General features: G+C 38.4%; 1 protein-coding gene across 1 annotated transcript; it reads left to right on the forward strand.

Annotated features, from left to right (window-relative positions):
* The first annotated feature begins 30,698 nt into the window (after positions 1-30,698).
* On the forward strand, positions 30,699-35,508 carry LOC145053204 (casein kinase 1-like protein 10). Its single transcript, XM_079001195.1, has 14 exons — positions 30,699-31,361; positions 31,457-31,497; positions 31,924-31,993; positions 32,080-32,228; positions 32,315-32,410; positions 32,811-32,881; positions 33,222-33,283; positions 33,440-33,503; positions 34,082-34,166; positions 34,242-34,368; positions 34,472-34,545; positions 34,619-34,679; positions 34,803-34,936; positions 35,038-35,508. The coding sequence occupies exons 1-14, from the start codon at positions 31,286-31,288 to the stop codon at positions 35,335-35,337; spliced, it is 1,410 nt and encodes a 469-aa protein (XP_078857321.1). The 5' UTR covers positions 30,699-31,285; the 3' UTR covers positions 35,338-35,508.
* The last annotated feature ends 36,581 nt before the right edge of the window (positions 35,509-72,089 follow it).

The following is a 72,089-nucleotide window of genomic DNA, read 5'->3' on the forward strand; positions in this document are numbered from 1 at the left end:
TAAATCTAGTTGAAGTCAATTATGATGATCTTTTCGATCCTTTTGAAACGGCAAAACTATCCGAAGTTCTTGTGTCTCCCGCAGCTCAACAACAACACAATGATATTTCTGGACCATCTTCATCCGAAGTAGTATCTATCAATACTTCCACCTCTTCGGTTGAGGGGGAAAACTCTACTCCAGATCTAGCCACAACCATCGAGGTTCTAGTACTTGATGTTGTTTAAATTCCTGCTTGCAGAGAAATATTATCATCAAACGTATCTTCGGATTCGGTTGATGAACTCATAGAAAATATTGACACTAGAACCGATCCAAGAATTGTCACTCTCCCATCCGCAGTCCAGGGGGAACCTTCTCAGGTTCTAGATAGACTCCCTTCAACAATCCAAGAGGAACCTATCAAAGAAAATGCCTCTCTCGCTCCAACAAGTCAAGATAATTCAGCAGGCTGTTCACAAATCCAGGGGGAACTTCCTTCCCAATCTGAAGCAACCTCTGATATTGAAAACATTCCTTCAACCGCAGTTGCTGATCATCTGATGCCTCGTCTGCATGTATGGACAAAGGATCACCCACCAGGCCAAATTATTGGCAACCCATCCACAGGTATCCAAACTCGATCCGCCAAAGATTTATCTGATCATTGTCACTATGCAGCATTTATGTCCGCAGTCGAGCCTCGATCTATCAAAGAAGCATTATTGGAACCAGATTGGATTTCTGCAATGCAAGAAGAACTGGAAGAATTTGAAAGAAACAAAGTGTGGCAACTTGTTCCCATTCCACAAGGCCATACTATTGTTGGTACAAGATGGGTTTTTAAGAACAAGCTAGATGAATCTGGTGCGGTTATCAGAAATAAGGCAAGGCTAGTTGCTAAAGGCTATAGTCAACTGGAAGGTGTTGACTATGATGAAACATATGCTCCGGTAGCTAGAATGGAAGCAATCAGAATCTTCTTAGCATATGCTTCTCACAAAAACATCAAAATATACCAAATGGACGTTAAGAGTACTTTTCTCAATGAGAAATTAAAAGAAGAGGTTTATCTTCAACAACCTCCAGGATTTGAAAGTATCGAGTTCCCTGATCACTGCTACAAGCTTCAGAAAGCAGTCTATGGTAGCCCCTAGAGCTAAACTCTTACTGAATTCTTAGTCTCTTCAGGCCACAAAAGAGGAGTGATTGATCCCACACTATTTAGAAAAGCAAACGGGTCTCACCTTATGCTTGTACAAATATATGTGGATGATATCATCTTCGGATCACCTGATCAAGGAATGGTGGATGAATTTGCTAAGCTCATGACAAACAAATTTCAAATGAGCATGAATAGAGAGATTAACTTCTTTCTAGGTCTTCAAGTCAAACAAATTCAACAAGGGATATTCATTCATCAAGAAAAATACACCACTGAACTTCTGAAGAAATACTCTATGGACAACTGCTCTTCGGCTAAGGTCCCTATGGCCTTCGGATATAAGATCTCTGCTGATCCCTCTGGCGAATCTGTGGATCACAAGACTTATAGAGGTATCATTGGCTCGTTAATGTACCTCACCGCAAGCCGACCTGACATTGTCTTTGCAACCGGTGTGTGTGAAAGATATCAGGCTGACCCAAAAGTGTCTCACATGACCGCAGCCAAACAAATTCTTCGGTACCTTAAAGGAAGCAAATATCTTGGTCTATGGTACCCCGCAGGCAATGACTTTAGTCTTCAAGCATTTACTGATGCGGATAATGCCGGATGCAAACTAGATCGAAAAAGTACATTTGGTGGATGTCAATTTTTAGGAGGAAGACTAGTCAGGTGGTCCTCAAGAAAACAAAGTTGTGTTTCTTTATCTACCGCAGAAGCAGAATACATGACCACAGCCAGCTGCTGTTCCCAAGTCCTTTAGATGAAGACATGATTGTTAGACTACGGATACAGGATGCTGCAGATACCAATTTACTATGACTCTGAAAGTGCCATAGCAATCTCTCATAATCCTATTTAGCACTCCAAGACGAAACATATTGAGCTACAGTATCATTTCATCAAAGACCACATTCTGAAAGGTAATATTGAACTCATCTTTGTTCCTACTCATGAAGAGATTGTTGATGTTTTTACAAAAGCACTTGACCCTTCAAAGCTCAATGTGTTCCTAAAAATGTTGGGAATGATGAATCCGGATCCTAAATTCTTCTTCAATTAACAAGCACCGCAGACCTTCCTGGTCTCCATTGCGGTCCTTACTGAAAGTTATTTATAATAGATGGTTTTGGAACATTCCCTGTTCTACAGTCGATGTACCGCAACCATATATTATATCTATCTTTCATAGGTCCTTCATGTTTGTGATTACTAACTTTTGTACAAGTGCTCCTCGCAGTTTCCTTCATTACAGTCATTCTCAATATCAAAGAAACCATCCGCAATTGATGTGTTCATCCGCAGTCACATTAATTACCTTCCAGAGGATTTTTTCTTTTTAAAAAACTGATGAGTTATGAATTAACTCTTTGATCGATTAGATCTTTGTAACAGGTAAGTTATGAACGTAAAACAGTAAACAAAACACAAGTATGAATCAAAATGTGTCGAATGATTAGATTACTCGATCCTCAGCAGAGCTCGACTAAGAACTTCCACTGTAGATGATTCTAGGGTTACAAAATAAGAACGATGATATTGCTGAACAATACTTTTCTAATCAATTCTAATCATCTATCTGATGGGTTTTAGCCATAAGAACTATCCTATGTGCGCATGCAAAACCCTAATGCTTGGATCTAGGCTTTCTAATAAACATGCTTTGAATCCAAGACTTCTAATTACTAATTAGGTTAAACAAGAACATTGAAACAGATCTAGAATCATACCTTTGAGTTCCTTGTTGATCTTGAGGTCTTGGAGCTTCTAGAGTCACAAGTGTCACTCCTCTAATGGCTTACAAACACCAAAGCAAGGAGGATGATTTAGGAGAGAGGAGAGGGGAGGAATTCGACCAGAGGTTCCTTACTTTAGGTCAAGTGTCGAATTCCCTATGCTATGGGGTCTATTTATACTTGTAGATTCCTTAATGATTACAGATAAGTCCCTATCAGATAATCTTCTCTTAAGGCTATCCAAATCCATTCCATAGATAAGTATATGGACGATTTTAGCTTTCCTAAAGCTCTTAGAATCCGTCCAAAGTATATCCAAAAGGATTTACAGTTTAAAGCTTAACTATCAAACAATTGACAGTTTATACCCCTTTATTTAATTAATCTCTTTAAGTCACCAAATTAATTCTAATTAATTCTATGACTTATATTAATCAAATAACAATATATTATTCATTATATTATTCTCATAATATATTAATAATATTTATTCTCTCTTAATAAACCATCCTATCAAGTTGCTATGATGAAGGCAACCCAAAAGGACCATGCACAACCGGATATAGTTACAGCCTTACACACTATTCCAACAGTCTCCCACTTGGATAAGTCTAGTAACTATACAAGTACAATTTGGTTTGCAATCGTAGCTCTCAAAGACGCTGTCAACTCTGATCTAATCAATCTTGTCCTTTAGATAAGGGAACGTACAGTCCTCTGTTAGATATCATGCTGACAATCCTATGGAATGGTTAGTCAAGCATTTAGGTTTCTCGATCTCTGATTTATTTGACATAGAACTTAATCGAACACATCAATTCAGTTCTGACCGGGCCCGGCACATAAGTCAAATCAAATCATCGAGCGGCCGAGATATCGCTTTTACCTTCTTAGATAAAAGTTACAGATAAACTTCGACTTATATGCATTTACTTATTCATTTACCAACTATACACAACAATATGTTTTATAACATCAAGTTACTGATGCGTTTTCGTATTATCAATGTACAATCAATTAACAAATAATAAACCATATATCTAGGTTTTAAGACTATATGATATTATCGTCTTGCGATCACCTTTTATATCTTATTCCATAAGGTGATTCCAGCAAGCGCGGGTTTATTCCAATGCTCAAAACTAGTTCATAAGCACTCATGAACGTTGCAGCAATCCTTTGCTATGTCTAACACCATTTAGACATTCTACACACCAATTCATGACAATCTTCTTTCATATCTACTTCCAACATATGAACGATTGTGGACCATTTGAATAATTCGATTATTCCTAATAACCTCAATTATTCTGGAAGTCAAAACATGCAAAGTGAAACAATAGCTAAACAATTAACATAAGATAGTAACATTACTCATAAATAAAACTCCTTTATTTAATCATCAAATGTCAATTACATTTATCTATTACACGTTTCTAATACTATCTAATCTATGCTAATATCATCCTTCAGCCCAATACTCCTAGCATGCTGCAAGTGCTTAACCCTACTCAGTCCCTTCGTAAGCGGATCTGCTGGGTTATCTTCTGATGATATCCTCTTAACTACGAGTTGTCCTTCTTCTACACGATGTCTAATAAAGTGATACTTTCTGTCGATATGTCTTGATCTACCATGATCCCTCGGTTCCTTGGTTAAGGCAACCGCACCTTCGTTATCACAGAAAATCTCCATTGGCTCCTTTATGGCAGGTACGACTCCAAGATCACCGATGAAGTTCTTTAGCCATATTGCCTCCTTCGACGCTTCGCTCGCTGCAATGTACTCTGATTCGCACGTTGAATCAGCTACGGTTTCTTGCTTGGAACTTTTCCATGTCACTGCTCCTCCATTTAGGGTAAAGACCCAGCCCGACTGTGAACGGTAGTTGTCCCTGTCGGTTTGAAAACTGGCGTCACTATACCCTCGCACCTTTAAGTCATCACTTCCTCCGAGGACTAAGAACCATTCCTTCGTCCTCCGAAGATACTTAAGGATATTCTTCACCGCAATCCAATGTGCTTTGCCAGGATTCCCTTGATATCTGCTAACCATGCTCAAAGCGAAGGCTACATCAGGGCGAGTACAAGTCATAGCGTACATGATTGAGCCAACTGCGGAAGCGTATGGTACTCGGCTCATTTCTGCTATTTCAGCTTCGGTACTCGGACTTTGAGTCTTACTCAACTTGGCATTACTTTGTATCGGTAGTTCTCCCTTCTTTGAGTTTTCCATACTAAAACGTTTTAGTACCTTCTCTAAGTAAGTATTCTGACTAAGTCCAATTAGTCTCTTACTTCTTTCTCTTACTATCCTTATTCCCAAAATGTAAGAAGCCTCTCCGAGGTCCTTCATAGCGAAACACTTCCCGAGCCAGGATTTTACCTCCTGTAGAGTCGGAATGTCGTTTCCTATGAGTAATATGTCATCGACATATAGAACGAGGAAGCTTACTATACTCCCACTGGCTTTGACATATACACAAGATTCGTCTTCGCTTCGTACAAATCCAAACTCTTTGACTTTCTCATCGAAACAAAGATTCCATCTGCGAGATGCTTGCTTAAGTCCATAAATGGACTTCTCAAGCTTACACACTCTATCCGGATGCTTCGGATCCACAAACCCCTCTGGCTGAGCCATGTAAACATCCTCAGCCAACTTTCCGTTAAGGAAAGCGGTCTTGACATCCATTTGCCAAATCTCATAATCATGAAATGCGGCAATTGCTAACATCACTCTAATAGATTTAATCTTCGCAACTGGTGAGAAGGTCTCATCATAGTCAACTCCGGGAGTTTGAGTAAAGCCCTTCGCGACCAATCGCGCTTTATATGTGTGTACGTTCCCATCCACGTCGGTCTTCTTCTTGAAGATCCATTTGCACCCAACGGTCTTACGTCCGGGCACGTAATCAACCAAATTCCAAACTTGGTTATCATACATGGATTGGATCTCGCTATCCATTGCCTCTTTCCACTTTAAAGACTCCGGGCCTGCCATGGCTTCCTTGTAGCTATTAGGTTCATCAAGATTTACTAGTGTACCATCACTAATATACGTGTCCCCTTCGGTAGTAATATGAAAGCCATAAAACTGGGGATGAACTCTAACTCTATCGGAACGTCTAAGAGGTAAGGATTCGTCAATTGGCTCAACCGGAGTTTCCTCCTCGGGTTGAGTGCCAGCGGTAAAGGTTCCTTCATCCATCGACTCTTGAATCTCTTCAAGTTTGATTTGCCTCCCACTGTCTCCTTGGCTTATGAGTTCTCGCTCTCGGAAAACTCCTCTCCTCGCAACGAAGACAACATTGTCCTTCGGTCTATAGAAGAGATATCCAAAGGATGTCTGCGGGTAGCCGATGAAAATACATCGCTCACTTCGAGGTTCAAGCTTGTCGTGAGTATCTCGTCTTACGAAAGCCTCGCAACCCCAAACCTTGATATGTGCCAACGAGGGAGCTTTCCCTGTCCACATCTCGTGAGGTGTTTTGGCAACCTTCTTAGTAGGGACTCGGTTAAGGATATGGGCGGCAGTCTCTAAGGCATACCCCCAAAAAGAGATTGGTAGTGAAGCACGACTCATCATAGAGCGAACCATATCCAATAAGGTTCGATTACGCCTTTCTGCCACACCATTCAACTGCGGTGTCCTAGGAGGCGTCAATTGTGAAACTATTCCACACTCCTTGAGATAATCGTGGAATTCAAGACTTAGGTACTCTCCTCCTCGATCGGATCGAAGCATCTTGATTTTCCTGCCCAATTGATTCTCCACTTCATTCTTGAACTCTTTGAACTTTTCAAAGGTGTCTGACTTTTGCTTGATTAAGTAGATATACCCATATCTACTATAGTCATCGGTAAAAGTCACATAGAAGCGGTTCCCATCCTTCGTGGTTGATCTAAACGGTCCACATACATCGGTATGTATTAGGTCCAATAGACCCTCGCCCCTTTCACAAGTACTCGTGAAGGGTGACTTAGTCATCTTTCCAAGCAAACAAGACTCGCATGTGTCATCTTCCCTAAGGTCGAATGACTCCAACACTCCATCCTTTTGGAGTTGGGCTATGCGTTTCTTGTTGACATGTCCAAGACGACAATGCCACAAGGATGCTTTATCCATACTAGTGGAAGAATCAATATTCAAAACATCATTTCCAAAGTCATCAACAATCATAACAGTTTCATATATTCCATTACATGGTATAGCTTCAAAGTAAAAGACACCATTTAGATAAGCCAAAATAGAACCAATCTAAATCCTTGTCTAAATAAACCATGAAATGAAATGATGTTTCTTGCCATTTCTGGCGAATAGCAACAATTGTTCAAATCTAAAACTAAACTATTCCTAAGCACTAAGGAATACACTCCAATCTTGGTTACAGGCGACGATCTTCTGTTCCCCATGATTAGATTGATCCTTCCTTGCTCCACATCCCTACTTCTTCTTAGTCCCTGCACATTAGAACAAATGTGATAACCACAACCGGTATCAAGAACCCAAGAAATAGCATGATTAGAATCGTTAGATTTGATTGTATATATACCTGCGAAAGATGGCTTGATCTTTCCTTCTTTGATTGCTTGCAGGTAATCCGGGCAGCTTCTCTTCCAATGTCCTATCTTGTGGCAGTGGTGACACTCTGCCTCCTTCGGGTTAGAGCAGGGCTTGGCGGGATCAACTTTGGTCCCACTAGAAGAGGCACCATCTCGGGCTTTCACCTTGCGATAGTTCTTCGATGAAGCTTTCCTCTTCTTTCCCTTCCCTTGTCCAATAGCCAAGACAGGAGCAGCGGGCGGATTGGGAGTAGGTGCAACAGACTTGTCTTTAAAGTTGCTCTCAGCAACCCTCAAGAGACCTTGGAGCTTGCTTAGGGTGACCTCTTCTTTGTTCATGTGGTAGGTCATCCTAAATTGATTGTACATCGGAGGTAAAGAGTGAAGCACCATGTCGATCGCCAAATCCTCACCGAAGTCAACATTTAACTTGCGAAGGCGGTCGACATACCTTTGCATCTTTTGCAAGTGCACGGTAAGAGATTCTCCATGACCCATCTTCGCGGAAATCATGTTAGTGAAAATCTCGTACCTCTCTTGTCTCGCGTTTTGGTGGTACCTCTCCAATAAGTCTTGATGCATCTCGTACGGGTACATGTCCTCGTAGGACTTTTGGAATTCGGAGTTCATGGTGGCGATCATGATGCAATGTACCTTCGTTGCATCTCGCTCATGAGTTTCAAATGCGGTGATTTCGGCTGGAGTAGCGATTTCGGTGTTGATTTTCTCGAGTTTCTCATCAAGGACATACTCTTTGTCCTCATAGCGAGCAATGGTGCGAATGTATCTTATCCATTCGCTAAAGTTCGTTCCATCGAAGGTGACCTTTTGGCAAAGGCTCATCAACGTGAAAGAACTAGCAGCAGCGTTGTTTGCGTTTGACATCTACAATTAGAAAAGGACAAAGATAGATTAGAATAAGAATCCCTAATTATCACCCAATAAGAAAATTAGGGCTAGGATCCAACAATAACATTTACATACTAGAAAAGGGATGCCGTAATCTAACATGCAAATAAATTGAAGGTAAGTGAATGACGATTCACTAATTCTCCATCACGAAACTTAAACTATTAGTCCTAAGTGTTTTTGAGAATTCCTAGGTTCGGATGAGATTCATTGAAACTATTCAATGGCATGTTTAAATCTCGATATGCCCCTCTTGTTTGTGACTGGGATGCCGAGGATCACAAAGCGGGTGTGAATTACCATGCAAATTCACATGGCGCCTTCATTGTAACAATCACCTATTCGATGTGCCGGTAAACCACACACGCTCCATTGAACTATGATAAACAACGAATCACCCTTTGCCACCTTCGCTTAGAACCAATTAGTGTGCCGGTAAACCACACACGCTCCACCAACATCTTAGCAAGGTGCAAAGTGTAATTTCATGGGATTGCATCAATTCACTTTTCCTAAAGTAACTAGGATTGGGAAATTTTAAAATATGTGTAGTTACTTTGTATTTCTTATTATACTTTTAATGAGAGGATGAGGTTTCCCTATCCTACCCGTTCGGCTAACGACCCTCCACCAATCAAGCAAGCGGTGGGTGTGAGTGTACACCCATTAAGCGCCATTTTATAGGCCGCAACCTTATACCCACCTTATAGATCGGCTTCGTGAATGAGGCCTACTAACGGTAAGACTAGCATTTAGTTATACATATATATATTATTCTAGTAATATCATATTAGTATAGGGTTGTATTTTAAAACTTTTAAAATCTAGGGCTTGAAATTTAAGTTGTCTAAATTAAAACTTTTAATCACAAAAGTAAATTTCAAAACAAAAAGGGTAGGTTTTAAACATTTAAAACATGGAGGATCAAATAACAAATAATTCCAATTAACAATTAATATCCTAATTATCTATATTTGATTTATTCAAGATTTCTTTTTAAGATAATTACCAAAATAATCAAAATAATCAATTAATTATCATATAAGGAAATTAAATATTTAATTAGTTGATAATTACCTTTAACTAGATCAAGATAATAGTTATATTTATCAGAAAAACGAATTAATATTGATCTAATTAGTTTATGGTAAGTTAAGATAAGATAAACACAAAGAAATCCCGAATCTGGCCATTCCTGACGCCTGGACTCGCCGAGTGCACAAAGGGACTCGCCGAGTCAGGCCTACTCGTCGAGTCCACTTTGAGACTCGCCGAGTCCATGACTCAGAAACCAAAAAAACGAATTTTGCAGGTTTGTTTCAGTTAATCAAGCAACAATTTACAGAAAACCAAGCTAGGCTCTGATACCACTGATGGGTTTTAGCCATAAGAACTATCCTATGTGCGCATGCAAAACCCTAATGCTTGGATCTAGGCTTTCTAATAAACATGCTTTGAATCCAAGACTTCTAATTACTAATTAGGTTAAACAAGAACATTGAAACAGATCTAGAATCATACCTTTGAGTTCCTTGTTGATCTTGAGGTCTTGGAGCTTCTAGAGTCACAAGTGTCACTCCTCTAATGGCTTACAAACACCAAAGCAAGGAGGATGATTTAGGAGAGAGGAGAGGGGAGGAATTCGACCAGAGGTTCCTTACTTTAGGTCAAGTGTCGAATTCCCTATGCTATGGGGTCTATTTATACTTGTAGATTCCTTAATGATTACAGATAAGTCCCTATCAGATAATCTTCTCTTAAGGCTATCCAAATCCATTCCATAGATAAGTATATGGACGATTTTAGCTTTCCTAAAGCTCTTAGAATCCGTCCAAAGTATATCCAAAAGGATTTACAGTTTAAAGCTTAACTATCAAACAATTGACAGTTTATACCCCTTTATTTAATTAATCTCTTTAAGTCACCAAATTAATTCTAATTAATTCTATGACTTATATTAATCAAATAACAATATATTATTCATTATATTATTCTCATAATATATTAATAATATTTATTCTCTCTTAATAAACCATCCTATCAAGTTGCTATGATGAAGGCAACCCAAAAGGACCATGCACAACCGGATATAGTTACAGCCTTAGACACTATTCCAACACTATCTTCTAGAATGCATGCAAGCATCTATTTATGTTAAACCCTACAAAACTCACGGATGGACAGGTCCATACCTGAGATATATATTAGACTAGCTAATGAGCCCAATAGACGCAACACTATACTGACCCTAACAATCTCCCCCTTTGCGTCAATTTGGAGCGAGACTATCTTTTCTTCTTGCTTGGGCCAGCAGCGGGAGCTTTCTTTACAATATCAAACAGACGTGTGATAAGTGAAAGGATTGTCTATCTGAAGCGAATGTACCATTGAATCATATCATCAAAGTACTTGATATCATCCGCTGTGTTCTGCTTGCATCGATGGATGATCCCTAAAACGTGTTCCAAACAGGCAGTGGTGTAAAGATGTTTGTCTGCCAAGGCGAAAAGACATTTCTGTCCTTCGTTCCTAGTAAACATGACGGAGTTTCTCTTTGGGTCAATCTTCCCCATCTGCATCATGTTGAGATCACTAGCAGAGCCAACAAGAGATATGGTGGGCTTCTTCTTGAATACGCTCGTTATCTCCTGATCCATCAGAGCAACTTCCATGACATAGCATACAAGCATCCTCTTAAAGTGGTCGATAATCGGACCATATTCTGCTTCATTTGTAAGAAGAATGTTGTGCAAGATAATCCAGTCATGAGGATTAAGGTTGGGCAGATCTGCAAGTGAGATGGCATGTTCGGCCTTGGCAGATCCCCGTAGTACCTTGAACCGAACGTTGGTGAAGTTACCTTCCCTGAACGGCTTTAGGACCCGAACATTGACAATTTTCTGAGCGCTCCAAGTTTGGTATTGAGGTTGAGCTGCCCTCAGATAAAATTCAACTAAGTCCCGATCAACCTGTGGATGAGGATGGGGGAACTCAGCAATGTTGTCAAAGGCATGAAAAACAAACGCCTTTCGGGTCAGTGGCATATCGAACTGAGAGTCGACAGTGTTAGAACAATCTAAAGATATCACAGGTTCTAGCCACAAGATACTTGGTGTTTCGATGGCTTCTTTAATCAGCTTCTCAAGAGTCCACGGAGGAAAAAGAGTTTTCCTACTCTCGAGAAGGTCGTGGGCTTCTTTTTGTCTTCTTTCGGCTTCCTCATCCTCTCTAGCCACACGAGCACTGATGTCAGCCTCTCTATCTCGACCCTGTTGCTTCAAAAGGTCGGCAATTGTCTCCTTATCATCTTCATCGCTCTCCTCAGCAATATTCTTGCCCTTGTCTTTTACACCGGAACCGGAGGCTTGGCCTACTGGAGGAGGTTCGGTTGCAGTTGAAGTAGGAGGCGGTTAAGACATATTCACTTTTTCTCCTCCTTGTTTCGGAATAGACACGAAATCAAGGAGCCCTTCAAGTTTGCTCAGTAGAGAGAGGGCGGGAGCAAGCTTCTCTGCAAGGTCACGCCTCACAGAATAATTAAGGATGGGGTCATGTGCTTCAAGGATGTTTGAGATTGCAGAGTGGACATCTGAGACACATGATTTAACAACCTCTCTTTCAGATCGAAGAGACTCAATCTCCTGTTGAGAGTTGGAGAGTTGAGTACTCTTGACCTTCAGAGCGGTAGTCTTCCTTGCTAGAGCATCCATGAGAGTGTTCTCAGCAGCTAAGTCTTCTTGAAGCTTAGAGAGACGCTCCTCAATGGTTGTTCTGAAAGCTGAGTTGTCGTTAGAAATGGTTTGTCGAAGTGAAGCGAACGACTTCAGCTCTGATGCGACTGAGTTAGCCAGCTGGTTGACAATGGGTTCCAGCTTTGTTGAGGTGACTTCAGCGGTTTCCTGTAAAGATTTTAACAAGGAATAAGCATCAGTGAATAGTTTATTGACTTTTTCGGTCGCTGCCTCACATGCTTTGGTTGAGGTGTCTATGGCTGCAGTGGCGGAATCGATAGAAACTTGATGAGCTTTGGAGAAAGCCTCAACAATTTTTTGAATGGCAGCTTCAGAAATGGAGGACTGAGATGTGGAAGATAAGGCGATGAGCGAATCGATTTTGTCATGTAGCTCCTTGAGATGCCTCTTTGTGACAGGAGCATCGTCATCATCGTCACTCTGAACTTGAAACGGACTGTAATAGACCGAGTCAAAGGTCATGTCCTCCCTGTCAAGGAGTGGTTCTTCATCCTCTGATGCATGAGCAGGAGAAGATGGTGGTGGTGAAGCTGGAGGCTCAGTAGTAGTAGTAGTTTCGGGTTGGGTGGTGTGTTCGGTTGTTGGTGTGGGTTCGGGTGCTGAGGTGGATTTTGGTGCGTCAGTATGAACCCCTGTATTAGATACTTTGGTTCTAACATCTGCAGTGGTGGTGGTGGTTGCTTCGGTAAATATAGGTGGTGGTACTGGGATGGAGGTAGGTGGTATTTGAGTGGTGGAGGTAATGGGGGGAATAGAAATAGGAATGGTAACTGGTGGAGTGGAGATAGGAGAAGTAGAGAAGTGAACTTCAGGGATTGGAGATCTTAGTGGAGTATTACCACGAGGAGAGCCTTCAGAAGCAGAACTCTCTTCCTCAGATTCGCTTGAGGATGAAGCGATAATCAGTTTTTGCCTCGGTTGGGTTTTTCTCCTCTTCTGTGGTGGAGATTGAGCAGCCTTAGTGGTTTTCCTTTTCTTGGGAGATGGAGAATAGTAATGTAGATGGTGTAAAGAAACCCAAAGTACCTCTGCTATGAAAAATAGGGACTAAGCAGAAAACTCTTATCTCATGTGAGAAGAGAGTTACGTAGCTCATGATTAGAATAAATGTGAGAGCCTAATTGGGAAAACAAGGTTTGTTTGTACCAAGTCAGTAAGGCTTTTATTCAGAATTAGATGAGGCTTTGGACACATACAACAGCATGCTTCTAGGGACACTTAGCTAGTGAAATAATTTACCCACAAAAAGACATACAAAAAGATAAAAGCCAAAATTAAAAAATAAAAAATATTTTTGGAGTTTTTGAATTTACGAAAGAAAAAAAAAATTTGGAATTTTTTATCGAAATAAATAAAAAAAATGAATACAAAAAAAATTTGGAACCGAACCCGAGCGTTCGGTCTATTTCGGGTGAGAAAAATTTTGAAACCGAACCCAAACGTTCGGTCTATTTCGGTTGCCAAAAAAATTAGATTGAAAAAGAAAAGAACTTTGACAATAAGATAAATGAATTTGGAAAAATAATACAAAAGATTTACAACCAAGGAAACTACCTTTGAGTGATAAGCGAAGATCAGATGATACAACCGAACCCGAGCGTTCGGTCTATTTCAGTACACCAGAGCAAGACCCGAACCCGAGCGTTCGGTCCATTTCGGCATACAAGAGACCCGAACCCGAACGTTCGGTCTATTTCGCTTCTCACTTGTGATCTTGAGAGGTAATTTTTGGTACTGACTCCGATTCCATCATTCCTAGCCCTTGTAGAATTTTGTTGAAAGAAGCCTCAGGAAGAGCTTTGGTGAAGATGTCAGCCAGTTGATCAGTGGTTCGAACAAAATGAATTTTGACGTTCCCATCTTCCACATGATCCTTAATGAAGTGATACATCAGTGCTATGTGTTTGGTCTTGGAGTGTTGCACTGGGTTATGACAGATCCTAATTGCACTCTTAAAGTCGCAATATAGTGGGATCTTTTTCATATTGAGTCCATAGTCCCTGAGTTGGCTTTGGATCCAAATCACTTAAGATGTACAGGAGGCAGCTGCGATGTATTCTGCTTCAGCTGTAGACAGAGATACACAAGTCTGTTTCTTTGATTGCAAGCTAACCAACTTCTCGTCAAGGAATTGGCAGCCTCCAGTGGTGCTTTTCCTGTCTAGTCCACAACCTCCAAGGTCTGCATCTGAGTAGGCTTGAACGAAGAAACCTGAGTTTGATGGATACCATAAGCCGAGAAAGGTAGTTCGTTTTAGATACCGGAGTATGTTCTTCACTGCAAGCATATGAGGTTCACGAGGATTCTGAAATCTAGCACAGTAACAAACAGAAAACATTATATCAGGCCTGCTAGCAGTAAGGTACATTAAAGAACCGATCATCTGGCGATATAGCGTAATATCGACTGCTGGTTTATCCAAGGATGGAGTGAGCTTGGTGTCGAACACCATTGGAACTTTAACCTTTAAGTCTCCCATCATGCCGAATTTGGCAAAGAGAGTCTTGGTGTAGGCTTCCTGGTTAATAAAGATGCCTTCGGGTCCCTGTCTAATATTTAAACCAAGGAAAAAGTTAATTGGACCCATTGAGCTCATTTCGAATTTAGTCTCCATCAGCTTTCTGAAATCAGTTGTTAAGCTAGGATTCGTTGAGCCAAAGATGATATCATCGACATAGATTTGAACAATCATAAGGTGGTTACCTTCCTTCTTACGAAAGAAGGTTGGGTCAACCGAACCTTGTTTGAATTTGGACATCTTTAAAAACTTGGTTAGTGTTTCATACCAGGCCCTAGGTGCTTGTTTCAGCCCATAAACCGCTTTGTCCAGAATATAGCAGTGATTTGGGTACTTTTCATTTACGAATCTCGGAGTTTGCTCCACGTACACCGTTTTTTCAAGTTCTCCATTTAGAAATGCGCACTTCACGTCCATTTGGTAGACCTCAAAGTTCTTGTGTGCAGCATAGGCAAGAAATATTCGAACAGATTCCAGCCTAGCTACAGGAGCAAAGGTTTCCTCATAATCGATTCCTTCCTCCTGGCAGTATCCTTTCACCACTAGACGAGCTTTGTTTCTTATGACATTGCCTTCCTTGTCCATTTTATTTCTGAAGACCCATTTGAGACCAACAACCGAGGCATCTTTAGGAGTTGGAATGAGGCGACAAACCTTATTTCTTTCGAATTCATTAAGTTCGTCTTGCATAGCTTGAACCCAATCAGAGTAATCAAGAGTAGTGTTTACTGTCTTAGGTTCAACTTTTGAGACGAAAGAGTTAAACATGCAAAACTCTACTTTTGAGAATAAAGAAGTTTGTTTTGCCTTCAGTTGAGATCGGGTCAAGACCTTTTCAGAGACATTACCCACAACCTGTGAAACAGGATGATCTCTAGTCTATTTGACAAGAGGAGGGTAATTTGGATCATAAGATGGATCCAATTCAGCATTTACCATCTCTTCTAATTCAGATTGACTGTCATCGTCATAAAACATATCGGCGTTCTCCCCGTCGACTGATGAGCTTTCAGGTGTGTCTTGACTTTCCGGTGCTACAGGAGTTTCGGGTGCATTTGAGCTTTTGGGAGCTACAGTACCTTCGGGTGCAGTAGAGCTTTCGGGTGCAGCTGGAGAAGAGTTCTCCCCCTCAACTTGTGAACTCGGCAGTTTTGAAGAAGATGGATTCTCCCCCTCAACTGAAGCACCGTGCTGAGAAGGTTCATTTGGAACTGATTCTTCTTCACCCAGTCATTTGGCAGCGTCAACGACGATTTGCTTCAGATGGTCAACTTTGTTGTCTGCTGCATTGGCTTCTGAGAGAGTAGCCTTCTCTGGTTCATCGAATAACTCCACAAACTGCTCAAACAAATTTGCAATCGAGGCTGTGACTTGGCCTGTTTGAGAGAAAATTTCTCCAACTGTTTCTTCCATGGCCTTTAGCTTCTTGACGTAGCAGTCGTCGAAAGTCACATAATACGTTTCTTCAATCTTCCTCGAACGCTTGTTTAAAACCCAGTATTCTTTTGAAGTAAGAGAGTATCCCAGAAAGTCACAAGTCAATGTGAATTAACTCAAGTGGTTCAACGACTTTAGTTTTTATGATGGATGGGTGACTTTGACGACTCTGCTTCCCCATTTCGCATGCAACACACAAATGTTCTCGATCAAACTTGAGCAATGGAATACCCCGTACATGACCTCCGGTGACAAGTTTGTTGATATCTTTGAAGTTGAGATGAGAGAGTCTTCGGTGCCACAGCCAGCTTTCATCAGAATGTGCTTTGGATAATAGACAGATAGCTGGATTTCCTTTGATGGGTTTGAGATTGAGAGGAAACATTTCGCCTTTGCGCTCCGATTTGAGAATTACTCTTTTTGTTTTCATCTCTATTATTTCCGAACCGTCATCATCAAACGAAACTTTAAGACCGGTACCTCCAATAAGCTGAGATACACTGATGAGGTTATGTTGTAGTCCTTCAACGTATGCAACCTTTCTAATCGTGAAGTCTCCATTTGTTATCATCCCATAACCTTTAATCGTGCCATATGAGTTGTTCCCGAACTTGACATTCCCGCCGTTTGGAAGAGATCGAAATTCCCTCAGCTCTTCCATCCTTCCTGTCATGTGACGTGAGCAACCACTGTCAATATACCATTCTTCGTCGAACTGCTCGTCACTGATAACCTGCAAAAATCAAGCAGATTTAGGAACTCAAAGTTTCTTGGGTCCACGTGAGCCTTTCACAAGAACAGGAATAGTAAGAGAAATGTCAACAAGATATGTTCTTTTTATTAAAGTTGTTTCATCTTTCTTCTTAATAGTGAAAACTTTAATTTTGTTGGGATTTATTATAGTCGGTTTGGATTCAGGTTCAGGCGTTTGGGCCTTGGAATGCTTTTGATCATTCTTGACCGAGGAAACCTTCGATTTTCCTTTCAAATCTGTTGAAGATTTTAGATTTTGAGTTTGAACATAATTGGATTTAGAATGGGGTTGAGAAGAATTAGAATGAGAGAATTTAGACTGAGAAGTTTTCTTGACTTGAGGTTCTAAGTGACCCTTTTGTTTTTGGTCATTAGTGGGACCGAACCTAGAACCTTGGTAGCTTTTGCTCTCGGAACCGAACCTTTCCCTTCGGTTGTTATTCCTTTCAGAACCGAACCTGTCCTTTCGGTTGTTATTACTTTCTTGCGGCCTGACAGTACTTTTCTCTGATCTTGAGTTTTTGTCATGATAAGAGAAATGAGCGTTTTGAGATCGCCAAAACTGTGTTCGCTCTGAGAGATTCTTCTTGTATCTCAGATTCCTTTGCTGCTTCTGATCCTTCACTTGCTTCGGCTGTCGGTGAATGTTGGCTTTTTTCTTTTGCTTCCTGTCAGCCGGTTCACTTTTAACAGACGATGTTTCGATTGTAGGAGTAACTTCCTCTACAAGAACTTCATTTGCACCACTAGTACTTGGCACATAGAAGTTGTCAGGCTTGTTTAGAGGCTCTGGCACATATCTGCCTTTGGTTTTCCATGACGTCCGCTCTGACAGACCAACGGTTTCGTCAGCATTATCTATAGGAGCATACCAGAAAAATTCATCACATCCATCTGCATTATCTTTGTTTACTATGGCGATGAGTTCGGCTGTCTGATGTTCGGTTACTCCTGTGACCTTATACACCTAATTTGGTGTTGTTCTTACCTTCTGATACACAACAGCTTTTTCTTCAAGAATTGGGGACTTATTTTGGGACAGATGAGCAAACTCCACAGAATTTTCAGAAATAAGATTTTTGTGGTTTTCGGGTTCGCTCTTGACAAACTCAGAACAGTCGACTTCATCCTCTACAGAAATTTCACTCATATCATCATCCTCATTGAGCTCAGACGCGTTTTCAACATCAATTTTATTTTCTGAGCTCAAGTTGGCATTCAATGAGTCAAACTTTTGTATGGTTTCGGTCCTTAGTTTCAGTTTATCGTTTTCATCCAAAAGGTTTTTCAGCATGTCCTTATGGTCCTTGGACTTTATAAAAGATTCAATTTTGTCCAGACTATACATATAAGTCGGATTCACATCATCAGACGAAACTACACTTTCGCAATTATATGCTTCAACATCGATTTCATCCTCCTTAAACTCAAGGAAGGGAAAAATCATGCGATGAATTTTCTGTCCTATTTCACAGTAAAGATGAAGTTGAGTGATGTTAGCATAAAGACGTTTAGCAATTAAACAAAAAACATTTCTCTATTTCAGAAGTTTTAAATCGTCTCTTTGTAAATAAATGTTTTCGTCTTTGGATTTAATCAGCTCCGACTCCTTCAGCTCTATCCACATCCTCCGTTTCTCACTCTTGGATGACACCCTGCTTATTTGGTCAGTTAGGTTAGAATTGGTGACCCGTGTTTGAGTTAAACTACTATCTAGATTTGAGATTCTTGAATTTAAGCTTTTTAATTCTTTTTCATACGAATTTTGTGGGACTTTGAATGAAACAAAAACGGATTGTACCTTCTTGATCAATTCATCAAGCTCATTGATTTGCACACTGAGAGGTTTTGCTGTGAAGCATAGGTCCTCTCGCTCCTTGGTGTCTTCATTCCCACCATCCGTATTGTATCCCCTCATTTGAGATACATCTGTCACCATCAAACACTTCCCACCGCTTTCTTTACCTCTTGCAACATTTGCCTTTCCATGAGATGGCTTCCTGACCTCATCATCCTCTGAGTCGGTTGACCAGACTTGCACGCCACCGAACTCATCATCCGCTGCCGAACCCTGCACAATTAAAGTATTCATCGAAGGGTTAGTAGCAGCTTTCTTTCTCTTGATCTCTTCCAGCTTTTTCATCAACACGGCCTCTTCATCCTTTTCCTCATCCTTCTCTGCCATTTTCTTTAGGACACAGTCTTTGGCATAATGGTTCTTTCCTCCACAGTAGTAGCAGTTCACACTAGAATCACCTTCAACTTTCGCCTCTTTCTTTGGTTCCTCTGTCTTCGGTTCCTCCCTAACCTTTTCAGAACTATATCTTCCCTGCCAATTTCGGTTCTTATTGGTAGGGAACCTTTTCTTAATGAACCTCTTTGGATTCGACACCATCATTGCATAGTCTTCAGAAGTAAGATCATAGTCTTCTAAGTTGAGATCTTCATCTTCTACCACACTTTTGCTTTTGGAAAGGAGGGCCAAGGACCCTAAACTAGAGACCACATGTTTCTCTTGCAAAACAATCTTTTCTTGGGATTTCAAAATCCCCACCAGCTTTGCCAATGAATAAGATTTAAATTGCTCATGAGCTTTAACAGTGGACACAACCGCTCTCCACTCGGATCTAAGGCCATTCAAAAAGGTTCTTTTTGTTCAATCAGCTTCCTTTCTATATCGTGTTTGATCATCTTGCTAAGAAGATGATTGAAGCGATCGAACGTCTGAGTAACAGTTTCATCAAAATTCTGCTTAAATTCACCAAACTCAGACAAAAGCAAGGTCTGAATAGAATGCTCCAAATCCTCATCAGTGGAGTATAGCTCTCGCAGCCTATCCCAGATTTCTTTAGCGGTGCTGCATGAACTCACTAGCCTGAATGTATCTGATTGCAGAGCGAATCGAATCAGTCTCAATGCTTTAATGTTGCATTGAAACTTTTCCTTTTCGTCTTGAGCAACATCCTTTACGTCCTTTAACAGATCATTATACTCTTTCTGGGTTTTAATGATTTTTGATGTTCCTGAATGAGCAAATGGTCCAGAAACGATTGCTTCCCAAATAAGGTATCCATTGTCTTCCGATCCGATGACATAATCTTCAAAGTGATGTGCCCAGACTTCGTAATCCTGGGTGTAAAGAATAGGAATCTTCGTCGTCGATCCAATGCTGTTAGAGATGTTGATGGGATTAGATTGTGACTCGTCCATGCTTGATCGTTTTAACCTGTTTGAAAGATCAGACTTGTAATATTTAATATTAGGGCAAAACAAATAAATGCTGAGTTACGTCAATAATGGAATGACGGCTCAATAAATATTAGTTAATGCGGAATAACCCTAATCGCAAACTCTTTCACAGAAAAGATGTGTATGAATTACACAGCCTCCCGCTCTGATACCAATTGATGAGTTATGAATTAACTCTTTGATCGATTAGATCTTTGTAACAGGTAAGTGATGAATGTAAAATAGTAAACAAAACACAAGTATGAATCAAAATGTGTCGAATGATTAGATTACTCGATCCTCAGCAGAGCTCGACTAAGAACTTCCACTATAGAGGATTCTAGGGTTACAAAATAAGAACGATGATATTGCTGAACAATACTTTTCTAATCAATTCTAATCATCTATCTTCTAGAATGCATGCAAGCATCTATTTATATTAAACCCTACAAAACTCACGGATGGACAGGTCCATACCGGAGATATATATTAGACTAGCTAACAAGCCCAATAGACGCAACACTATACTGACCCTAACAAAAACAACAAAAAAAAACAAAGTGTGCTATTTAATGATCCTTCATTAAATAAAACATTAAAAAAACATTCCGTTGAGTAACTGTCACATTCCTCTCTCCCATAACCGCATGTCAGACCTATTTTAGGTGTGATGACAAAATAAAAGATTTTCCAAATCAAAACCTCTAAAATGTCTCTTCCTATTACCCAAACCATCCCATCCGTTACAACTTTCACTTTATCCAATGGATTTTTCTCACCCCCTCCACACGTTCTCAAGACGTGATCTAACATTTCATTAATTGCAACGTTATTTTTGGTTAATCCTAATTTTAATCTTTATCCTTTTTAACATGTGGTTAAGATTAAAGATACCTCTTTCTCACAGATAAATCATTTCCTTTTACCCAATTTCACCTAGGTCAAAACCTTTACATTTCCCGCTTCTTCAGAATCACCATAAAACCCCTCTTCCTCTTCACAAAGAAACTTTTACACTCTCAAAACCCTCAATCTTTCTATGAATTCTCTAAGCTTTTTCAAAATCAACAATGGTGAAATCAAGTGTGTCGAAGAAACCAACTAAGCCCACTGGATCACAAAGCTCCAACCCCACAGACTCACCCACGATTGCTTTTAGTAATTTCAGAGCAATTTTCGATGATCATCTCTCATACAATTCCCCACTCAAGCTGATGATCAAGTTCTTAAAGAATCATCCTTTGTATGGTCCATTCGAAGCTTTCGCAGACGTGGTTCTAGTATCTACACTCTTCAAATGTGCATTTTCTGCATATCGACCACTCAACAATCTTCAAGAAGTTCATCTCAACCTAGTTGACGATTCACTGGTTATATTGTCAAAAGAAAAGTTTCTCAACGCCATCAATCTTTTGATACACCCTTCCATCAAGTTTTTCACCCCGTCAATGGCCGACATCACATCTGCTCTCTATCAGATGGGATACCAAAAAAAGATTAAGGGTATCGGTGAATTCAAGAAGAACCAACTACCCACAGTGTGGCAATACGTATGCCACTATGTCATCCGCAGTCTCTCCGGCAGAACCGGAGGTATCGATAACATGGGCCTTAAACTGCTGGAACTTGTATGGAGTATTTTCACTGGCCATGATGTCAACTACGGCCAAATCCTTTGGGAGGATTTTCTCCAGTACATTCCCAAGGAAAGTCCTAAGGAGAAACCAACCGAGCTCACTTTTGCTAGGTTTTGGTCCTTGTGTATCTTGGATCTTCATTCTGATGCAGGCATTAGTATGGGAGACGAGCTCAACTTCTTCATCACTAAGGATATTAAAAGGTACTCTCCCTCTTCTGATCAAAATCCCTTTGGACCTATTCGCAGACTCCCAAACCACATACTTTCAACTCTTGGTCTTGAGACTGCTGATGTCTCTGACCACATAAAGGCTACGGAGGATATTGTCCCATACCCTTCTACCCCGCCTCTTCCATCCGCAGTTGTTGCTCCTGAAGGTACCACAGTCCCTTCCTCTACCACACTTTCCAATGTCTCTGGGAGAAGAAAACAGTTAGCATCGAAGAAAATCCCTCCAACTCCCAAGAAGAATACTCCCAAGGCAACCGCACCCACAAAGAAGCATAAGTCAAAAACTATTGGTGTATCTGACAGTGATTCCGGTGAGGATGCACTACCTATTGCCATTCTCAAAAAGAGAAAAAACCACTACCTCTAGCCAAATGCGTGACCGGACTGATACCTCAGCCTTTCTACAGGCTCCAGTAGTCCTTGGGATTGTCGCAGATCCATTCACTACAACCATTGAATACCACTCAAGCCCATCAAGTGAGCATGTTTCATCACATCGTAGAGACACCCCACCAGTATCACCCCAAAGGGATGATACTGGTTCTCGCCCTAAGGTCTCCAGGGCTTCCCGACTGCACTTCTTTTTTGCTGAGGAGTTGAACTCCATCCTTTTATCTGTCACCCAAACACTGCATATACATTCCCAACCGCAGGGCGCTTCTTCAGCCCATGCCAGAACTGAGTTGAGGCCAGACTTGACCACGGGTCAAGGAGACCAAGGACACTCTGGAAATCCTACTCTACTTGCATCTGTTTCAGGTGGTTTAGGCACAGTGAGCACTAATGTGCAAGGATCCGTGAACCCAAGGGACACCATGGTGCGAACTCAAGGAATTGACAATAGTAACTCAAGTGATTCTTGGAGTCGTTATCAACCAACGACCGAAGCTGAAATCCATAAGTATGAAGCTTTCAGAAGGGCCTTCCAAGCCCGTAAAGATTAGTAAATCAAACAGCAACAACAGAAAGAACAAGAACTTCAAACTGTGGCTAAGTATTGGGCAAATGCTATCAGCAATGCCAATACTGTAGCAACCATCCTCAACGTTCAAAGTTGGATGGATCAAATGGCTGCATCTCTTCAACAACAACAAGCAGATGCAGCTGCCCAACGAGCATCCAAAGTTCTTCCTACTCCAATATTTGAAGCTTCTCAAGATGAAGAACCCGCAATCTCAATCAGCTCTGCTCCTACTTTCGATCTGGATGATGACGACATTCAGGAGGTAAACAGACCCTCTCCCTCAGATTATGACTTAATGATGTTTGATGAAGGTGAAGAATCAAGTGGTTCCCACCACTCCACCTCCAAACCCAAGAAGAATAAGAAGAAGAAGAAGAATGCGGTGACCAGGAAAGAGTTCTTATCTCTACAAGCCAAAGTTGATCAAATCCTGGTTGCGGTCAAGCCAACTCAACCGCAACCAGATGATCTTCCAGGAATGCAGTCGCTTGTTGAAAGGATTGAGCGACTAGAAACTCGTGAAAGATTGGCAACAGAGCATCTATTTCTGAAAGTTGAAATGGGGATCCGCTCCCTAGACAATAACCGCAAAGCTGATCACAAGGAATTTCTGGCCACTACTGATCGACTCATTTCTGAAGTCACTACAGTTAAAAAGGATCTTTAGGCAACCATCTCAGCTCAAGCATCTGATTCTAAAAGGTTGATTGTTGAGACTCACTCAGCCTATGAGTCCGCAATCACTGTTCTTCAATCCACAATCAATCGGCTGCAACGCTCAATAACGACCAACTTTCATGGTCCGAAGATTCTTCTTTTGGTCAAAGACATACACAAACTTCTCTTCAATCCTTCCATTCCCAATAATCAGTAGCTGGTTGATGCCATGAAAACCCAATTTCAAGAAGTTTTCTCTAAGGTAGATGGCCTTCGCTCTTGGCTTGAGGAAGCTCCGGGGATACATTCCTCAAGAGGGGGAAGTGATGAAGACGAAGCCCATCATTCACATCACTCTCAGCACTCCCATCATTCAATCTCACCACATCAGAGTCCTCCCATCATCACTGAGAAAAATCCTTCGTCGCAAGCATCCCATCAATCTATACCTCTGAATCCAGAAAAACCTGAAACTCCCCCACACTTCAAATTCCTTGCGAAACACATGTCCTCTCCAAGCTCAACCGATTCCCCTACCACAACCCAAAAGAAGAAAGACTGGAGGTCAGCTAAACTTGCTGAAGAAATCTGGAGGCTAAGTGGTTTCGATACTGTCATAGATGTAACCCTTATCAACTCTTGGGTCAATCCTCACCGAAGGCTGCAAGATGAAGATTATATTCCCCACCTCACTTATATAGAACCTCCTTCGGATGGATACTGGGATGTTCCCATTTCACCCAATGCCAAATACTTCACAGTATTTGAGAAGTTTGACCAAAGCCTTCCTGATGCCAAGAGATTGCCTATGGACTTTGAAAGACTTGCACAATTCTTTACTAAGCATGCCTCCCCCATAGAGCACATATGGTCCAATGATCGGCCATCCGCAGTTGTGAACTACAAGCCTCGGAGATTCATGAAAGCATAATTCTTCCAGTACACCCTCACCCGAAGGGGACATGACTATATCCGCACCCAAGCAGACTTTCCCCACATGAACCCGGAAGAAGTGTTTCTCACAGCCAAAGTATTTCAGAACAAGGCTGAGAAGCATCCAAAAATGAAGACTGCACTTGATCGGGCCAACAATTCCTTGAGGGAAACTATGTATGACTTTGCCAAAATTGATGCGGACATCTATCCCATCATTTCCAAGAATATTGATCTACCACCTCTCGACCCCGCACCTATGCCCACCGAAGGCTTTGCTGACAGATCCTTAGGTGCAACTAACTTCCCAGAGCTTGGCATCATTTTCAAAAGGAAAATCGACAATGTCAAATACTTTATTCCCATGAGTGCCATGCATCGGCTCACCAGGAAGCAGCTTGACATCTGCCGCAATGCAGTAGAAAAATCCAAATTCACCACCACAAAGGTGAAGTTTGAGATCCTGAGGAGAATCACATGGTTAGAAAATGTGAGGAAGTTCTGGTGGATCTTGATCAAATATCTTTGTCTTGATAAATGATCAGAAGTTAAAGAGGTCACTTAGGGGGAAATTGTTGAGCCATTAAAAGTGACCCTCATGAACTTCTCCCTATCGCAGTCAGCACCGCAGCCACAGTCAAGAGTTTCTACTTCAGTCATCCGCAACCAAAGTCCAAGAATCCGCAGTCTTGTTTTTGTAATCAGTCTGTATTGTCTTATCTCTTTTATTTCTATTGTCCAGTAGACCTTGCATGGCTACTCATAGAAAACCTTTTGTATTGTAACTCTTGTGTCTCTATAAATAGAGACCATGCTCTTTGTATCAGTACGATCTTCACTTTCTAATATATCTTCTCCGGATTTATCCTTTCTATCTCTTTCTCACTTAGCCATATTTAATACTATCGCATAGCAGATTACAATCACTCTTCGGAGCAAGTCTTCGTGACTTAATCACTAAGTTTGATCTCACTTACTAACATTGGTTAGAATGCATTCCAAGTTATGAATCAACTTACATGTATACTTGATATAACAATTGTTGTCATTTACATTACTTTACTTTCCACATCTAACTCGCTAACTTCTAACTATTAAAATTATTGTTGAGCTAATAGATCCTTTGAGATTAATTATTCCGCTATATACTTGTTCTAACCGTTTTGTTCAAGTGTGTCTCAAAGTTTTTCTCTCAACAGAGTATATAGTCAAGATTAACCTATAAAAATTCTACATAAGTTGAACATAAACTGATTAAGTTATAAAAATCAGTCACCCACTCATACAATAAAACAACTTGACAGTTTATATAGTCATTTAGTAATTCAAACAATAAGTTAATAGTCAATACATATTAGTAGATCACAATTTCAAAGCATATAAAAGATCGAAGAAATACACTAATATATTGGACACATTAACACCACACATCATATAACATCTCAACAAAGATACGCCCATAGTCTCATATAACATATTAACATTTAACACCATAAATCATGAAAGAATATGATAAAATAAAAGTCATTTAGTCGGATAGAAAAAATGAGAAACAAATTTAATTGTGAGAAGAAGAATAATTACCTTGAAAGTGATCAATAGGAAACAACAATCTTCGACAAGAAGAAGTGAAGAACCGAGTGGAGGAAGAGTGCGATGCGATTTTAAGAAGAACAAGTAATGGCGTGGAGAGTGAATGAATTAATTAGGTACAATAAAAGAACTTCGTTTTCGTTTTTATTGTAACACCCCATAAGTGAATAAAACATAAGTCAAAATAAATCAAGGTCAAAAGGTCAAAAAAAAATAAAATAAAAAAATAAAGCATACACATCTTCTATATGAACCGCTTATACAACATATTATACGCTTTAGTAATAAGAAGTGTACATATTAAATACACCCCTAAAAGCCCAACTTCTTTTACATATTTTTTCCGAATCGACTTAGGGCGTACACTTTTCATGATTTTAAAAAACCATGTATACAATATGCTACAATAAAAAAAAGATTTAAATTAGCTTACTGTTTAGTGTTTCAGACTATACTGACCAATGTTTCAGATTACATTCCAAAATGTTCTTACTACGGAGAAGTTATACGTATTCTAGATTAGATCTTTGCATTTTGAAGTGTTACATAACAATTTTTCAGGGTTTTTACTTGACCTAGTTATTGCTAACTAATCATACAAAAAACCTAAGTACCACCAAAACCGAGTTAACACAAAGTGTTCTTTATATTCCATATTAGATTTATGCATTCCGGAAAGTTACAAAACATTTTTTTTTTGGTTTATACTTGTCCTAGTTGTTGCTAATACTAATCCCCTATTATAATAAAAGAATCATTTTGTCTATGTGGCAGCTTCTCAAGCTATAAATTTACAAACAGAAATTCCTATTTTGCCATTCCTTTGAATTTATACTGTTTAATATATATCAATATCAATAAATCAATAATTTTTTTAAAACAAATCTATTATATATTTAAATTTGTTTCGTTTACCATTTTCATCCCAAAATCACGGCTCTAATCCTCTAATTTCGGCTTCTTTTTGGAAACTAAATAACATATAATCCTCCCACTTTGTAATTCAAAACCATCACCAAACATACATCGCTGCCACTTTTTCTCTCTGCCACTAATATCGTCACCCTTCCTGTCCATCGTCGTCTCATTGCGACTATTTTTTACACCTTCATCTCTCTCCAATATTATTATGATCCTCAATAATATCGATACAAGAAACCAGTAACATCGTCTCTCTCTAAAACCATATTATATTGTTTTAGTTCTTAGTTCATTACTCTATATGAAATTAACATAGGGCTATGGTTTTTTTGCTAATTGGAACCTTCGATTATGTGCAGATCTTGAATTTTTTTTCTTTGAATTAGGCTAAATAGTTAGTGAATTTATGGTAAGTTGATAATTTTTCATTCTATTTCCTTCATGATCCCTTTATATTTCTGAGATTATATACGCCTCATCACAAAACATAGATTCTTTCGGTTATATCAAGCTAAATCCACCATTCATTTGCAGAGAAGTTTAGTAAGTCAAATAAGTCAATGGAATTATTCTCTCTTGATTATTTGTTTTTTTATTTTTTAAATGACTCTAAAGACCCAACTGATGTGTGTTTATTAATGAACTTTGTTCATCGTATAAGATATTTACAATTTTGTGTGTTGTGTGTGTGTTTTGTGCATGTTTGGGTGTTCTTTTTGTTTGAATTAATTCAAATGGCATTAATGCATTATATAATAAAATAGCAATGCAGTTTCAATTCTAAGCCAAATATATCAGCACACTTTATTTTTTTCGTCATGTTTTATTTGTGTTTTTTCTTTACCTTTTGGTTAATTTTGATTAGATATGTGCTTGATATAATGCAAAATTTTAAAAATCAAACGTAAATTGATATTATGGTAGTAAAATTACAAGTTCATTGGTTATATGTATTCATTAGTTATTTCATGTATTGTTTTTGTTAAATTTTGTAAACAGGGACCTCACAAACGCACACACATTTTTAAAAAAAAGTTGTTATATTAACCCTGATAGTTTCAAAATGTTACTCAATTTTAACACTCTACTTTAAAAGTTTTTTTAGGGCAATGTACTTTAAATAAGATGATATTATAAAGACATAGTTTAAAGTAAATTATTACATTGTTACGAAATTATAAGCATCGAAAGTCATGTGTACCATATTAGATGGTAAAAACAAAGATTTATTTCTTTATATATATATATATATATATATATATATATATATATATATATATATATATATATATATATAGTAACATTTCACTTAAAAAATATACAGTCTATTGCATTGTAATTTTCAAAGGTGGAAGAAAACAAAGATTTAGTTTGTAATGATGAGTTAGGATTAAAATTTCTCTGTAAATATATCCAAGGGGTAAGTAAGATGCATCCTGATATTTTTTTGGGAGATTATTCATTTATTTACTTAAATTTCATATTCACATCTTTGTTATACTCATAATACGTTTTGATTTAATATCAATGCTAAACCTTTTTTCATTCAATTTATCTGTATTAAATTGGTTCATATTCCAACAGAGAAACCAAGTTTTGCCCTTCCGATTTAAAGTATTGTTGCATAATTTTAGATAGATGGTTTTTAATATTCTTTCTTTGAATAATATTTTAGTTTAAAATAACAATTTTGAATCAATTTCTTTTAGTTAATATATAAAATAAAATTGATAAATTGACATTATAGTCTTTGCTAACGTCATTTTTATTAAAAAAAAAGCTCTTTGTAGTTAAATGGATGTGCTATAGTATTTGTAGTAAAACAAGGATAATAGATATGTATGTTAGATGTTTTTATATAACAATGTACTTTCAAAGTACATTTCTATTTTTAGTTTTTAATTTCATTAATTTGACTCTTTTTTTAGTTTTTATCAAATTATGCTATATAAAATATATATATTGCTATTTCTTTAGTTTCTATTTATAAAATCTGCGTTATTTTAAACAGAACTTATATCTTATTAATTTAATAAAAATTTATAAATCTTTTATCCGTGGTTTCCACGGGTTGTAACCTAGTAATAATCATACAAAAAGCCTAAAACCACCAAAATTGAGGCACCATAAATTCTTTCCTGCTAAAAACTAATAATAACATACTATTTTTTTGAACATATAATCAGATAATAAGCTACAAAAGAAACGACACATACCCACAAATGTTGGAACTCTTTACTGTCAAATGTCATAATTCAACAAAGGGAGGTCCAAAAGAAACATGATTTATTACAACTCCGAAACACATATTGGAAAAGATGAGTAGTCTGAAAAGGTCGTTCTAGAGTGATTGTCTGAAATAATATATACGAGGGACCAAGTCAAATCATATATGTCTGCGACCCCGTTTTAAAAAGCGGGTTCAGAATGCACTCATTCCAGACTACATGGTTATTTTTTAAAATTTCCATAAACTTGGTTATTTTCTTAAAAATCAAAAATATTGATTAAATTATTCAATTTCCTTAAATTAAAAGTATATAATATCAAATTTGAAAGTTAAATTTTTTGAGCAACAAATAATAATTTTCATAGTTTTGTGATTATTCCTTTTAAAATTTAAAATTAGGGAAAATGACCTACAAGAGTAACATAATTGTATACTTTTAATCTTTATTGTTTTTTTTTTTTTGTAAAACAAACCATTTTACTTGTTTTTTTGTATACATATGTCCTTATGACCGGTTACTACATGTTAAGTTTTCAGTTGGTAAGTTCTTAATGTTTTATTTTTGTTGCAAAATCAATCTTTATTGTTTTTGTACACATTCAATCCCTATGATCGATTTTATTTATATTTTGCTCATGTGACATCTTACACAAGACAATAATTAATGATGTGTTTTCATACTTGACTATTCCCTCAACTATCAATAATCTAATTCATAAATTGGTCAAATAATGATGATGTCCTAATTTTTTCGAAGATTAAAAATGTCTTCGGTTTTAGTTTCATTTATCTCATTAGCAAACAATGAGATTCTTTGTGATTGTTTTTTCACTACCTGAATTGGGATTTCCAAGACAAAATAACACCTTAAAAAAGTTTAGAGTATTCTACAATTCTTTGCTATGTCGATTTTGACTATTTTTTTGCAAATGAATTTTTTATTCTTTTCAAATTGATCCCAGATTTTGAAGATGGGGTTGCAGTTGTTAAAGAAGAGGTTTTCTATCACTGCATGTAACCCAAAATGACTCTACTATTATTATTAATAATATAACCAAATGTTATGAATGTAAACATTAGTTCCAACAATTGAAATCATTATAGCTAGTGTATTTTTTCCTGTTAGACGCTCCATGTATGAGAACACATCTTTAATTATTGTCTCATGTAAGATGTCACGTGAGCAAAATGTGAAAAGACATCATAATGATTTAGTATAGATAATTAATAACTAAATACATACAAATTAAAAACTTAACTTGAAATAGTCATCATAATTTATAAAAACAAAAAGTTAAAAGGACTTATTCTATAAAAAAAATAAACAATAATCATTTCCCCAAAGTTATAATTTATTAACTAACATGTCAAACAACTAAAACTCGTTTAGTATCGTGTTGAGAGCAAAGCCAAAGACCATCATCTCTCTTATCCCCCACTTTTCTTGAAAAACAACTTTCCGTACTAGACGAAGACGACTCTGCGTCTGCTTCATTTCTTTCGTTTTTGCACAGATCCTTTGGAATCTAACCCCTAAAAAGGATTTCCCCGTCGATTTCTTGTTTCAAGATTGATATCTTCCGATCTCTTTCAGCTTTCACTTATTTTCTGTACTTTTCCTCTGTTTCTTCATTCGCCGGCAGCACAAAATCGTGTATATATATCCATTAATATATCATCATCGAGTCCTTGATTAACGTGTTTCAAATATCACATTTTGATTTTGATATCTGACCACACGATTTTGACCATCCCGATGATGTAGGTTCTAGGGTTTTATACTGATTCATTTGTTTTGTTATCTGTATATCGTAAAATCGGCACCCAAACTTTGTTTATTATCATATAACTTCTTCGCTCGAATTCGTCGTCATTATTGTTAAGAATCTTCATATCGAAGTGTCAAAACTCAGTTTATAGTTGTGGAAATTACGATTTTGGAGCTTTTTGTTGTAGCGGATCATTTCTGTGGTTTTAGGTAGATCTGGTGGATTTTGGCGTTTTGAGCCGGTGAATTTTTGCATAGATTTGAAGCACGAAAGATAATTATTTGATTTATTTGTGCGGATTTAATCATGGATCATGTGATTGGTGGAAAGTTTAAGCTTGGGAGGAAGATTGGTAGTGGATCTTTTGGAGAGCTTTATTTGGGTAATTATTATCAACATATTTCCACTCTGATGCTCTCCTTATTGCTGAGATTCTAATGATTTGGTTGTCTGTATACTTGATTTCTGTATTTTCAGGAGTAAATGTACAAACTGGAGAAGAAGTTGCGGTTAAGCTGGTATGTATGGGGCTTTACTTCATGTAACTAAATCCTATTGCTGTTTTTTTGATAATTCTGTATGTATGCATATATATAGCTCACAGTTTCTTGAAATAAAGTTGCAACTTGCAAGTGAACTTCATTTGAAGTTTTGGTATTTGATTTTCTGTGTAACCTTGCCATTAATGTTCTAATAGATCTGTTCATTGCATGACAAAACACCCCACAAAAGAAAGGAAATATGTCTATTCTATACTTCATAGCAGAAATTTTTGTCTTAAAGACTAAAAAGCTGATCATGATATGACCTCAAGTACTTCACGTTTACATCAAAGTTCTTCAAAAGATATCTTAGCAATCATAAAAATTGATTTCATAAATAAACAATCTTAGCTTCTAGTGCATTTATACAGTGAATGAACTTTGAATTGTCTATGCTTACAGGAATCTACCAAAACAAAGCACCCTCAACTTCACTATGAGTCCAAATTGTACATGCTTCTCCAAGGAGGAAGTGAGTCCTATTCCATTTTTATTGTTCTTATTACATTATTTCATCAAATAATTTGTTTTACATTCTTATCAATAAATATAATGCAGCTGGTGTACCCCACTTGAAATGGTTTGGTGTTGAAGGAGAATACAATGCTATGGCTATAGATCTTCTTGGACCAAGTTTGGAAGACTTGTTTAATTATTGTAATCGGAAGCTTACACTGAAAACAGTTTTAATGCTTGCAGATCAGTTAGTAAGTATTATGCATTTCAAATTCATAACAAGTTTAAACAAAAGTTATTTGTATCAATGCTTATGCTCTTTTATTGTTTTATTCAGATAAACAGAGTTGAATATATGCATACAAGAGGTTTTCTTCATCGTGATATAAAGCCAGACAACTTTTTGATGGGTCTAGGGCGTAAGGCTAATCAGGTAATATTTTCCACTTGTCATCTTTGGTGCTTAAATAAATTCTTAATATACTTCAATACATTGTTATAATACTCTAGGGTTTAGTTGTTGAATAATTGAATCAAAAGACATGATTCCAAGCTTTTTCTTGATATTTGAGATATACTTCAATACTCACTGAGTAGGTTCAAAGATCCCAACTCACTAACACCAAGTCACCAACCTCCTATAATGACCAAAATGCCCCTCCTTTATTACAGCTACAGTTCTTTTTTTTGTCCATGGATTTATTGTTTTTGTATATGTAATTATGTATTCTTGAATTGAAAGAGCTTTTTGTATTGTTAACACAATTTCAACTAACAAGTATGAAACATATTTCTTGTGGTTTTTTTTTTTTTTTTTATTTATTATAAAACAGGTTTACATTATTGATTATGGTCTTGCAAAGAAGTATAGGGATCTCCAGACTCACAGGCATATACCATATAGGTATTGGAATAAACTTGTTAAAACAAATAAATACAATAACACTTTAATTGATTTGTTTATTATAATATGCTACTTTCATAACCCACTATTACAACATGTCAACATTTTCCTTTGAAAAATATACCCAATTATAACAATGTCATCCAAATACAAAACAATTTCACTAATAATAAAGAAATTTGAAAGTATAATGCTATATATGTGTTAGAGTTTTCAAAGTAAGATTCTTTTTCGAAAGTACAATGTTGTAATTGAAAGAAATGGAAGTAGGATTGTATTTCTTGCATTCATTTATCTTTTTTATTATTTATGTTGACAAAGATTTATAAATATATTTCAGGGAAAACAAAAATCTTACAGGAACAGCTCGTTATGCAAGTGTTAACACTCACCTTGGAGTTGGTGAGTGAATTTTGAATCATCTTCATTTTTGCTTAGTTTTACACTTTTTGTCTGTGCAAAAGACGTAAATGCCCTCATACTTGTCATAAAAAATAGCCCTATAAAGCTTGTTTATTTTGATTAGTAATGATAATATTATATGGTTATGAATTGCAGAGCAAAGCAGGAGAGATGATCTTGAATCTCTTGGTTATGTACTCATGTATTTCCTGAGAGGAAGGTTGAATTTACTTTACTTTTTAAGCTTAAATGCAAGAAATAGCAATCTACTTTTATTTATATATATTTGTTTAATATAATTTATAACATCCTGCTATTAACTGACTTATAGATTGAAATCAGAAAATAATAATATGGATAAACAAAAGCTTCAATAAGATGCTATTTATTTGGCAGAATTCCCATTTTACCCCTTGTAAATACTTAGATAACATCTGAGGTATACCACATCCCACTTTCGTTTCTTTCCATTACAACATTTTACTTTCATTTGTTTTTTCTTATGAAGGCATTTTGCACTTTGAAAATTCTACCCAATTAAAGTATTTTACTTTCACCCATTTTCTTATTTAGGACATTAATACTTCAAAAAATCTACCCAATTATAGCACTGAAAATTGCTATGTAAATTGAGTAGATTTTTCAAAAATGCTATAATAGGAAGAAATAAAACTAGGATAATAATAATAATAAAAAAAATCCATAAAAGTACATTGCTATTTCTTGCAATTAACCATAAATTTCTAAATTTCTATATCTAAGTTTTTTCTTATCTATATTATGTGTATGCTGTTGTAGCCTTCCATGGCAGGGGTTAAAAGCTGGCACCAAGAAGCAGAAATATGATAAAATTAGTGAAAAAAAGATGCTTACTCCAATTGAGGTATGAATTATTATTTACATCAAAAGTAATTATTCTCTTTTAGTTTTATTTTATTTATTTACTTTTACCTTACAGGTTCTTTGCAAATCTTATCCTACTGAATTCACACAATATTTCCATTATTGTCGATCTTTGCGATTTGAGGACAAACCAGATTATTCTTACTTGAAGAGGCTTTTCCGTGAACTTTTCATTAGAGAAGGTAGAATTTATTTATATTTTTTTTTACATAATTAATTATTTTCTTAAATACGTATCAGTATATTGAACAATAAGTGTTCATGTGTCAAACTTTCTTTATTCAGGTTATCAGTTTGACTATATATTTGACTGGACCATGTTAAAGTATCCCCATGTGGGCTCCAGTTCTAGAGGAAGGGTAAGTCATTTGTTTGTTCATTTTTCTATCTTTTCTGAAATATTATATATTTATTTATCTTTATTATGAGCAGACAACTGCAAAATTACCATTGAACCCTGGAATATCAGCAGAGAGAGCAGAAAGGACCCCAGGTTTGTTTAACTTTTTTTTTTTTTTTTTTTTTACTTAATATACTTGTATTAATTTTAATAGGAGTATTTATCAAATAGAATGAGAAGGAAATCTTAATGGTTGATTATTATATACCATTTTAGTGAAACAAGAGGTTCGAGATAGATTCTCAGGGGCAGTTGAGTCATTTACTAGAAGAAATGGCTCTAGTAGCGGCTTACATGGTGATCAATCAAGGCATAGATCTTCAGAGAATGTTACACCCTCCAAGGATGCAGTGAGTAAAATTTTAAAAAATTTGACTTTTACATTTTTACATATAATAGTAGTAATGTTGTTACATTTGACTATTAATATGGGCAATGTAACTTTATTTAGGTGCATGGTGAGTCAGATAGAGGGAGGATATCACGAAATGGAAGCAGCTCAAAAAGAGCAGTCATGGGAAGCAGCAGCAGACCAAGTTCATCTGGTGAGCCTTCAAAGCGGTTGGGTTCAGGAAGTGGTCGCATATCAACAAATATTACTTCTTCTACTACACAAAGGCTTCATTCTCAACCTGGTTTTGAGTCAAAATCATCATCTTTCACGCGTCCTGTAGTCTCAAGAGGTGCTCGTGGGGATGATGCTCTTAGAAGCTTTGAGTTGCTGACTATCGCCTCAGGGAAGAGGAAATAACATTAAATTAAATTAAATTAAATTCTCAGTTTTTTATTTTGAATACCCATGAGAATTACTTAAGACTTAAAACTACTTGTTTTGTTTCATGCGTATCGATAACTTGTTCACGTAAAAAAATGGATTGTTGTAAGGAAGATTTCTGACTGCTTCAAGTTGGTTTATACTTTATATGTTTTTTTTGAGAAAAAAGCTTTTATAAAAAACGTTACTGTACAATATTACAATGTGCTGTGAGCATCTACGATTGTGGTTTTTTATATAAATTTTTTCAAACCAAACAACTTTTTAAGACTGGAAAATCAATAAGAGAATTGCTAGAGCATCACAGTAGGGTATATATATATATATATATATATATATATATATATATATATATATATATATATATATATATTATTAGGGGTGTGCATTAAACCGCATAAACTGCCCGCACTGCACCAAACCGTACTGCATAATGCGGTTTTGGATGCTCGTGGTGCGGTTTGAGGTTTGTAGTTTTCATAAACCGCACAGCAACATACCATATATATATATATATATATATATATATATATATATATATATATATATATATATATATGCACACATAACATGCTAGAAGCTTACCACTTTTAATACCCTTAATAATGTTTGAGATTTCGATTGATAAACATGAGTCAAAATGGGAAACAAACAATATCAAAAATATGTGTTTATAGTACCATAAGTTCATATTATAAATTTAAGATATTGTAAAACATTTTGATGTTATGCATAAAGAAGATGCTTATACAGACAAGTAATCTTTTCTTCGTAGAATATAAAGCACTACACTTATTATGTTTAAAACTAAATTTAATATTTATGTTTATGGAACCGCATAAACCGCACAAAAACCACAAAACCGCACCGCATAACACGGTTTATTATCTTTACGGTGCGGTCTGCGGTTCCCGAAAATAACAAACCGCATATGCGGTGCGGTTTGTGGTTTTGAGGATAAACCGCACCACGATCACTCCATATATATATATATATATATATATATATATATATATATATATATATATATATATATATATATATATATATTCTTTATCGAAAAAAAAATCTTATAAATATTTATGTTTATGGAAAAGTTCAATAGAGAACCATAATTATGAGTTCTTCAAGGAACCATTTTTTTTCAATTTCTAGAGCTTATTCTTTATCGAAAAAAAAATCTAAAAATATTTAAATTCATATATTAACACTGTGAATATGAAAAATATTTTTCGGATTCACATTGTGAATTTTCGAAGATTCACATTGTGAATTTGACGTAAAAAAAATCGAATTTTATATCATCGGAAAAAGGATAAAAAGTTATGAATTTCTGTATTTTTAGTTTTTTTTTTTTGATAAAAAATAAGTTCTAAAAGTTGAAAAAAAGATTGGTTCCTTGGTTAATTATGGTTCTCTATTGAACCTCACCATATATATATATATATATATATATATATATATATATATATATATATATATATATATATATATATATATTGTTGAAAAAGATTAGGTTGCGTTTAGTTATGGAAAAACAATTTTCATTTTCCGTTTTCCCTTTTCAGTTTTTGTTTTTCGTTTTTAGTTTTCGTTGGAAAATTTAGAAAACATGTTTAGTTAAAACTTATTTATTTTTCATTTTCAGTTTTAGAAATTAGAAAACACGTTTAGATGTGTATATCTTTATTGGTTTTCATTTTTAGAAAACAATAGCGGTGGTAGGGTGGCGGCAGCGGCAACGGCGGGGGGCAGTGGTGGTGTCGATGATGGCGACGGTGGCGATTGGTGGTGGTGGTGGTGATTGCGGCGGCAATGGTGATGCTGGTGATGGGGAAGTGGTGGTGGTGATGGTGATGGTAAGTCGGTTATTGTGGTAGTGGTGTTGGGTGTTTGTGTGTGATTGTGGGTGTAGGTAGAAGTGGAAGTAAGTATGTGTTTATATTTTATAAATATTTGGAATTAGAAAAATGTAGAAAAGAATAATTATTGGTTTTCCAAAAAATTTTAACTTCTTTGTAATTTTAGAAAACAAAAAATTTTCATTTTCCGTGAAAAAATTAGTAAAATAGACGAACTAAACGCGTTTTCAAAATTCTCATTTTTCTTGGAAATTTTTCCAGAAAACGGTTTATTTTTCCGCAACTAAACGTACCCTTAATACGGTAACTTTTTCAATTTGTTTTTTTTGGGACTCTTTGTATTAAGTTGTATGAAAACCTATAGGACCCATCAAATCATTGGAAAACCTAATTGTTAATTAACAAATCCTATGAAAAAGATTCACCAATAGTTATTCCGTTTTCATTGTCTTTTTGGGGTTGAAATAGTTGTTGAAAAGCTCTTTTGTGAATGCTCTCAATTAACTAGTTTTTCTCATGAGTTTTCAATTATTTTATGGATCTATATTTTTTTTTTCTTCAAAGAACATCTTATACAAGCTAACTAAAAAAAATTCTCTTATTGTAGGAGACTCAACAAATTTTTTCTTTTTGAGTTGTGTGGCAAAGATGGGATGGGGGGTGACAATAATGACCACTACCTTGGGCCTAATTGGACAAAATAACAAGACTAACATTTTTTTTAAACCAAAATAGGAAATTCTTTTACCCATTAATCAACCAATTTATTAATATTCATCAAGGTAGACAATATGTAAACTGAAAACTTGATAATGCTAATATGGCTGGTTATTACCGCATAATCATCTCATGTGATTTGTCAATTCTACGACCTGTTACTCACGTGGAATATTCTAATATTTAAATGGATTTTTTTTTGTGTGTGTGTAATTAATCTGTTTATACTTGTATATATCTTTCATTTTAAATTGAAAGATGATGTTGATATGTTGAAATTGATCCAGTTGGCTATCAATTCCCCTGATGAAAGTGAGAATTCAATTTTCGGGAATTTGATGTGAATGAAGACGTTTTGTTGACAAGTGACAATTTGGTTGAAATATTAAAGACAACATGCAATTGATTTGAAGAATCAATTTAGGGAGCTTTTTATTTCATTAAGGGATTTGGTTGAATGGATAATATTTGTTGGGAGACTATTCAGTTTTCGTAGTAGGTATGATTTTGGCTACTTACTAAGTTATTGATTTTTTTAGCAATTTACGAGTCAACATTCAACAACTCGAGGAATCATTACCTACTATGAAAAATGATCCAACAAATTTTATTATTCAACACAATCCACGCTGTATCAAATCTCTAAACCGATTCAAACCGCCTATCTCAAATTCTCAATGTCCTTGATATCAATCTCACATTTCAATCGAATAGTAGCTAACATATCTTTATTCACATTTAAATTCATGTAAACTAAATTGCAAAAAACTAGTTATGTTTTCATAAAATCCACAAATTCCCATTTTCTTAAGGAAATGACACCGGTTGGACCAATTTCAACATATCTATCAAAATGTTCCCAAGTAAGGCCCGTTTGATAGTTGCTATGGGAAAATGCTGTCTGGGAAAGTACTATCTGATATGGAAATAAACCATCTTGTTTGATTGTACATCTGACTGACTGTGTTGAACGATGAAAAATGACCATATTACCATAATGTTTTATACTGTGATGAATGAAGTTGCTGAATAATTATAAAAATGTACAAATTTTCATACAAAATCAAAAATTACACAATAATCATTTAAACTCCAAAAACAAAAATTCATACAAAGTAATCAAACATCAATCAATTAAAATCGAAATAGAATGTGGATTAGGTTGTTTGTAATTTATTGTTTTTCAAGTTGATGTTATATTGTTATTCTTTCTAGCCATTTTAGTTTTTTTGTAATAACCCAACATATGATTCTTGACCCGGTTTATATCCAATAGTGGTGAGATGAATAAGATTATTTAGAATAAATTAGGATGGTGGTGGTGTTGTCCAAAAAAAAAAGAATTAATCAAATAAAAATGAATTAAAAAAATCAACTAAAAATAATCCAATAAAGTAATAATTATTAGACAAAATTGCAAGAATGGTCCTTGTGGTTAGGTTAAAATTGTCACTTTGGGCCAAACAGGTTTGGACTAGCACTCATGGTCCACAAGTATTCATTTTTTTGCCACTTTGGTCCAATTTACTTTAAATTCTTTTATAATGACCATTTTGCCCTTTGTTTTTATTTTTTTTAGTTTATTTATTTATTTAAATAGTTTCATAATTAAAAGAAAAAGAAAAAAAATCCCCCTCTCTCTCTCTCTCTTAAACTCTCTCTCTCTCTCTCTCTCTCTCTCTCTCTCTCTCTTCATTGTAGACCCCATATCTTCATTGTCCTCTTCTTCTTAAGGATATGTAGAAAAAAGAAACCCTAATTGTAATCTCCATTATCAAAAGCAACTTTGCCCATTAATCTGTATCTCAACAAGATCCAATAGTTTTCAGACGAGCTTCTGTGTGTGAGAGAGAGAGAGAGAGGAGAACCCTAATTGTTGTTCTAACTCTGAAACGAAGTTTGTAAATGGGGGTTTCAGATCCGCCTCCTCTTGAGAATCAAAGAGCTTCATCTTTACAGACAAAAGCACAACGATGAAGACCAAACCACCGGCAACCCCTGAAAACATCTACCGCCACCCCTCTTCACTACCATTTCCAACCATCCCCACCGTCTCTCAACTCTCCTGGCTCCGTCAAATGACCCTCAGGTGAGCTTTAATCAAGTTTGAAGAAGGAAAGAACGCCAAATGACCCTCAGGTGAGCTTCAATCGAGTTTGAAGAAGGAAACAAGGAGACCCTATGGTTTTTAGAGGTTGTCGCCATTCTATTTTCTTTAAATCTTAGGGTTTTTAGAGGCCGCCGCTGCTAGAAACCTTAGTTTCGATCTGTATGCCGCCACCTGAAACTTCTAGGGTTAGGGTTTCGCTGCCAGAGCTTCGATATGATGTCATTTATCTTTTTCTGGTGGTAGTGTTTAAGCTTCCCAGCGGGATTGAAGGTTGGGGGAGGGGTAAGGACGGTGACGTTCTTTAAACTGGAGAGAGAGAGAGAGAGAGAGAGAGAGAGAGAGAGAGAGAGAGAGAGAGATTCCTTTCTTTTTTTATTTTTTATTTTTTTGTTAGGAAAATAATTAAACAACAAAAAGAAAAGCAAAAAACAAATAGAAAGGGGCAAATTCATCATTTTAAATCGTTTTGGACCAAACTCACAACAAAATGGAAACTTTTGGACCATTAGTGCTAGTCAAAACTTGTTTGGCCCAAAGTGGCAATTTCCACCTAACCACATGGACTATTCTTGCAATTTTGTCTAATTATTAATATATAATAATCCAATAAAAAAATTTAATCCATAAAAAGGAAATTAAAAAAAGAATTATTTAAAGAAATTAATAATCCAATAAAATAATATTTATTAATACATAAATATTATATATTAAAAAATAATATTTCTTAATATATAATAATCCAGTAAAAAGTAATAATCCAATAAAAAATTAAATTTAAAAAAAATTAATAATCCAAGAAAGAAAGAATGATGCGAGGTTTGGGCACAATTATCTTTTCAGCCATTCAGCTAGAAAAATATGGCTTTTTGGTTTTCTAGGAAAGACATATCTTACAGGCAGTCTTTCCGGTCCATTCAGCCAGAAAGATCAGTTTGGACCTGAAAAGATGTATATCGAACGATGCCTAAGTTAATTATAAGAACTAGAGTAAATTATAAATTTGATCAATGTTTTTTACCCATATATACAAAATTCCATGTTTAAGTTTTGATTTTGTGACAAATCCTTCTTTTTCATTTCATTTTGTTGCGGATTTTGTTATGGGGCCCTAACTTTAACAAATCAAATGTTAAACTTTTTAAGGAAATTGTTTTCAAGAAAATTATCGTTTCGTTTTATTCATATCTGGGTAACTTCATTTTTTTTAACACATCTAGATAACAAACTTTTTGGAAGTGTTCACATAATGGTCATATGTGAACACTTTCAACAAGTTCGTTATATAGATGTGTACAAAAAATAAAGTTATCCAGATGTGAACAAAACGAAAATGTAATTACCCTGATAACTCAATTTGCCATCTTTTTTATTTTACCTTCTAAATTTAACTTAAATGGTAAATATTTTTAAAACCACACTATTTTAGTAAATATCTTTTTAAAATACATTACTTTGGTAAAAAAAAACAATACTCCAGAATTGACAAGTAAAAAACACATCCTCATTTTATAGAATTTTATTGTTGATTAAATACAAAAATTAAAATTTAGTAGAGAACTAAAAGTACAAGAGATACAGACCAATAACATGAAATAGAATACCATCTTCAATGAAGTCTGTTCCATGTATTATTGGAATCAAAGATACAATAGTTTTTATCCACATCGATATCATTGATCTTGTCTCATAATATATATATATATATATATATATATATATATATATATATATATATATATATTTGATAATTATACTACCAAACACGGCTCCCAACATGTCGTGGTCAATTTAAATGCTCATAAATATTTTTTTAAGGAAATTTAACTTAATATATTAATATTGCAAACGTTGTGATCGACCGTCTTAATAAAAAGTGCCACCCTCTTACCATTCTTATGAGTATCCGCATTCAATTAGAAACTTAAAAAGATTCCATGTCTCCTTCCTTGTTCAAGTTCCGATTACTTGACTTCTAATCAATCTAGTCCAGACTGCCCCGACATTCGGTTCATATATCTAAGAAGATGAAATTGAGCTCTTAAGGTAATTACCTTCTCATTTTGTTCACATCTGGATAACTTCATGTTTTTGTACATATCTAAGTAACAAACTTGTTGGAAGTGTTCACATATGACCATTATGATCTGTTGTAACCTGCTACAGCCGATCATAAAGGTCAAATGTGAACACTTCAAAAAGTATGTTACCTAGATGTGTAAAAAAAAAAAAATACTTAGATATAAACAAAACGAAAAAATAATTACCATGATAAGTCAATATCCCTAACTTTTTAAAAAATAACATTAGGCCAATCTCGAAACAACAATATACCAACTTCTAGTGACAAAATTAAACATGAGTTGTATGCCTTCTCCATTAAAACGCCATCACCATTTGACGTCCGGGCAAACATCCGCCTAAATTCCAATATCACTGGCTCCAGGAGTTGCGTTCAGTCTTCAAATTTACATTTAATTTTGCTGATATATTTTCCTATAATTTCTAATCTAATTTACAAATAAAATAACAAAAATACATTACATTGAAAATTTAAACAGCACACAAGTCGCACAAAATTAATTACAAATAGATGATGGTATTTCAGCATCGTGCAACCTTAAAGAAAAAGTTTGCATTTGACAACATTTTTGAAAAGGCTACATGTGGCTAGTAAAAAAAAAGTTGCATTATGATCGGATCAAAAAACATTTTTCTGAAATGGCAGTAGGTGCAACAACCAAAATGCATAAAAAAACAACGTTTTGATTAAGATTTTTATTAGAACAATTTAAACACTAAAATTACAATATATTTATATGTTTCTATATTATTATAACACTTTAAATAATACTAAGATATTAATACACACTATAATCATATTAATATATATATATATATATATATATATATATATATATATATATATATATATATATATATATATATATATATATATATATATATATAATCTCCAAGTGAAAATCCAAATGTCAACACAAATATCCCAAAATCATATTATTATAAAATCTCCAAAACATGCCACTGAAGGATGTGTATGATCATGACTTTGCCTTGCTTCGATCATCAAAAGTACCTGAAACATAATACTTAAACTGTATACCAAAGCTTGGTGAGTTCCCCAAAATTCCACAACACAGACATACAACAACATGCATACTGGGTCCATAACCATCAAGTTGGACCAACCTTGAGCCCACAGCATGAGTCTGACTTGCCTTTCTAGCCCACAACTCATGCATGGATTGCTCCCGAGCCCATAACATAAGTCTGGCTTGCCTATCTGGCCCGCAACTATGTATTGTAACATCCCAAAATAGTAATAATTTTTTTTCATTTAAAAGTCATTCAAGTCATTCATTAATTGTTCAAAACCCATAAGAAATCATAGTATTAAAACATCAGAGTATAAATCATTTCAAATGCAGAAAACATAAGGGAAGGATGTTGTGCCATCACGTCGGGCCCTTCCCTTTGGAACTGTATGTACCTGAAACCATAAACATGAACTATAATCATAAAGCTTAGTGAGTTTCCTTAAGTACCACATACCACACATGAAAGAAGATAAATGCTATGGGCCAAATCATAGTCATATAGTCATTTCTTGCCATGGGCCAAACGATGGTCTTTCCGTTCAGTGCCGAGGGCCAAATCCTGGTCTTGCATACAAATGCTAGGGTCTAGATCCTGGTCTTACATATAACTCCCAGGGGCCACACCCTGGTCATTCATGCAAATGCCAGAGGCCAAATCCTGGTCTTCCATATAAATACCACAAGGCATCTACCATTCTACAAAACAAGCAATGGGCTGAAATTGGTGCCTTCGACCCATGGATGTAATGAGGAAACTCATCTCATCTGATGAAACCAGATAAATATTGGGGCTGCTGGACTGGAAAAATCCTCGTGCTAACTAAATAAACAAAGCCCCAATTAATAATTGGGACATAATCCAAGACTGAAAACCTACATTACTTGCCTAATCTCCAAGGTAAAAAGGCCACATTATCCTTTTCTTATAAGCCTAATAAAAATCCTAGGCCTAACCTCAAATATCACCCAAAGTCCAAAATGGGCCCAAAATCAGAAGTGTCCCATTACCATGAAAATTTATGGTCCAAGCCCAATAAGAAAATCCCAACGATTAAGGCCCAAAATCACCAAAGCTGGACTGGGCCGTACGACTCGAGTACCAACTGGTATGTGCAACATACTAGACTGAAGCGGAAGGAATCGTGAGTGAGGTGCAGTACGCGCGGCGTAATGGGAATTACGCCCAACATACACACCATAAGGCAAAACTCATGTTAAGGTCTTAATGCCTTAAGACCCTACAACCAAAATTCAGATCTAAGCTTAATAAGACCCCTAAGGCCATAATGTTTCAAATTTTATGCCTTTGTATGGCTACAAGAATCCCAACACTAAAAACCTAGCTTACTCAAACCTTTTCTACACCATAACTCTTGCAAGGGGACAAATCAAGATCCAAGCTTGCATTTTTATGACTTAAAATGACTTAAAACGTCTAAAAGGACACCTTAAAGGCTTTGGAGTACCTGTTACTCACCAAGCTCTTGGTTTTGGGACAAAAAGGATGAAAAATTAAGGCTTAACTAAGATCTAAAGAAACATAAGCCAAGTTTGGAGCTTTATACTTCCAAATGGTACACAATGAAGAGAAGATGTTGGATCCAAAGTCTTGAGAGCAAAGCCTACTCCTTGAAGGTCCTTCTTCACAAACAAGAAAGCACACAACTCACTCCAAAAGCTCAAAATGCTCAAAATGAACTAGGGTTTGCAAGGAGGGTCAATCTTGGGATGGAGGCTGATAAAAGGAAAGGTCTTGAGGCTATAATGGTGTTTAAATAGTGCACAAACCATAAATATTAGGGTTTTGGTCTGAACCACGTACGCCCGAAGTACTAGAGTATGTTGTGCGGCCACAGTATGCCCGACGTACCAATGTATACGCCCTGCGTACTCGAGCAGCACCAAAAAGTCATAGATTTTGACATTGGGGACTCTTCTTGCAATAAATCAAAACTCCAGGGTCCAAAAGCAAACCTAGAAAAATAGATGTTACAACTCTCCCCCAATTGAAGTAGACTTTTCCCTCAAAGTCTGCTGCCATGAACAAATCAGGGTAGTGCTCTTGCATCTCCGCCTCGGGTTCCCACGTCCATTTGGAACCCTTCCTATGTTGCCACTGGACCTTGACCAGTGACACCTCATCGTTATGCAGAACCTTCGTCTTTCGGTCTAAGATCGTCACCGACCTCTCCACACAATTCAGGCGATCATCGACCTGAATATCATCTAGAGGAACAACTACAGACTCATCGACCACACACTTCCAAAGCTGAGACACATGAAAGGTGTAATGGATCTGTCTGAGCCCATTAGGCAAATCCAGCCGGTATGCCACCTTGACCACTCGGGCCAAAATCTTGAAAGGTCCAATGAATCTGGGTCCCAGCTTGTCCCACTTCCGAAATCGAATGACACATTTCCATGGTGACCCCTTTAGACGCATCAAGTCTCCTACCTGGAATTTGAGTCCCAAACGTTGCCGATCAACATAAATCTTCTGTCGGCTCTATGTGACTCGTAACCTATCGCGCACCGGCTGAATCAACTTCGTAGTCTTGAGTACAACTTTTGTACTCCCCATGACTCGATGCCCGACCTCCCCCAACAAACCGGGGTCCTGCACCTTTTTCCATACAACATCTAAAAAGGCTGTCAGTCGATATTGGTATGATAACTGCTGTTGTAGGAGAATTCAACCAGTGGAAGGTAAGTATCCCAAATCCCTCCAAAATCCAACATATAAGTTTGGAGCATATCTTCGAGTGTCTGAATCGTCCGCTCGCTCTGGCTATCACTCTGGGGATGATATACGGTACTAAAATACAGTTGAGTACCTAACTCCTCATGAAATTCCTCCAAAATGTGGAGGTGAAACGAACATCCCGGTCTGAAACCACCGAAATTGGCACCCCGTGCTGAACCACCACCTCTTAAACATAGTTGTTAGCTAACTTCTCTACAAATATTCTCTCAAAAATCGGTATGAAATGCGCACTCTTGGTCAATCTATCAACAATGGCCCAGATAAAATCAACACCCCGTGCCGTCATTGGCAATTTTGTGATGAAATACATGGTAATCTCTTCCTAATTCCACATGGGAATGGGTAAAGGCTGATTGCCATGGGGTCTCTGATGCATGGCCTTGACCTTCCAGCATATCAAGCACCGCTCAACAAACCAAGCTATCTCCCTATGAAACATCCAAAAATTATAACCCAAAAATTTCATTTTTGATTTAAGTAAAAACAATATTCCAAAATGTTGGGATTATTATGTTGCATCATGGGCTCGGTCCTTAGCCCAATTTTGATTGCCGGTATTGGGCCTGTCCAACCGTGCATGTTTTGTTCTAGGGTTTAGTATATAAGCTGCATGCATGCAGTCTTTGTAGTTAACGCTTTAATTATTTTCTCATTGAGTTTTTGTAAACCCTAGCTCGCCTCTACAGTGGAAGTTCTTTACCGAGCTCTGCTGAGGCGTGACTTTATTTGAATCATAAGCACATCTTTGATTCCATTCTGTGTTCATATCATTATTGTGTTTGTCTTGTTTGATTTTCATATTCTTACCTGTGAAAGATCTAATCGATCTAAGATTTATTCTCATCAATTGGTATCAGAGCAGGAGACTGTGTAATTCATACACATCTCTTCTGTTGAAGAAGTTATTAGGGTTTTTAATTCCGCATTGATTGATATTAATTGAGCCGTCATTCCATATTGACGTATCTCATTAATCGTTGATCTAACCCTAACGATATATTACAAGTCTGATCTTAAACAGGTAATCGATCAAAAGTCATTACAATGTCCATGGATGATTCTCAAACCAATCCAATCAACATCTCCAACAACATTGGTTCTACGACAAGGATTCCAATCTTGTATACTCAAGATTATGAAGTTTGGACGCATCACTTTGAAGATTATTTGATTGGACCGGAGGATAATGGGTACTTGATCTGGGAAGCAATCACTGTTGGCCCATTTGCTCACTCAAGCACCTCAAAGATTGTCAAAACTCAGAAGGAGTACAATCAGCTTGTTAACGATGTCAAAGATATTCCTCAAGACGAGAAGGAAAAGTTTCAATGCAACATCAAGGCCTTGAGGATGATTAGGTTTGCTTTGCAGTCAGATATGTTTCATCTGGTAAGTTCTTGTGTTACTGCTAAAGAGATTTGGGACAAATTAAAAGAATTGTATTCCACTGATGAAGATCTGGAACATTCAATTCAAACTCTCATGCTTTCTGAATTTGGTGATTTCAAGCAGAAGCCCGAAGAGAAACTAGTTCAAGCTTTTGATCGCTTTAATCTTCTTTTAAGTAAGATGATAAAGCATGGGATTGAAAGGAAAGTTATTGAACAAAAGGTTACTTTCATGAACGGTCTTAGACCCAAATGGATGGTTGTTGTATCTACTGTTAAAGCACATGAACAGTTTAAGTTGTATTCTCTAGCGAAACTAGTGGGTATTTTGAAATCCCATGAAAGTGCACTGTCTAAGGAAACGAGTGTGGTTTTCAGTTTGGGTTCTTTAGCCCTTGTCTCTAAAGGAAAAATCTCTGTTGAAAAAGAAGAGGAGTTGGATTTTGCTGATTATGATCTAACCGGTGAAGAATATGACATGATGGTATCCAATCCTAGAAAATTCATTAAAAGGAAATTCCCAGCCAACAAGAACCGAAATTGGCAGGGAAGTTACAACGCTGAAAAGATCAAGGAGGAACCGAAGATGGGGTCGAATTTTGAAGAGTCAAAGAAAGAAGTGAAAGTTAGTGGAGACTCAAGATTTGATTGTCATTACTGTGGAGGCAAGAACCATCTTGCAAAAGACTGTATGCTGAAAAAGAAAGCAGAAAAAATAGATGATGACGATGATGAAGCGAGCCTCTTGAGACGAATGGAGGAAATTAAGAAAAGAAAGTCTACTGCTAACAATGTTACTATGAATGCTTTGATTGTACAGGATACAGACAATCATGATGAATTTGGTGGTGTGGAGGTATGGTCCACAGATTCAGAGGATGAAGAAGTCAGAAAACCCACTCATGGGAAGGCGATGTTGGTGAAAGAAGAACCTGTGACAGGAAGGTGTTTTGTGGTAACCGAAGGTGTGTCTCAAATGAGAGGATATACAACCGATGGTGGTATAGAAGGCGAGAAGGAGCGAGAGGGCAGGTGTTTTGCTGCTAAACCTGTCAGTGCACATATCAACGAATGTGATGAGTTGATTAAGAAGGTACAAAATATTCTTGCTTCTCTAAATATACCTGTTACTAACTATGAAAAGGAATTAAATAACTTAAAATCTAAATTTTCAAGCATAAGTAGCAGTCTCACCCAAACCCGTGTCACAAATTCTAACCTAATTGATCAAATTAGCAGGATATCGTCGAAGAGCGAGGAAAGGAGGATGTGGATTGAGCAGAAGGAGAAAGAGTTGATTATGTATAAGGATGATTCGATTTATTTGCAAACAGTAGCAGAGCCAGGACCAAAGTAAAGGGGTATCCCAATTTTTTTTAGGGTAACCTAATTTTTTTCCCGAGACTTGGGTTTCCCGGGTTCGGTTTCGGTTTTAAACCCAAATCTTAATCGAATCCTTAGCTAACCTCAAGTCTTGTTATATAAACATGAAGTTGAAGTATATTTTGATACTTGGATCGATATGGGACTCAAAGTAGATATCAAATAAAGCATGAGCATAACAGGTTTATATAATAGAAAAAAATGGCTGAGTTTACATGTGTTTAGCGATGTGTGATAGAATAGCTGGGAAAATAAAACGAAAATAAACAAAGAATGTGTAAGAAGCAAGAATAGAACTCAAGACCTTTGTTTGAATAAGCCAACACCTTAACCAACAAACCAATTGTTTGTTTGTGTTTATAAGTGGAGGGATGTATATATATACATTATACCATTTTTTTGAGGGATGCGTAAACAAAAATTACACCACCGAAAAAAAATTTGAGGGGTATCCCGGGCTACCCCGGGATCCCCTTGGATCCGCCCCTGTTTGCAAAGAGACAATCTTAAACTTCTAAAACAATGGAATGTGTTTTGTTTGATTGCTAAAAGACTTTATTTTAATATCACTCAGTTGCATCTTGATTCTGAAATAGGAAAGAAGATACATCGCATGATTTTACCCTTCCTTGAGTTAAAGGAGGATGAAATTGATGCTACAACCTAAAACTGTGAAAGCGTTGTATCTTCTGACAAGGTCTCTCCTGCATATAAAATTGGTCTTGACAAAATTGAATCCTACATAAAGTCCAAAGACCACAAGGACATGCTTAAAAATCTGTTAGATGAGAATGATAGATTGAAGTTAAGAACTGAAACTGTACAGAAATTTGACTCTTTAAATGCCAAATTAAGTTCAGAAAATAAAATTGATAATGAAAATGCATCTGAACTTAATGAGGATGATGATCTGAGTGAAATTTCTGTAGAAGATTTGGTGGACTGTTCAGAATTTGTCAAGAGCGAACCTGAAACACGTAAAAATTTGATTTCTGAAAATTCTGTTGAGTTCGCTCGCTCGTCAACAGAAAAGACCAAAACTCTTAAAGCAAAAGCTGTTGTGTATCAAAAGGTACAAACCACTCCAAATCAAGTCTACACGGTCCCTGGTGTCACTCCACAACAAACTGCAGAATTGACAGCTATGGTGGAAGAAGATAATGCTGCCGAATGTGACGAGTTCTTCTGGTCAGCACCAATAGACAACACTGATGAGACGAAGGGCCTATATCAGAAGACTTCATGGAGAGTGAAAGGTAGATATGTACCTGAACCACTAAATGAGCCTGCAAGATATGATATGCCAAGCACAAGTGGAACCAAAACTTCATTGGGCGAACCTGCACAAACCACTAGCGAAACATCCTCAACAAAGAGTTACTACTATGCTCCTGCTTCAAAGAAAAAGGCTAACATCCACAAAAATGCAAAACAGGTGGCTGATCGAAAACACCAACGAAATCTGAGATACAAGAAGAATCTCTTAGAAAGAAAACAGTTTTGTAGATCGCAAAATCCTCACTTTGTAAGGATCGAAAGGAAGAACAAATCTCAAGAGGAATCAAGGAACAGAAAGGAGAGTTTTGGTCCTCAGAACAACATCAACCGAAAGGGTAGTTTCAGTACCTCAAATGAAAGGAACCGAAAGGGTAGTTTCGGTCCCTGGACCGAATGGAACCGAAAGGAGAGTTTCGGTCCTCGGAACCATATCAACCGAAAGAGCGGTTTCGGTTCTCCACCCAATAACAACCTAAAGAGCGGTTTCGGTCCTCATCCCTACAAGTTCAATCAGACACACAGAAGATCCAATGCCACTTCTGAACCCAACACTTCACATTCTAATTCTCTTTCTTCAACAGATTTAAAGGGAAAAGGAAAGCTCTTTCCAGAAGAGAACAAACGTCCAAAAGAGATCCAAAAGAATGCTGACGTCAAAACCACAAATCCCAATCCTACTAAATCTAAACCAACCAAAATCAAAGTTTTCACCATAAAAAGAAAAGATGAAACAACTTTGATTAAACGTACGTACTTGGTTGATATTTCTCTTACTATTCCCTGTCCTATAAAAAGGCTCACAAGGACCCAAGAAACTTTGGGTTCCTAAATATGCTTAATATTTTGCAGGTTATACGTGACGAGTAGTTTGACGAAGAATGGTACATTGATAGTGGCTGCTCGCGTCACATGACAGGGAGGAAGGAAGAACTGAGGGAGTTTCGGTCTCTCAAAGATGGTGGTATTGTGACGTATGGAAACAACTCATTTGGAACTATCAAAGGCTATGGAATGATCACTAATGGTGATTTCTTTATAAGAAAAGTGGCTTATGTTGAAGGGCTCCAACACAACCTTATCAACGTATCACAGTTGGAAGTTGGCACTGGATTGAAGGTATCATTTGATGATGAAGGCTCAGAGATTGTCGAGAAGAAATCTAATAACGTTCTGCTGAAATCAAAGTGACAGGGGGAAATGTATCCTTTGAACCTCAACCCAATTCGTGGTAAACCAGCAGTTTGCTTACTCACAAAGGCTCACTCAGATGAAAGTTGGTTATGGAATCGAAGACTCTCTCATATGAATTTCAAGGATATCAACAAGCTAGTTTTAGGAGATCATGTTCGAGGTCTTCCAGTTCTAAAATTTGACAAAGAACATCTCTGTGCTGCCTGTGAAATGGGAAAGAAAAGTAGGCAAAGTCATCCTTCTATTATCGATACAAAGGTGATAGAACCATTGGAGCTGTTACATATTGACCTGTGTGGTCCCTTGTCCATTGAAAACATAGGTGGAAACAAGTATATTCTGGTTATAGTGGACGATTTCTCTCGATTCACGTGGGTGTTCTTCTTGAAGCAAAAATCTGAAGCTACTCCAAAGCTTAAGCTCTTCATAAAACAGGTAGAAACTCAACTAAGGAGAGTTGTTTGTAACGTAAGAAGCGATAATGGCTTGGAATTCAAGAACAAAGATTTTGAAGATTTTCTTGCTGAGAAGGGAACGACTCATAATTTCTCAGCCCTATACACTCCACAGCAGAATGGTATCGTGGAAAGACGAAAACGATCTCTATGTGAAGCAGCTCGCACAATGCTAGGCTTCGCGTCCTTGCCTTTGTATTTTTGGGCTGATGCAATTGCTGCTGCTTGTTATACTCAGAACAGAACTTATCTAAACAAACGGTTCTCCATCATTCCTTACGAGATCTTGAACAATCGTAAATCAAATGTGAAATTCTTTCATGTGTTCGGTTCAAGATGCTTCGTCTTCAACTCCAGAGAGAATCGAAACAAGTTTGATGCTAAGGCAGATGAAGGAATATTCTTAGGTTATTCCTTGAACTCTAAGGCATATAGAGCTCTAAATAAACGCTCTAAGAATATTGAAGAAACATACTATGTCAGTTTTGACGATAGCTATGTTAAGAAGATGAAGTCAACAGAAGGTGCAACGCAAGAAATCTTTCCAAAGAATGGTCAAGTTACTACCTCTATTTCAAATCTTTTCGAGCAATATTTATTTCTATTTGATGAGCCTCAAAAGGTGATTGATTTTGAATCAACGACAAAAGACAACAAAGTTGATAATCTAAAAGAAATCATTGACGATGCTGCTCAAAAGATGGCTGACGATCAACCCAAAGAAACCGAAAGGCCAGAAGCAAGCGAACCATCGAATGACCGTCCTAATGTCCAGGGGGAGGGTCCATCTCTTCATCATGATCAAGGTTCATCGTTCCAGGGGGAGAGTCTGTCGTCACATTCTTCAAGCTCTTCTGAAAATCCAATCGAAGGAAGTGATACCAATCCAGATTCTGAACAGGCGTCATCCTTCGAGGGGGAGAACACCAACGTCAATAATGATGACATTCTGTCAGAATTGGAAGAAGAAATCAATGCAGAATTGGATCCTACATGTGATCCAAATTACCCGCCGCTTATCAAATGGACCAAAGATCACCCTCAAAGTCAGATTATTGGGGAATCTTCAGAAAAGGTGTTAACTCGATCTCAAATCAAAGCGAAACAAGGTGCACTCTTTTCACAAGTAGAGTTTTTCATGTTCAATTCCTTTGTTTCCAAAGTTGAACCGAAGACCGTTAATTTTGCACTTGATCATTCAGACTGGGTTCAAGCCATGCAAGATGAGTTAAATGAGTTTGAAAGAAACAAAGTATGGAGACTTATTCCAACTCCAAAGGATGATTCGGTTGTCGTTATCGAATGGGTATTCAGAAACAAGATGGATAAGGAGGGGAATGTCATTTGTAGCAAAGCTCGGCTGGTTGTCAAAGGCTACTGTCAGGAAGAAGGCATCGATTATGAAGAGACCTTTGCTCCTGTTGCAAGATTAGAGTCTGTTTGTATCTTTCTTGCCTATGCAGCACACAAGAACTTTGAAGTCTATCAGATGGACGTCAAATGTGCATTTCTCAACGAAGAACTTGAAGAGACTGTATATGTTGAGCAACCGCCAGGGTTCGTGAACGAGAAGTATCTAGATCATTGTTACGTCCTTGAAAAAGCGGTATATGGCCTAAAACAGGCTCCCAGAGCATGGTATGAAACTCTAACTCGATTCTTAAAAATGTCTAAATTCAAACAAGGTTCAGTTGACCCAACCTTCTTTCGTAAGAGAGAAGGTAACCACCTTATGATAGTCCAAATTTATGTTGATGACATCATCTTTGGCTCCACGAATCCCAACTTAACAACTAAATTCAGGAAGTTGATGGAAACTAAATTTGAGATGAGCTCAATGGGTCCAATTAACTTTTTCCTTGGCTTAAACATTAGACAGGGACCCGAAGGCATTTTTTATTAATAAGGAGGCATACACCAAGACACTATTGGCTAAGTTTGGTATGATGGGAGACTCCAAAGTGAAAGTGACAATGGCCTTTGGTACAAAGATTACACCCTCATTGGAAAAGCCAGCTGCTAATATGACGCTTTATCGTCTAATGATTGGGTCTCTGATGTATCTCACAGCCAGTAGACCTGACATCATGTTTTCCGTCTGTTACTGTTCCAGATTCCAAGCTAACCCCCGTGAACCTCATCTGCAAGCCGTGAAAAATATCTTTCGCTATTTGAAGCGAACCTCTTCTCTCGGTCTGTGGTATCCAGCCAACTCAGGATTCTTTGTTCAAGCGTTCTCAGACGCTGGCTTAGGTGGCTGTGGTTTAGATCATAAAAGCACCACTGGAGGATGCCAATTTCTAGATGGTAAATTGGTTAGCTGGCAATTGAAGAAACAAACTTGTGTCTCTCTCTCCACTGCAGAAGCTGAATACATTGCTGCCGCATCATGCACATCTCAAGTGGTATGGATACAAAGTCAGCTTAGGGATTACGGGCTAAACATGAAGAAAATCCCACTATATTGCGACTCTGAAAGCGCAATTAGGATTTTTCACAACCCAATGCAACACTCAAAGACTAAACATATAGCACTGAGGTATCACTTTATCAAAGATCACGTCGAAGATGGCAATGTAGAAATTCACTTCGTAAGAATGACCGACCAACTGGCAGATATATTCACTAAGGCTTTACCTGAAGCGAGCTTCAACAAGATTTTACAAGGCCTAGGAATGATGGAAGCAGAATCCGTACCAAAATTGCATTCGCTTCAATAAAGGTAACAAGCGAAATAGAGTGACCCGAAATGAATCGAACGTTCGGCCTATTTTGGGTGAAGTTCGACCAAGAACCGAAATGAACCGAACGTTCGGTCTATTTCGGGTTCGGTCCTTCTGAACTCGTTCGCTTCTTTTTCTTCTCAGGGAATTTTGATGGTATTACTATGTACATTCTTTTCAATACTTCTTTTTATATTTATAAAACTCAAAAATATTCTCCTTTTTGTTCAATTAATTCTTTTTCCCAAAATACAAAAATATTTTTCGTTTTAATAAAGTTTTTTTTAAGTGTTATTCTCAATGATGAAGATCCATAAGGTATGATGTCTTTTCTACACACTGTTCACACGTCCCTAGAAGCATGCTGTTGTATGTTGACTAAAGCCTCAAAAGATTTTGAGTGAAGCCTTAATAACATGATATATACAAATCATGTTTTCCCAAAGCAGGCTGCAGTATTCACTCTAATCATGAGCTACCTTACTCTACTCATATTGAGTTTAGAGTTTTCTGCTTGGTCCTTCTTTTTTATAGCAGAGGTACACTCGCTTCTTATACCATCTCCATCATTTTTCTCCATTATACTTTGTTTCACCAATATAACCCTTAAGACTCTCAGTATATATCACTGAGGTTTATGGTTATACAAAATCTGTGTTAATGATCTTAGTTTCGTGCCACTATGAACTAAGTGAAACCCACAATCCAACACCAATAATGAATTGACGGTGAATTATCATATTCAAGATCTTACTTGTTACCTAATAAAATCTCTTTTTATTTTTGAGTGATCTTTTATGAATTTGTCTAAAACCAAGGCTTTTCTTCCCATAAAGATTCAATTTATTTTTGTTTTTGAGATTTCTATAATTTCTTTTGCCATTTTAAAATATATCCTACCTACTTGTTCAATAGATCACATTGATCTCACAAGTACTTCATTCAGTTTCGGTCTTATGTCAAGTATCGAATTTATGAATTGAAGCGAAAGCCTCCCTTTATAACCTTTAAAAAGATGCCTTTCAATACTTCTTAACAAGTCATTGATCGTTATTTAATGGGAAACCAAACAAGCACTTTAATGTCTCTCTTGACTTTGAAGGAAGCGATTCCTGCCCAGAATCAGTCGTTTTATGTCTCTTTAAGACATCACAAATTATCACAAAAAGTTTGCTTTATTTCTTTATCTTTTACACCCTATGCACGGAATTTTTTAATTTTCCACAATCTGGCTCTGTTATTGTTTTTTGATTCAGCACAACCAGCAAGGGCGATTCACATGGATTTTGGGGTGACGATTGGGATACACTGAAGGCTGACTCAACGGTTATCTAATCGTTTTGGCGATTTGAAAAAGCGAATTTTATGGAATGGCGTGCAAAAAGGAAACGTCCTTTCTCTTTCCTGCGCCATCATCGATATGCCAACTGTTCATCCGTCAAGTCAGGCGCTCTTTTTGACATAATCCAAGATCTCGGCCGGATTTTTCTCTCTCCTCCTTGTACGTATAAAAGGATTTTGCATGGTAATCTTTACCCTTTTATCACTTACAAAACTCTCTCAAAGAACAAAGGGGGTTTCTCTCACTGTTCATCATCTTCTCCAAGCTTCAACAATGGCAGACTCTTCCTCAGTTCATGACACTTCTGTTCGCCAAACACTCCTCACTATCAAACCTCAACGAAACCTGATCATCGATCTCACCCCTTTTTTCTATGAACCCAACATGTTGTATGTAGTCGAGTGTCTCAAATACTCACCTTTGGTCGATGCTCTGTCTAAAGTCGAGGTTGTTCCCATGTCCTGCCTTTCACTTGTCTACTCCACTGCTTACTATGACAAGGTTCATGAAAGAACTCACTTTGAAATCCACAATGAGAAGACCTCCACCTCCAAGCACCGCTTCTGTGCCCTAATTGGTCTTTCTCAAGAACAAACTCTGGTAAACCCTGAATCCATCACTACCGGTCAACTATTTTCTATGTTTTATCAGATGGGGTATACTGAAACCCTCACCACAATAACCAAGTTCAAGAAGTCCTGCCTTCCTCCTCAATGGAATGGACTTTTCACTTTGCTGTTCAAAGGACTCTCTGAAAGCAGCGCCGGCTCAGATGGGGTGAGCAAGTCTTTTATGACTGTGCTATATGGACTGTACCATGGGATCGATTTGGATTATGGAACCATTATTTGGCAACAACTGGTTCAAAGCTTGGTCTCTTCATCCAGGCACTCAGAGATCTCCTGTGGGCGATATTGGTCAATAATCACTAACTGGGCAATGGGTCGTCTTCATGTTCCAATCATGGTAGATTCTCTTCTCTCCTCCATCGCTACTTTTCACACAACCAAGATAATCGCCACAGATCCCACCAAGTAATCCTTCATTGGATCTGTTCGTGCAACCATGCTTACTCATGTCTCTGCAGCGAGTAATGTTTTGCAACAATACAGGAAGATTCTGTCTTGGGGTCCAAGGGAGCTTACGCCAGCCATGGTTCGCTCCATTGAAGAGGCTGACAAGCCAGTGAAAAGGGGCAAGAAAACTGAAACCCAGAAGGAGGCACAGGTTTCCAAACCAACCAAGGGGCAAACCCCTAAGAAGAAAAAGTCTGACAAGGCTGCTCCATCACAGCCTCAACTAAAGAAGCAGAAGAAGCCTGCTAGGAAGCTTATACTCCAATCTTCCAGTGATTCTGACTCTGAGTATGTTCCTCCAAAACATAAGTCTGCTCCTCCTTCAGACTCTGAAAGCGAAAGCTCTGAAGATGAGGCTTCGGGTCGTGGTGATACACCGCCTCGGTGCCCTACCCCAAAAGTTTCGGTTCGTTCTCCACCTCTTTCTCCTGCACCTATTACAATCCCAGTATCCATCCCTCCAGTTTTCCCCATCCCCACTACTCAACCCTTCACCACTATTCCTATCCCTACTCCCATATTCACATACACTACTACCACTACTAGCATAGGGGATCATTCTATAGCTCCCACTCCACCCGTTACAACCGAACCTCCAACCACTACCAAACCCTTATCTCCTACTCCATCTACAGAAACCACCCCAATTCTAGGCAGTTAGGACTTGGAATTTGATTCCACTTATTTTAGTCCTTACCGTGTATAGAGTGATGAAGATGATGATGAGCCTATTACCAAGCGTCATCTCAAAGCAGTAAACGACAAACTCGATCAACTGCTCTCCTCCTCTTCCTCTGGGGCTTACTCTGAAGCTGCTTTAAAGGCTTTGTTCTCATCTTTCGTTCAAGAACACAGTGCTTCGCTCTCTGCTACAGCTAAGGCTATAGAAGCCTCCACTTCTCAATGTCAGCAAGCCTCCCTCGCTGTTGAGGCTTCCACCAAGGAGTGCAAGGAAGCGACCGCAAAAGTCGATAAACTAGTTTCTGAGGCTCACTTATTTCTAGATTCTTTGCAGGCAGCTGCTAAGAAGAATTCTCAAACTGTCAATGCTTCGTGGATAACCTTGAACGTTCTCTTCAATCTGAACGATCCAACCTTGAAGCTGCACGCCAAGCGATCGAAGCTGCCAAAGAAACTTTGCATGCTAATGTTAATGATCTATTGACCCAATTGGAGGCTGAGTTAGCTGTAGAGAATCGTATCATGGATGAGCTTGACAAAAGAACCTCTCAGCTGAAGATGCAGAATCTCAAGCTTCGTACTGCCACTGCTGAGCTCAATGACTTGAAGTCTGAAAGGGGGGTTATTCGAAGCTCTGCTGCTGACATTCACTCTATCCTCCTTCATCTCCTTGAAGTGCATGATCCCATCATCACCATTACTATCAAACAACACTTGGCTGACAGGCTCAGGCCAGCACTGGATATCCTTAGTCGTATTGAGGGTGTTCCGGTGACTGGTCTCCAGCCGAAACAAGGGGGAGAGAAGGAAACAAATCAACCTCCTCCTACACCGAAACCATCTACTGAACCGAAGGGTAATGAAGCTTCGGTCAATAATAAAGACAAGAAGAAGAAGAAGAAGATTGGGGAGGATGACACTGATAATGAAGATGATGTCTATGCTGAGAATCCCGAAAAGGCTTTTCAGAAGACAAAATCCTTTGATAAAGAGCTAGTAGAAAAGTTCAAGAAACAACAGGCTGAACTTGAGCAAAAGCAAAAGGAGACAGAGCTCCTAGAAAAGAAGAAGTCCATTTTTCCTGACTGGACTCTAGATTCGCTTCAAAGGTGTGCTATTGATGAGCCAAGCACACTTTGGCTTGAGCCTGTGATGCCATTTGGGCTTGATAACTCCAAGGATGCACAGTTTGATATGCCGATCACGCAAAAGGCATTCATTTTTCGCTGCTTTAATTCAACTGTTGCCATCCCTTCTCCAGACCCGAAGGTGGATAGGGATCTGTTGGAGTTCTACTTAGAGTTCGCTCAACCCCAGTACTTGACCTGGAGTTCGAAGAAAATTACAACTGTCAAGGTTTTGAATCCCTACTCAGCAGGGAAGTTTATTAATGTTAAATTCAAAGTGACTCAAGGCACTAAAGGCTCAGTTCATAACTTCACCCTTGCTGATCTACCGAACCTCAATCCCCGCGACTAGATACTCCTCAACAATATTTTATTGTCAAATCCACAGGAGTATCAGCCAATTATTGACCATGTCAAGCAAATGCTTGTGTGCTACATTCACGAGGTAGCGAAGATGGACCAAGAGATTGCTTCTGCCATTCACAAGCGAACTACGATTAAAACTATGGGCAAAGCAGGCAATGTTAACTCAATGGTCAAGGGGAATATTGATTCGAAGTACCACACTGTAATGTTCGTCAGGGGCAAAGGTCAAAAATGCCTGTTTGCTCTTGTTTACAAACACCTCTTCTCAAACTGCTTGCTTGGAGCATATTTTGGAGATCATTCAGAGGTGTGATCAGAACACTGCAGCTGACAAGAAGTTGTTCACTGACATGCTGAGGTGGTATATCCAGTTTCGGCAGACACTTCTTGCAATAATTCCTCGGCTGTTCAAGGTGATAAAGATAGTGAAGCCAACACAGAAGAAATAATCTCTCGCCTCATTTGACGCAAAGGGGGTGGGATTATTATGTTGCGTCATGGGCTCGGTCCTTAGCCCAGTTTTGATTGCCGGTATTGGGCCTGTCCAACCGTGTATGTTTTGTTCTAGGGTTTAGTATATAAGATGCATGCATGCAGTCTTTGTAGTTAACGCTTTAATTATTTTCTCATTGAGTTTTTGTAAACCCTAGCTCGCTTCTACATTGGAAGTTCTTTATTGAGCTCTGCTGAGGCGTGACTTTATTTGAATCATAAGCACATCTTTGATTCCATTCTGTGTTCATATCATTATTGTGTTTGTCTTGTTTGATTTTCATATTCTTACCTGTGAAAGATCTAATCGATCTAAGATTTATTCTCATCACAAAACATTGTTCATACATCCCAATAGAGTAAATATGTCAAATATCATCAAAATCAGAGTATGTCCCATAAACAGAATACATTTGGTGTGTGCGATGTAGTCAACCCGAGCTCTTCCCCTTGGAACCAAAAGTACTTGAAACATAAACTAAAAATCGTAAGCATAAAGCTTAGTGAGTTCCTCAAAATACCACATACCATACATACAATAACATATAATGGCCGCCACCTTGTCTTCGGGCCCAACCTGACATCGAACCCCGTCCGGCATCAGGCCCCGCTCGGTAATAAATCGCCCCCCCAACATACATATAACATATATCAATTAATCACACACATGCAATAATCACAAAGATACATATCATACAGATGGTCATCGGGCCCTAGCTCGGTAAACATATAAACACATAACACATGCAAGAGTCATGAAGACAGCTAGCATACTAACATAGCATAAACATGGGTCGACATTGGTGTCTTCAACCCGCTAAACCCATTGAGGAAGACTCACCTCGAAAAGCTGAAAGAAATGAATGATCCCTGTTTGCTGGTCCTGTGGCTCCCCAAGTTATCAATCGCCAAATAAAGACTAATTAACATTTGGGCTCTACATCATAACCAAAATCCCTACTTGGGGTAAAAAGACCATTTTACCCCTAACCTAGCTTGGTCTAAGAATGGAGCCCATAACCACAATCCACTGGTCCCAAAATATGGCCTAATTACCAATTGGGCCCAATTCATTCACATGGGCCTTAGCCTAAGGCCCAATAGATCTCCATAGCTCAAAACTCTCAAAATCAGATGGCCCAACTAAGCCCTAACCTTCTAAGCCCAAAAAAAAGTCCAAACCCAAAGCCCAACATCGAGATGCCATCAGGCTGAGTACGCTGCGCGTACTCAGCTGGTACACCAAGCGTACTGGCTCGAAGGCTTATATGCAGTGCGTATAGGTTTGTATGCCCAATGTACTCTTCCAATTCAGCCAACTTCAAGATTAAGATCCTAACCCATTAAGACTTTGTTCCAGGATGCATATCTGACCCCTTTAAACTGAAATACCACGTAAAGTTGCTAACTTTACGTCTATGCATGACCATAAGAAGCTCTAAAGCTCAAAAAGGACTTAATGAAATCATGAGACTCCTAAACTCCATAAAGTTGTCACCTTTATGCCAAAAAAGTCCATGAAGACCTTAGATATAAAGGAATAAGCATTTGGGACGCCCTAATCCCAACATCCACCCAAACCATGGCTAAAAACATAATCTAACCCAAAAGAGATCTAAGCATCTAGAAAGCAAGATGAGAACTTGATACCTCAAAAGCTTGGCAAATAAGGTGGTGGTTCTGGATCCAAGACCTCCTCTTTAGGATAAGCAACATCTAACTTCTTCAACTCTTTCAAAATGCACAAAATGAACACCAAAAGCTCACACACTCAAAAATGGAAGCTAAGACTTGATTTTAGGGTTTCTGGAAAGTAGAGGATGATAGGGAGTCTGAAACTTGGGACTTAATGACATTATATAGGGCTTGAACCCTAAAAAATTGGGTTTTCAGTCTGACCACATATGCTGCGCGTACGTGCATGCCTCCATGATCCTTTTTGTTCTATTTACACCCCACGCGTACGACCTTGACCAACCCCACTCATAAAGGCCCAACCTCACTAAGCCTAACACAACTTACATAATTAGATAATAAAATAAATACTTGAATAAATGATACCTTAGAACCATCAGGCGTTACACCCTCTTCATACAGGACCACCAATAGCTCAAACTCAAATCCTTGTACATCTTTGTGGATTCTGGATGAATAGAAAACTTTGACTTATGCGCCTCCTCTAGAACGTTTGCCTCACCCCACCTGATGCCGAAACCTACAATCTACCACATTGAGTCAGCAACCCCCAAGTATCTCTAACAAATAAGGGAATCTATCCTCTGATTCGCTCAGTCTTCCAATTTTCCTTTTTCAATCCCTCCACCTGACCCTTCTTGATCAAATCCATCAAAGGCGAAGTAACAACATCCTCAAACATATATTTTGGATAGACGAACACACGACCTTGCGGCTCAAAGCATCAGCCACCACATTGGCCTTCCCAGGGTTGTACAGGATCATGAAAATCATAATCCTTTACCATATCTAACCATCTCTTCTGTCACATATTCAGGTGTAACAACCCGTTATCCCGGGCATTATAAACCGAGTCTTGTAACCCTTTTTGAATGTAATGGGAATATCATCGATAAATGAATTGTTCAAAAGCTCTGATTTGGAGTACGCTATGTAGTAGATATCGTCTTAAAGGTTCCAAATAAATAAAGAACACTAAAATCTGAGTTATGGCGAAGAAGCTATGACCATTCTAAGATTTCTGTCAAAACCGACAACACCGATCAAACGAAAAACGCAAAGTTTCAATACGATAACATTTAGCCTTAGGTATCTAAATGAAAGTCATAGATAACATTAAACCGTGAGCGTACACAAAAAGAACGTCCAAATCTGACTTCGCATGAGGAAGTTATGATTTTTCAAAGAAATTCCTTAAAAACGATTAGTTATAAAATAAATAATAAAAAATAATTTTGGAATTTGCCAACGGAGTCTAAACGAAAGTTGTAGATCGTAGTCTCACCTACGCGTGGATATAAAGACCATCGAAAACGGAGTTCGTATGAAGAAGATATGGATTTTTGAAGTTTATTAAATAAATTAATTAATTATTTAATTCAAAATTCGGATATTATCCGAAGAGGAGTCAGCGTCCTTCTCCGAAGTACGCGCTGCGTACTCCTGTACGCCCCGCGTAACCGAGAGGATTGGCCTCGGATCGTCCACGTCGCCATATCCGAGGAAGCCGACCCGTCCGACCCGACGTCCCATCCGACCCGGCGTCCCATCCGACCCACCTCCCCAGCAACCCGTCCCATCCGACCCGATAACCCAAGAACCCGTCCCATCCGAACCGAGGCAGTCGAGGCTTCGGTCATGCATGACGTACGCGTACGCAGCGCGTACGAGCGTACGCCCCGCGTACCGAGGCAGACTTGCCTTCCTATAAATAGAATGCGAGGGTTTCCAAAGAAAGGGTTCATTTCTCTTCTCTCTCTCTCAGCATTTCCTCGTTTTCCGTGTCCGTTCAAACCCGAAGCTCTGGTCTTTTTGGCTCAAGTCCCGAAGGCCGATTCCACTCCCGAGATTCCCGAGAATCCCAAGAAAAATCAGTTTCCCGAGACGAAACTCTGCTCGGTTTTCCACCTCACAATCTTCAAACTATCAAGTGAGTTCATATCCCCTTTGAACACTCTTTAAATACATTTTAAATGTTTTATACTCTTTTTGGGGAGGAATACAAGTTAACACATGACTAAATTCGTGTGAAACATTAACCTTTTGGTATACTTTTCATACTGTTGTTTTAACTATCTTGTGAAGTTATTATGATACAAAACCCCTCACAACACAGCTTTACCCTCTTTGGGATATAATATGTTTATAAATAGAAATATGTTTTATTTATACGTTTACATACAAACACATCATATCAAGGGTAACATTCTTTACTAAGTCATTTCATGCATTCAAAGAACTTATGATTATGCTTTGTCAAACATTGTGAAAGAGGTTAAACTTTGCATACAAACTACTACCTTATTACGGACTTAGTTGAGAATCCATGAGTCGTGTATATCTTCAAACGTTACTTTCTTTATTAGAAAATAATGCAACAAGTCCTGTCTATAACCAGAGTCTCCCGTTCGGAGAACGTGTCAAATGTGTATAGATCTATACGGGAAGTCATGATCCCGCGCCCTGACTGTTAGCTACAGTCCGTCTTTTGGGGTGACAGTTGTCATAACGCTACGACGCCTGAAGAACGTCGCTACAGGCATATTATGTTTAGTATGGTTATAAAACTCATCGGATATACAATTATTATGGTATTATGCTTTTATGAACGAGTAGTCATTAAAACTATTCTTCATCTAATAAGTGCGATCTTCGTATAGCTTTACTATGTAAAACTATGCCACACCTTTCGAGCACGTCGATTGCTTGCGATTTTCGGTCTTAGAGACTGCCAGTTATGTCAGGGAAATAAGGGTTTTTCCTGTATACAAACCAAACAACTAATAGGAAAATAAGGGATTTTCTCGGTACGAATAGTTGCAATTTACATCACGAACATTCATATGCATTGCATACTTTTATAAGAAAATAAGGGTTTTTCTGGAAAACATGCAAACACTTTCGAATGGCATACATCTTCTCAAAACACTACTTATGAACTCACCAACTTAAATGTTGACACTTTTTCTTTGAAATAACTTGTATTCACAGGAAACCGCTAGCCAGGTAGCAACTACTTCTGAAGACTAACGCATTGGCGTTAGTAACATATTTTGGATCACCATTTTATATTTGATTTCTTTTGCAAACATGTAACACCTACAATCATGTAAACTTTTCAAACATATTTATATTATGGTGGTGTGTACTTTCCTTTCTATGAACTGTTATGATACTGAATATGATGTCCTCCGCCCCCGAACGATTCCGCCGTTCAGGTTTGGGGGTGTGACAGATTGGTATCAGAGCTTCGTTTATAGTGAATTAAGTATATCAAAACCATTTTTTTTTATATATACAACTATAAACTCAACTGGGCAAAACACTCTGAGAAGAGTCATGCTTTTGAAAATTTAATCTATTTAGTTTTTGTAAGTAAGCATGCATTCATTTAGTAATAAATAACAGTTCCACATCGTACCATATTAGAAGTATTATTAATGAGTTGTGCAGTACAGGTACGCCTTGGGACATGTAATCGGAACTGGGAAGGATATAGCCTGATCAACTATATTTGTCCGAGAGCCGACTAACGTGTGCCGAGGGGTGTCTGCAGTGGACAACAAATTTTAAAAACTTACCAAACCGTTATTAGAATCAAACACAATAATTTAAATGCTATAGGAGTAGTTGCTATTTAAACTAACTTACATGTTGTGCATGTTCCGACTTTATTCAATTCTTATGACCCTATTTCTCGTACAGTCAAATGGCTGGATTTCACCACCCCAATGACCCCTACTTTCCCAACCAAGGCAACGGAGGATGGATCGAAGATGATCCAGAAGAGGATGAGGAACCCATAGAATTGGGTGATGACTCCGGTACTGACTCAGAACCTGAAGTGATCGATCCACCACCCATTCAACCTCCTGTCCATGTGAGGAACTTCCAAGGACCCACTCCCGTCTGGGGAAGTCACCTACATCATTGGAGCCAACAACAAGGCATACGCCCTCCCTACGGCATGTGTCGGGACTTCTACGATGTCCGCGGTGGCAGTTCGGCTGATCGAGCACTCCCGGTAATGGTTGGTAAGTTAGCCAATCAGTCCTATCAGTCCGGAGTACAAGCAAGCCGACTCCGGGATATCAACGTGGAAGTGCAGGTTCACACTTCCGATATCCGTAGACTGGACAAGATACAAGATAATGTCCAACTCCAGTCTGAGGCATTTCAGGCACAGATAATTGCAGCCCTAGCCGCGTTAAGGGAGCAACAAGCCGCTTTTGATCGACGCCTAATGGAATCGAAGCAATCGGATGCGGAGTCAAGCTCCAAGCGCAACCTACGTCGCAAGTAGTGCCTGCCAGGATTTCAAATTTTGTTATAAATTAGGACTTCGGATAAGAATTTCCTTTTCGTTGAAACTTTCTGTAATCGGAGACCTTTAGAAAGGTCAAAAAAGTTTTGTCTAAACTCGGATGTAACACGACTATATGTTTTATATATATGGGGCATACCCCCCCTTCTCTGATTTTCAATATGTGTATTCCGTTCAACTCATAAATGCATCCATTCAAACGTTATTAATAAATCAAGCTCAAAACCCATTGTTGATCAAACCAAATTCTTAATCTATTTAAGGCAGTTAACTCAATATCATTCAACTTTGAACTGCCAAAACTTATAATTTTCTTCCATATTTTTCTTTTGGCAGCAAGATGCCTCCTCGTCCAAACTTAAGGCCCAGGCCGGGCACGGCACCACCACCACCTCCACCACCAGCTTATGATCCGGCCATGGTTCAGGCTGCTATCACAGCAGCGGTAACCGCAGCCCTCTCGCAAATAAACTCCCAAGGGAATGGAGGGGCGGGAAGCAGCACGAATCATCCAAATCATGGCACTGGTCATGGCCAAGGAAGAGAATGTACCTACAAGGAGTTCTCTAACGCTAAACCAAAAACTTTTAATGGAACAGGAGGAGTCATTGCACTAATGCAATGGTTCGAAAAGACCGAAACGGTCTTCGAGATCTGCTCGTGCCAAGAAACAAGCAAGGTTAAGTTCGCTGCTTGCACCTTCATAGATCGAGCCCTCACTTGGTGGAAAAGCCATGTGAACTCAGTGACGCTCACTGTCGCTAACGCCATGAGTTGGGAAGAACTGAAGGTACTACTACTGGAAGAATACTGCCCAAGGGGTGAAGTGCAAAAGCTTGAGCAAGAACTCTGGAATTTGAAAATGGTCGGGTCTGACCTAGTCGCTTACACAGCTAGGTTCAACGATCTCGCTGCTTTGTGCCCTACCATGGTCAACCCAGAATCAAAGAAGGTCGAAAGGTACATTTGGGGGTTGTCACCCCAGATTCAAGGGCATGTCCTAGCCTCCAACCCTATCACCTACAACAGCGCTAAACGCCTGGCGCAACGACTCATCGATCACGGAGCGAAACAGAGTACCATCACAACAGCCGCAAATCCACCTAGGGAGGCTCAGGGACAGAGTAGGCCTTGGAACAAGAGGAGGGGACAAATCCTCCAGGAGAACCCTAAGAAACAACAAGTGATAGCGACCCACGCCATTACTGTACCTACCAACTCTGCCCCCACAAGTTCATACAATGGAAAGCTACCGAAATGTAACCAGTGCAACTTCCACCATCACGGTCTCTGTCATGGCCTTCAATGCACCAGGTGCAATAAGAAGGGTCATACAGCCCGCAATTGCAAGGAGCCAACCCAACAATCCGCCCCCACTGCTAATGCCGGAGTAAGCCGCGCTTGCTTTGAGTGCGGGAGCACAGGGCACTACCGCAAGGACTGCCCGAAGGCAAACAACAGGAATACCGGCGGAAGAGGCCGAGTTTTCGCAATGGGACAAGATGAAGCCATTGCGGACCCTACTGTTGTTACGGGTACGTTTCTTCTCGATAACTCGTATGCATGCATTTTGTTTGATAGTGCAGCGGAAAGGAGTTTTGTGAGTCACGACTTTAAAAGCATGCTAAAACCAATACCACAATCATTAAGTGAACCGTTCATAGTAGAAATGGCCAACGGGAAAACTGAAGGCACTAAAGAGATATACTTAAACTGCACCCTAACTCTAAACGATAATCCCTTTCAAATCAACCTCATGCCAGTCTCGATTAAGAGTTTCGATGTCATCATTGGCATGGATTGGCTGAGTTCACATCGTGCGGACATTCTATGTTACGATAAGGCCGTTCGCCTTAATCTGCCAACCGGCGAAACCTTCCTCGTCTTGGGCGACAAACCTAGTACCACTCTTAGAATCATCTCAAGTATCCAAGCTCAGAAGCACTTACGAAAGGAGTGTCACGCATTTCTTGCAAACGTTGTAGACGTGAAACGCGAAGTCCGGGACATCAAGGATGTGCCCGACGTATGCGATTTTCCCGATGTATTTCCCGAGGACCTTCCAGGGATACCACCCGTAAGACAAGTCGAATTCAGAATCGATCTGATTCCCGGAGCTACCCCAGTAGCCAAAGCACCCTATCGATTAGCCCCGGCAGAGATGCAGGAGCTATCCAGTCAACTGAATGAACTACTGGGAAAAGGATTCATCAGACCGAGCTTCTCACCTTGGGGAGCACCCGTGTTGTTTGTGAAAAAGAAAGATGGATCGTTCAGAATGTGCATCGACTACAGAGAACTCAACAAACTGACGGTCAAGAATCGTTATCCTCTACCGCGCATAGATGATCTATTCGACCAACTGCAAGGGGCGAACTATTTTTCTAAGATTGATCTGAGATCCGGGTATCACCAGTTACGAGTGCTAGAGGAGGATGTGCCGAAGACAGCCTTCCGAACTCGTTACGGACATTACGAGTTCGTGGTGATGCCATTCGGATTGACCAATGCGCCCGCAGTCTTCATGGATCTGATGAATAGAGTATGCCGACCTTACTTGGATCAGTTCGTCATCGTTTTCATTGACGACATCCTGATCTACTCCCGAAGTAAGAAAGAGCATGGCGATCATCTGCGACAAGTTCTAGGGATATTACGAAAAGAGAAACTTTATGCGAAGTTCTCGAAATGTGAATTTTGGATCCGAAGAGTCGAATTCTTAGGACACGTGGTAAGCGAAGAGGGAATCCACGTGGACCCATCCAAAATTAAGGCCATTGAGAACTGGTCAGCACCGAAGACTCCTACAGAAATTCGCCAATTTCTAGGTCTCGCTGGCTACTACCGCAGGTTCATTCAGAACTTCTCACGAATAGCGAAGCCTCTTACAACCCTAACCCAGAAAGGTGTGGCCTTTGACTGGGAAGAGAAACAAGAAAGAGCGTTCCAAACGCTCAAACGAGCCTTGTGCACCGCACCAATACTATCCCTTCCTGAAGGAATAGAAGACTTCGTAGTTTATTGCGATGCATCAAACCAAGGACTCGGATGTGTTCTGATGCAGCGAGGTAAGGTCATCGCCTACGCCTCGAGACAGTTGAAAACACATGAGGTTAACTACACGACCCACGATCTTGAGCTAGGAGCAGTAGTGTTTGCCCTGAAGATCTGGAGACATTACTTGTATGGAACGAAGAGCACTATCTTTACCGACCACAAGAGCTTACAACACATTTTCGATCAGAAGGAGCTCAACATGAGACAACGGCGATGGGTCGAGCTACTCAGTGATTACGAATGCGATATTCGCTATCATCCGGGAAAGGCAAACGTCGTAGCCGATGCCCTTAGTCGAAAGGAGTACTCAGGCCGGAGAGTGAAGTCATTAGCTATGTCGATCCATTCGCACCTATCAACGCAAGTCAAGGAAGCTCAATTAGAGGCCTTGAAACCCGAAAACGTGGCAGGTGAGGCCCTTAGAGGAATGGACAAGAACTTAGAAATCAAGAGTGACGGAGCACGCTACCTCATGAACCGGATCTGGACACCAAAGTTTGGGGGATTCAGAGAGGTAGTTATGAGCGAGGCACACAGGACCCCATACTCCGTACACCCAGGGTCAGACAAGATGTATCTAGATCTCAAGCAACTCTACTGGTGGCCAAACATGAAAGCGGAGATCGCTACGTACGTGGGCAAGTGTTTAACTTGCGCCAAAATAAAAATAGAACACCAAAAACCCTCAGGCCTACTCCAACAACCTGATATACCTGAGTGGAAATGGGAGCAGATTTCCATGGACTTCATAACCAAACTGCCCAAAACTCAGAGTGGCCAAGATACTATTTGGGTAATCGTCGACAGATTAACCAAATCAGCCCATTTCTTACCTATCAAGGAAACCGATAGGATGGAAAAACTATCAAGAACCTACATCCGGGAGATCGTACGACTTCATGGAGTACCAATGTCCATCATCTCAGATAGAGACAGCAGGTTCACTTCCAGATTTTGGCAATCACTGCAAAAATCCATGGGAACAAGGTTGGACATGAGTACAGCATACCACCCTCAAACTGACGGACAGAGTGAGAGGACGATCCAAACCTTGGAAGACATGTTGCGAGCATGTGTAATCGACTTTGGCAAGGCATGGGATATTCACTTGCCTTTGGTCGAGTTCTCTTATAACAATAGTTATCATACTAGTATCAAGACCGCTCCGTTCGAAGCCCTTTACGGCCGTAAGTGCAGATCACCCCTGTGCTGGACGGAAGTGGGCGACACCCAATTGGCAAAAGGTCTAGTCACTAAGAGCACCCTTACTGGCCCAGAGATCATCAGAGAGACTACCGAAAAGATCGTGCAAATACGAGAACGACTGAAGTCCTCAAGGGATAGACAAAAGAGCTATGCCGACAGGAGACGTAAACCCTTGGAATTCCAGATTGGCGACCGTGTGCTACTGAAGGTCTCACCCTGGAAAGGCATGATACGCTTTGGGAAGCGTGGAAAGCTAAACCCCAGGTACATTGGACCCTTCGAAATCATTTCGAGAGTTGGTCCAGTGGCCTACAAACTCCAACTTCCAATCGAGCTTAACAAAGTGCATCCAGTATTCCACGTGTCGAACCTGAAAAAGTGTTTGTCCGACGAAACACTTGTAATTCCACTCGATGAAATCGCGTTAAACGAAAATCTCAACTTTGTGGAAGAACCCGTCGAGATCATGGATAGGGAAGTTAAAAGGACCAAACAGAGTCGCATTCCAATAGTAAAAGTTCGATGGAATGCTAAGAGAGGACCCGAATTCACATGGGAACGGGAAGACCAAATGCTACAGAAGTATCCGCATCTCTTCCTCAGCCCCTAAAACTCTTACCTTGTATTAAATTTCGGGACGAAATTCCGTTTAACGGGGGGATGATGTAACAACCCGTTATCCCGGGCATTATAAACCGAGTCTTGTAACCCTTTTTGAATGTAATGGGAATATCATCGATAAATGAATTGTTCAAAAGCTCTGATTTGGAGTACGCTATGTAGTAGATATCGTCTTAAAGGTTCCAAATAAATAAAGAACACTAAAATCTGAGTTATGGCGAAGAAGCTATGACCATTCTAAGATTTCTGTCAAAACCGACAACACCGATCAAACGAAAAACGCAAAGTTTCAATACGATAACATTTAGCCTTAGGTATCTAAATGAAAGTCATAGATAACATTAAACCGTGAGCGTACACAAAAAGAACGTCCAAATCTGACTTCGCATGAGGAAGTTATGATTTTTCAAAGAAATTCCTTAAAAACGATTAGTTATAAAATAAATAATAAAAAATAATTTTGGAATTTGCCAACGGAGTCTAAACGAAAGTTGTAGATCGTAGTCTCACCTACGCGTGGATATAAAGACCATCGAAAACGGAGTTCGTATGAAGAAGATATGGATTTTTGAAGTTTATTAAATAAATTAATTAATTATTTAATTCAAAATTCGGATATTATCCGAAGAGGAGTCAGCGTCCTTCTCCGAAGTACGCGCTGCGTAATCCTGTACGCCCCGCGTAACCGAGAGGATTGGCCTCGGATCGTCCACGTCGCCATATCCGAGGAAGCCGACCCGTCCGACCCGTCCGACCCGACGTCCCATCCGACCCGGCGTCCCATCCGACCCACCTCCCCAGCAACCCGTCCCATCCGACCCGATAACCCAAGAACCCGTCCCATCCGAACCGAGGCAGTCGAGGCTTCGGTCATGCATGACGTACGCGTACGCAGCGCGTACGAGCGTACGCCCCGCGTACCGAGGCAGACTTGCCTTCCTATAAATAGAATGCGAGGGTTTCCAAAGAAAGGGTTCATTTCTCTTCTCTCTCTCTCAGCATTTCCTCGTTTTCCGTGTCCGTTCAAACCCGAAGCTCTGGTCTTTTTGGCTCAAGTCCCGAAGGCCGATTCCACTCCCGAGATTCCCGAGAATCCCAAGAAAAATCAGTTTCCCGAGACGAAACTCTGCTCGGTTTTCCACCTCACAATCTTCAAACTATCAAGTGAGTTCATATCCCCTTCGAACACTCTTTAAATACATTTTAAATGTTTTATACTCTTTTTGGGGAGGAATACAAGTTAACACATGACTAAATTCGTGTGAAACATTAACCTTTTGGTATACTTTTCATACTGTTGTTTTAACTATCTTGTGAAGTTATTATGATACAAAACCCCTCACAACACAGCTTTACCCTCTTTGGGATATAATATGTTTATAAATAGAAATATGTTTTATTTATACGTTTACATACAAACACATCATATCAAGGGTAACATTCTTTACTAAGTCATTTCATGCATTCAAAGAACTTATGATTATGCTTTGTCAAACATTGTGAAAGAGGTTAAACTTTGCATACAAACTACTACCTTATTACGGACTTAGTTGAGAATCCATGAGTCGTGTATATCTTCAAACGTTACTTTCTTTATTAGAAAATAATGCAACAAGTCCTGTCTATAACCAGAGTCTCCCGTTCGGAGAACGTGTCAAATGTGTATAGATCTATACGGGAAGTCATGATCCCGCGCCCTGACTGTTAGCTACAGTCCGTCTTTTGGGGTGACAGTTGTCATAACGCTACGACGC

This window comes from Lactuca serriola, chromosome 5 (assembly GCF_051521515.1).
Source record: "Lactuca serriola cultivar US96UC23 chromosome 5, Lser_US96UC23_V15, whole genome shotgun sequence".
NCBI classification, from domain to species: Eukaryota; Viridiplantae; Streptophyta; class Magnoliopsida; order Asterales; family Asteraceae; genus Lactuca; species Lactuca serriola.

Coding starts and splice junctions, on each gene's coding strand:
- LOC145053204 (XM_079001195.1), top strand. CDS start 31,286: ATGGATCATGTGATTGGTGGAAAGTTTAAGCTTGGGAGGAAGATTGGT. Junction 32,411..32,810: donor TAGGGCGTAAGGCTAATCAG/GTAATATTTTCC, acceptor ATTATAAAACAG/GTTTACATTATTGATTATGG. Junction 34,167..34,241: donor AGATGCTTACTCCAATTGAG/GTATGAATTATT, acceptor TTTACCTTACAG/GTTCTTTGCAAATCTTATCC.